Here is a 70,614-nt window from a genome sequence, read left to right on the forward strand (position 1 = left end):
GGCCGGCACAGCCTGGCACGGCCCAGTCCCGCACACACAGGCACGGCCTGGCACGGCACGAGGGAGCCAGGCTGGCCGGCCCAGGCGTCCCACAGCAGGGGCCGTGGGCAGCACGGCCTGGCCAGAGCCGCAGGTGCCCCCTTGCCAGCTCCCTGCCCCGGCCCTGCCGCTCCCGGGGGCCCCGGTGTGTGTGTGTGCGAGTGTGTGTGTGTGTGAGTGCAGTCGGGGTGAGTGTGTTTGTGCAGGTGTCTGCGCTGGTGCACGTGCGAGCACGAGTGTGAGTCTGGGTGTGCACGTGTGTGTGCATGTGCACGTGAGTCTGTGCACGTGCGAGCATGAGTGTTTGCGAGTCCGACGGCGAGTGTATGCGTATGTGAGAGTGCAAGTGTGTGCGAGCCGGGGTGCACAGCTGTGTGTGCACGTGGACGCATGCATGTGAGCATGTGCAGGCCTGGGCGTGCAAGTGAGCGTGTGCATCTGCGCGCATTGAGCGTGCGAGTGCACGCGGGCCTGGGCGTGCAGGGCTGCGAGTCGGGGCGCGCAGGGGTGGGCATGCGAGCGTGTGCAAGGCCGCGTGTGCAGGTGGGGGTGTGCGTGCAGCGCCAGCGGCAGCGGAGAGGACGGAGACGGACTCACCCGGCACAGCTGCTCCTGCCAGGGAAGGGGACGCGGGGAGGTGTCGGGGCCGCGGACAGGCGCAGCTCAGCAGCCAGGCCGACGGCCAGCAACGCGCCAGATTAGCATGGGGTCCAGCGGCTCACAGATTCGGATCAATAGCCCCGCAATCACACGCCAGATGGTTTTGGCAAGGACAGAAATAAAGCAGTTCAGAGCACCTCGTAGTGATTACACCTTTTCGTGCTCCTCTGCTCAACCTGTTTGGAGCGGAGATGCGCTGCGGCACCGTGCAGGTGCGAGGAAGAGCAGAGCCCTCTGAAAACGGCTTTTCCTGGGAGGAGAAGCCCGTGCGTGTGCGTATCCATGAGTGCGAGAGTGTGTGTTGGTGTGAGGAGTCAGTGACAGGAATAACACTTGCATGGGGAGCTGGATTTTCTTCTGGTGACTATGGCAAACAACTTCCTATTTTCAGCTACCAGGACGCGCTTTGCCAAGCCGTAATTTCTCCCGCATTTAATCAATATTAAGCCCTGGTTTAAAAAAACCGACGAAACGGAAGAGCACGTAACGGAGATGCCGTTAGCGCAGGAGAGCGGTGCCGGGGGGGGGGGGGGGGGGCACGCTCGTCCCGGCGCTCCCCAACCCGGACGCGGCCAATTCACGGCCCGGCGGGAGCCGCGGAGCGAGGGGTCCGCGTGGGGCCCCACGCGCGCTTCCCGGCGGGCTCCCCGCAGCAGCTGGAGGCGGCAGGGGGGGCGGCGGGCGGGGCCCCCCCCCGCACGGCCCGCGGCAGCGGATCAAAGGGAAATAGGTCACGCTCCCGCGGCCGGGCCCGCCCCGCCCTCAATTACTGTCGCCGCCAACAAAGGCAACATCTGCGCGGCCCGGCCCGGCCTCCGCGGGGACGAGCGGGCCGCGGCCGGGGGGGGCCGGGGGGGGGGGGGCCGTGCGGCGGCGGCGGCGGCCCCGGGCCCGTGAGCGGCCGCGGCCCCGGCGCGGTGCCGCCCGCCCCGTCCCGTCCCGCCCCGTCCCGCCCCGCCGCGCCATTGGCGGCCCCGCGGCGCCCCCGCCCCCGCCGCCGCCGCCGCCGCCCGCCCCGTCGCGCCGCTCCGCCCCGCGGGGCGCGGCCGCGGTGCGCGCAGCGGCGGGCTCTGGACAGCTCCCGCGGCCCAAACAGACGGCGGAGGCGGCGGCGAGGGCGAGGACGTGGCGAGGGGCCGGCGCGGGCCCGGCTGAGCCGCCGCGGCGCCCCGCTGCCCGGCGCCAGGCCCGGCCGAGGCCCCGCCGCCGCCGCCGCCGCCGCCGCCGCCCCCATGGACTGAATGAAGAGCGCCGGCGGCGCCTACCGCTGCCCGCCCGGGGCGCCGGGGCCCTGCGCCATGAACCCCGAGCTGCCGCTGGAGCCGCTGGGCAGCCTGCACGGCGCCGGCCCCGAGCCCGAGCTCATGGGCAGCCCCAGCCCGCACCACGGCGGCCGCGCCGCGCCGCTCCGCGCCCCGCCGCCCCCGCCGCCGCCGCCGCCGCCGCCGCCCCCGCCGCAGGAGCTGGCGCCGGCGCCCGCGCGGCCGTCCATGGTGCCCAGCATGGCCTCGCTGCTGGACGGCGCCGCCGAGTACCGGCCCGAGCTCTCCATGCCGCTGCACCACGCCATGGCCATGCCCTGCGACTCCTCGCCGCCCGGCATGGGCATGAGCGGCACCTACACCACGCTGACGCCGCTGCAGCCGCTGCCGCCCATCTCCAGCGTCTCGGACAAGTTCCACCACCCGCACGCCCACCCGCACGCCCACCCCCACCACCACCACCACCACCACCAGCGCCTCGCCGGCAACGTCGGCGGCGGCTTCGCCCTCATGCGCGACGAGCGGGGGCTGCCCGCCATGAACAACCTCTACGGGCCCTACAAGGAGATGCCGGGCATGGGCCAGAGCCTCTCCCCGCTGGCCGCCGCGCCGCTGGGCAACGGCCTGGGCCCCCTCCACGGCGCCCAGCAGGGCCTGCACGGCTACGGGCCGCCGGGCCACGACAAGATGCTCAGCCCCAACTTCGAGGCCCACGGCGCCATGCTGGCCCGGGGGGACCAGCACCTGTCGCGCGGGCTGGGGACGCCCCCCGCCGCCGTCGTGTCCCACCTGAACGGCGTGCACCACCCCGGGCACCCGGGCCACGCGCCGGCGCACGGGCCCGGGCTGCCCCCCGGCCGGGAGCGGCCGCCCTCCTCGGCCGGCTCCCAGGTGAGCGGCTCGGGGCAGCTGGAGGAGATCAACACCAAGGAGGTGGCGCAGAGGATCACCGCCGAGCTGAAGCGCTACAGCATCCCGCAGGCCATCTTCGCCCAGAGGGTGCTGTGCCGTTCTCAGGGGACCCTCTCGGACTTGCTGCGGAACCCCAAGCCTTGGAGTAAACTGAAATCCGGCAGGGAGACCTTCAGGAGGATGTGGAAGTGGCTGCAGGAGCCCGAGTTCCAGAGGATGTCGGCCCTGAGGCTCGCCGGTAAGTCCCGCCGCCCGCGGGGCAGACCCGGCCCGCGGCCGCCCCCGCCCCGGGCGCCGCTTCCCCCCGGCCCGGCCCGCCGAGGGGCTCCCCGCCGGCGCGGCAGAGCAGCGCTGCGGGGCCGCTTCGCCCCCCGGCCGCCCCCGCCGCCCCGCCGCGCTCTTGCCTGCAGCCGTCGGAGCTGGCTCCCCCGGCGGGCGCCGGCCGCGGCCGCGGAGGCGTCGAGGGCCCCCACGGGCGGCTCTGCGCGGCCCTGCGCGGCTCTGCGCGGAGCGCCGCCTCCCGCCGCGGCCCGGCTCCCCCGAGCGCGGCCGCCGCTCCGCGCCCCTCCGCTCCCGGCATGGCGGCGGCGCAGAGCGGGCGGCCCGGGCGGCGGGGCCGGGGCGGGCGCGGAGGGGCGCGGAGCGGCGCGGAGGGGGGCGGCCCGCGGCCGCATTGTTCCGCGCGGAGCGGCGGGCGCCCCCTGGCGGGGCCGCGGGGCGCCGCAGCCTCTATTGTTCTGAAACGGCCCCAAAGCGGCGGCGGCGGCGCGGGGGGGGCGCGGGGGACCGGTGCTGCGGGGGGGGGGGGGGCCGGGGCGCAGGTCGGCCGGGCTTTAGCACCGCTGAGGCCGCCCGAAAGGGAAGGGGATGCTCGCAGAAACGCGCCCGCTGCAGTTTGCCTCGCTGTCCGATCGCAGGTTAATGCAGGACTTCGGGGACACCCAGTGCTTGTTTTCCAAGGTGCCCTTTAACGCAGCTGCCTCCCCCTTAGGATGAACCGTTTAGCTCGTGGGTATCTGTAGATAAAAGGTAAATAGGCGCTGTGTGGACAGGCACAAGCACAAATGTGGTGCGTGTGTGCGTCCGGCTTGGCTCTCCGCTGTGACAGCAACACGTCCGCAAGCGCCTTTCAGAAATTTAGGGATGTTTGCTCGGACAATTCCTTTATTTCCGTTCTTTCCCACCTGGGGCGATCGCTCCGTGCGGATCCTTCCCTAGCGGAGTCTCCACAGCAAGCAGCCTTCCCCGGGGTGTCTCCGCTCGGGGCCCCCTCCGCGGCCCGGGGCGCGGCGGAGCTGGCGGAGGGGAGCGGCGCGGGGCGGGGGCGTCCGTGCCCGAGCGGGACCCTTCCAGCGCCGCCCTCTCGCCCTTCCGCCACCCTCCCGTGCCGCCGCCGCCCCCGTGGCCGCCGCTCCCCGGTGCTGCCGGGGTTGTTCCGCCCCGTGGCGTGGGAAGTGCCCCGGGGGGGCAGAGCCCCGCTTTGCTTGGGGGGCCAAAAAAGCCCCCGCGGAAGCTGGGGCAGTTCCCCCCGCTTTGTCCCGAGCGGGGGGTTTCGCGCCTGTCGCTCTCCCTAACGATGCGGTTCGGAAAGACGGTGAGGCGAGAGGCAACTTCCAGCCTCTCCCCCCCTTCCCCGCTCCCTCTTCGAGCCAGTGGACGCGTGACACGGCCGGAGCGACTCGCGTGGGCCGCGGCGCTGCCCTGGGCAGGCAGCAGCAGCCGCTCCCGGGCAGGACGAGGACGAGGGGCGGCTCCGGGGCCCCCCCGGCTCGTCCGCGGCAGGAGGGTCCGGCCGGCCGTGGCGAGGCGGCTGCGGTCACGCCGCTGGCTTTCCTTGGGCCAAATACACGCGGGGAAGGCTGCGGATACACGGCCCGCCAGCGGCACCCCCGTGCTCGCACGCTGCTCGGCTGCGCCTTGCGCCGAGGCCAGAGCTCCCTTTCCGCCACGGGATGTTGTCTGTAACAACAAGTGCGCGAAGGACTCGGTGCCTCTCATAGCAGGCCGTTCCTCTCTCTCTTTTTTATCCTTTTCGAGTCGGGGATCGCTCTCCCTTCCGCGAAGTACTGCGTGAGGGGCAGCCGGGTGCAGGGGCTCTGCGTGCTGGGCAGCTCCAGCAGCCGGTGCGAAGGGGGCAGCGCGGGGGGAAGAGGGACCAGGAGCTGCCGATGGCCGCAGTCCCTGCCCGACCCGGGAGCGGAGACGCTGTGGGTCAAACAAGCACCAGCCTGGAGCCGCCAAACGCCTCACGGAGGCGGCTGGGGACTTTTCAAGGTGAAAGAGGCTTTGCACAGCCGCCCGGCTCCGCTGGCTTTCGCAGCAGCCCGGGGGGGCTGCCCGGGTGTGCAGCCCCTGCCAGGCCCCGGTTAGCCGGGGCCGGGGGAAGTAGGTCTTAAAGCACAGGGCTGCGGGGGGGGTTTTGTGCTCGTCTTGCAAATTCCTGCTGTCCTTTCCGACACCGCGGGTCGAGAGGGGACGGATATCGAGTCCTTTTACCTTTTCAGCCCAGTGCGGGTCTGGGGGTTTGTGCGCAGCAGGAGCGTCGCAGGGGCGGAAGGGGCTTTCGGTAGTTAAAAAAGGAAAGCGAAAAGGCGGCAGTAGCGGCTGCTGTGCGGGGAGCGAGCTTGCGATCCGCGCCGCGCACGGCCTGTGTGTTAACCGCGTTGTGTTGCCTCTGATGCAAGAGACCGCGCGTTAATTGTTTTCACCTTTGCGACAGCCATCGCTTATGGTCAGCTCTTCCTCCCCCCCGTCACACACCCCTTTAACCCCTGCTCCCCCCCCGAAACCCCAAACCCAGCGGTTTCCCTGCGATGGCGGCAGCGCGGGTCGGGGCTGCTCCGCGGCTCTGCGCGCACCGGCGGCCTCTGCAAGCGCCGGCGCCGCGGGCGCCCCTTCGCCGCGCCCCGGCAGTAAGGGCGGCTTGTGCCCCCGACGGCTGCCCCGGCCCCGGCCCCCCCCGCCGCGGGGCCGCCCTCCCTCCGGCGCCTTCCCCGCAGCCCCAGGCCGGTGCCGCCGCTCTGCTCCCGGCCTGCCGAGGCCGCGGTTGTGTCGCCTGCTCAAACAAACGTGTGCGTGGAGGGAAATCGATGCAGATGATGTTTAGAAGATTAAAAGAGCATTAATGCTGGCAACGAGGACATAAACGTGTGGACCCCGTTTCATTGATCTGGAACCTGATCCGGCTTCTTTCCAGTAATGCTGCCGGTGCTCTTCCTTCCCAGCACCTCGCTCCCTCCCCGCCGGCGCCGGCCCCTTCCCCTCCCGGGGCGCTGCGCACTGCGCACGGGTTGCGCCCGCCGCCGCGCCGAGCTGAGGCGCCCGAGCAGCGCCCCGCCGTGTTCCCGGGCACCGGGGGCTGCGCCCGGACTGCCGCGGGTTTGGGGCGGTGCTCTGGTACCCCTGCGCAGCTCCAGCCCGGTGTCGTTCGGGGCTGCGAGCGCCTACGGAGGCGGGGACCCCCCCGTCCCCCCCCCGGCCGCCGCGGTCCTCGCCCGGCGGCATCGATCCTCGCGGGGAGCGGGGAGGGGGAGTGGGAAAGACCTCCGTAAATTACCGTCCCTTCGGGAAATTGATTTTTTATTACCACGTGTGAATATGCAGCTTCATTGCCTCGATGTTTCCTTTCCCTTTATTCTCCCGCTTAAATCCCTCGGAGCGAAAGGAGCGAACCGAAAGTGCTGTCAGGTCGCTGAAAACCGTTTGCCCCTGTGCTCTTGCCGTAAGTTTTCCTCAAACGAAACGAAAATACACTGTCCTTTGAGAGAAAGCCTTTCTCTCCCCGTGGGAACTGTAGAAGAGGGAAGTGCTCATTATTTATTTTTTAAAGGACTGCTAAGTCCGTTGATCTTCTTCAGCCATTTCTGTACTAGAATTACTGACACCGCTTTCGGCGATTTTGTGCAGGATCGGAACATAAAACTGCAAGCAGCACTTGCCAGTTCCTGTGGAGGTGTAAGAAGCTCGTGCAGTTCAAATTTCAGATATTATCCTAATTTTAGCCGCTTACAGGAATACAGGCACTGCATTCTGTACACAGACTAGTAGATCACATCCGAATAATTTTTTACACAGATTTTTTAAACGTCCAAAATATGTCCTTATGTTAACGAATACATTGTTTGCTGAATGCTTTAAAGACACAAGGACAAAATATCATCCTTTGGCATAACCGTGCACATATACATGTCTTCAGAAATGTTCAGAGGGAAAGATAAAATATGCATTCAAATGAGTGCATGGGGGGCTACAGCAGCAACGAGCAAGGAGGAACCGCTAACAGCTGGAAGGATCTCCGTTAGCTGTAGGACCCTGCACAGCACATTGTAACAAAGGACCCCAATCTGCAGCAAGAGAAACCTCCGAGAATCTTCACCGGGAATGTCTGGCTTTGTTAAAGACTCCAACGATGCAGATGGAAACAGATGGAAACAGAAACATTTTTATTTCTGGAGAGCTGCTACCAATTTCAGATAAACATTCTCCTAAAAAAAAATAAATAAAATCTCACCAGTCTTCAGATTCTCACTGTTCCACAACTGTCACTTCACCACCCTCGGATTTCACCCCCGAAATCAAGTAAACATCCTCTTTCTGCGGCAGGGAAGACGCAACGTGAATCTGCGTGAGGCGACCGTGGGGCATACGGAAGAAACAGCACGAAACCAAATGAGGAGGACATATAAATAACATATTCTTATCTTTAACGAGGAGGGAGTGTGCGGCTACTGTCTCCATCCCCTTCGGAGACTGTGCTGTCGGTGCGCCGGGGACTGGCAAGGCCCGGTGAGGCCCGAGGGAGCAGCCTGCTCGGGCGGCCGCTCCTGCCGTGGCCGGGCCACCTGACAGGGGGCTGGTGGTCCCCGTGGGTGAGGCGGCCCAGGCCACAGCACGGGTCCGCTGCCCACACCAGCTCACCGATCTGCGTGTGGAGAGGAGCACTAATTCTGTGGAAAGAGGAGCCCTCTATTGTTTTACGCAGGGCCAGGGAAACCTTTCACATTGATCTTATTGATCCAGTCCTCCCCATTACGGAAACCGCATAGTTAAAGACCCCCGCTCAATAGATTTACCCTTCATGCTTGCAGTACTCTTTTAAGTGGTCTCAGCCGAAGTAGCTGGATGGCTTTAAACCTGGGATCCAAACAAAAGGCGAGGTAGAGAAAGACTTTGCTCCAGGAACCTTGCTGAATTCGTGGTAGGTGTTTGGGACAAGGGCAGGCAAAGTCAAGGGGTAAAATGCTTCCCCCATGGTATGCTCAGCTCTCTCCAAAAAGGTTCATTTCCCGATTGCCCACTGTAGGTTTCCAGCACTGCTGGGCCTGGGCCCAAACCTGCGCAGTACTCGCGGCCCTTCTGGCAGAGCAGGCCTCGGGGAGTCAAACGGCGTTAGCAGAATTGTCCTGTCGGGTCGGGCGAGCTGGGGGTGGCTCCGAGAGCCAGCAGGGCAGCAAGGCGGGTGGGACCGCCATTCCCCAAGGGGCTGCGCTGGCCTGGGGACGGCCAGAGGCTCTGGCAGCAGCAATCTGCCCACTGCACACTCCCCCCCCCCGACTCTGTGACCTTGTAACTGCAAATACGGAAGCATTTCTATAAAATCTTTATTTGCTCCAGCCGCAGTAGGGCAGTCCCTAAATTTCTGCCAGGATGAGAAATATTAATGATCCCTAGGTGAGTCAATGTATTTATCTGCTCAGTGAGTTCAAAGGGCAGAGTTCAACTGTGGTTCAGGTTAATTGAACACGAAACCATGTCCTAATGCCTGTGTTGCCTGCAAAGTACTAAACCTCAGAATATTATCAGTTGGAAGGTGCACCAAATCTGTAGTAAGCAAACACAGGAAGAATGCAATTAAAATAACTTTCGTGCTGTAATCTTTTGTAAGCTACCAAGCACAACCAGGTTCTGAAACTTCAGGTAGAGACCTCTGGGATAGAAGAAGCATTTTCTCACCCAATAATACAGTTCTTACTGAATAATACAGGCCTCACTGACCTGTAGAGCAACTTCTGCAGTTTACGCTGAGAATCAGTCTTAGAGTAACATGCTCCTATCAGAGCAGAGCAAAACATTTGTTTACACAATCAGGTTTTGCCTCATGCTCGTTTAACCCCATCAAAATTATTTACTGCTTTGAAAAGTCAAAGGTTACAACTGGCCCTACTGTACAAACAATGACAGTTTGAAAGTAAAGCAAAAGACAGTCAGCTAATCCTGTGCTTTGCAGATATCTTATTATTTTTCTGGGCTGATCAGCAAAATGCTTGCGTTGCTTGTTTACATTTCCTGATTGCTGAATCACGTTATTGATGATTAAACATTTTCGTACCAAAACACCATCAATGATTCATTTGTGCAAAACACACATACTGACCTCTTTGTATCTGTATCCCTTTGATCGCTGCGCATTTCAGCAGTGCTGCCTGGGCCAGCGCAGCTCCTATTTGGAGCCTGCCCAGCGGAGGGATGGGAGGGCCTTGCCGCTCCAGCCCTGCCGCCCCCAGCCCCGGCCCCGGCCGCACTGGCCTCAAATGCCCCCTGCCGCCAGCTGCCCGCGGGCCGTGCCAGGGCACAGCTGCACAGCCTGGCCACACAGGGCCGTGGAGCATCCTCCAGGGAGATGCATCCAGCCCAGGCCCTGGAAGCCAGGTCTGGTTTAACAGGAGCTTACTAGAGGCTGCATCCTGGGCTCCTGCACGGAAATCTTGGCCGTGTTCCTAATGTTTGCTCATTGCAAGTGCTAGAAAAATGCACACTGTCCTATTCTGCTTCTTACACCACCCCCTCACCTTAGCTTGATCTTTGTTCTGCATTGCGTTACAGGCTACAGTTAACATCTGCCGTGCGTGGTCTTCTCTCTTCTTCATGTGTCCAGGCGGCATAGGAGAGGTCTCTCTGCAGCTCTCGCAACTGCACCCACGGGGCATGGGCAGGCACTGGCACCTGTCATGGAGGGCCCGGCCCGGGCCTGGAGGCAGTTGCAGTGGGAGACAGTCCCTCCGGTGCAGCCAAGCTCTTCTCCCTCTTCTCCTGGAGGAAGATGCAGCTGCTGCAGGGCAGTGCTGATCTGTGCCATACTGCGCTGTTTCATGGGCTGCTGTGCACTGCCTGCTATCTTGTAAACCCCTTTGCCGCGGTGCACTGGAGGATAGTTCAGCTGTGGCCTCTGTGCAAAAAGTGCAGTAGGAAGTTCAGCAGGATGCTTTTCATGCTGGAAGGAAGAGAAGTAGTGGCAGGTAGAGAAATGGGCGCTGCTGAAGCCAATGCGTTTAGAAAAGCCGACCTCTGTGGAAGGAAAGGAGAGCGGGTGCTCGGCAGAGCCCGGCGTCCGAGGGCCCTGCCGTGGCGAGCGGGGCAGCCCAGTGGCACGAGCCGCCGCGCGGACCATCAGCACCAGGGACAGCGCCGCAGCACCGGGGACTTCAGCACCGGGGACAGCGCCGCAGCGCGCCATCAGCACCAGGGACAGCCTCGCCACTCTCCGGGCTTCAGCACCAGGGACAGCGCCGCCGCCGCCCACCTGACCCCGGAAACCAGCAGGCCCCTAATTAGCGGTTAATTAGACACCTTCAGCGCTAGGAAGAGTCCTCTGGCTGAGATTTGCTTATACTGTAGATGATCGCTGAGGGAATCCTACTTTACAGGTGGATTGTTGTCATCTGTGTGGCCTCTGTCTGTCAGGATTCTAACTACATTTTCTTTCTGCCCATTTTGGAGGCGATTTTGTCACCCGTAGGTACAGCTGAAAATTAAGGCATAATAACATCTATATTAAGTACATTAAATATATATATATATAAAACACTATTTCTTAAGGTTGAACTAAATATGCAGGAATCTTTAGATTCTTTGAAAGGTGTTTAGTGGCTTAAAATATTAGTACTCTCTTCAGATATAGATTAGTGGTTATGTTTGAACGATCCATGCAATAAATTGTGGTGCTATATGATAAATCATATTTCTCGTGTATCAACGTTCTAAAATAATATCCATTCTGATATTTTGGCTCCACACTGTTCCCAAAGACACTGGAGATATTTCTGCTCTGCATATATTCAAACAGCATTTTTGTTAAGCAACCATTTTTATCAGTTCTTGATTGGTTGATAGAGATAAATCTGACCCCACTTATTATTAAATGCATCTCTATTTTTCTTCCTCTACTTCTGTTTTAAGAAACAGTCTATCAGTATATATTACTCATTTGGAGGTTTTCTGATCTCTGTTCTTTACTATTCCCATATTAGATTTTTTAGCATCCCATATTTTTTCCTAATCTCTCACCATTTGTACAGAAATTTCTGAAATTCAAATGCTCTTCTGCATTTGAAAACTGACAGAATTTTATCTGTGACAATGATCTTGTAAAGGAGAGAACATTTTTGCCAAAAGGATTATTTTCCAATAACTCAAATCCTCTTTCTTCCCTTGCACATTATAGGGGCATTTTGACTCGAGCTTTGCACTTCTTTTTTCTGCACCATGCTCCCAGTTGGTCATCCTTAATACCTTTTCTTGTATTAAGCACAAAACTTTGTACTAGATGTTCCTGCCATCCACCAATTGCAAGTTACTTTTTCATCCCTTCCAGCTAGGCATTACTCAGCTGTGGCAAGCTTCTTGCCAGTATCCCGACACATCTGTTCTCAGTATTCCCAGCCCTAAATGTAGCAGACTCCTTGCATCAGAGAAGCTCCTATGTGGCTGCCTTCAGAGTGGAAACAGGGCTCTGCCGGTATATGGAGGATTAATTAAATATGGAAAACAGGGCTGAAAAAGACCTTGAGACATCACCTGTCCTGACAGCCTAACCCGTTCTTCTGTGATGGGGATTTCACAGGCAATCTTTTCCAAAGCTTAGCTATCCTTACAGGTATACAAATATCCTTAATGACTAACCTTAATCTCCATTTTTGTCATTTAAATCCTTTACTTCTCATCTTATCCTCACTAGGCACAGCAAAAAATAGCTATTCCTTTTCTTCTGAAAGCAATCTGTTTGTATTTAAGATGGCTATCATGTCTTCTGTCTTCTCTAGACAAAGCTCCATCATACTTTGGAGATGAATAGGCAGAGAAAAAAAATGTCTCAGCGGGACAGACAGTACCTTTTTCCAAGGTAAAAGATCTTGTATGCAGTCCCAGTCTTGCAGGCTTTTTCATAAAAGACTCACTGATTTGTAGAGGCTTTTTGTATGTAGAAATCATACAAATTAGACTAATCTCAAATGGGCACAGAGATAAGATCAACAAGACAACTCACTCATTGTAGGTAGAAAGGCAATCAAAAAAGAAAATGGAGTGTTTGGGGTTTGTTTCGTGTTTTTTTGAACTATAAAATCAAACTACTGCATTATGAAAAAAGGGGGCACAAAACACTGGTAAATGCTCCACAGAGGAATTATTAGGCAAGCAATAGAGGCTGGCAGTTTCCCAAAACACAAATTGTCTCTGGGACCAAAATATGTCTAAGTGAGCAGGGAACATATGTATAAGCAGTGGTGATTTTCCAGCAGATCTCATTTTGTCATAATGGGGATTTAAAAGTGAAGGCTCATACTGAGGCATTAAGCTTTGGCAAGCAGCACATAGCTGAAGAGGATAAAGGAAGAACATAAGGAAGTCTTCCTCAGAGAGACCATTCCCCTCTTCTCCCACACATCTTCTTCACTGCTTTCCTTCTCCTCTGCGTGTATCATGCCGACTCGTTCACATATCTGATGAAGAGAGATGGCTGCTTTCCTGGGCAGCCAGTGCCACCATACGAGCGTCCTTCCTCCAGCCACCTTGGCGAGGACTGCTGGCACGATGGCGCTGCGTCAGCCCTCACTGCAGGCTACCAACACGAAAAGGCTCACACTGGCTTTTGTGGTCCCTGGGGATGAGATGTGAGCTTCCAGGGCTTTCCCTCAGTCCTTCTGGCGTCTTTAGTGCCACATTTTTCCGTCATCATGCACAGATCCTGGCAGAGCACAGCGCCTTGGTTCTCCTCTCACATCCAGCCCTGACCATGCACCTCCAGAGAGGTGTTGTGGGGGGCCACGGGGCGCACGGACCCATCGCAGGAGCCACACTCGGTGCGTGCCTAGCTCGCATCCACTGGAGTAGTGTGAACACTACCTGACGCAGCTGCCGTCACCCACACAACCCGATGAAGAGACATCCCCTTCTCCCCTCCCCCAGCGCAGTGGAAGCCCCTGCACTGAGGACATGGGGGACCCACAGCCTCCTCTGCCTGAAGGAGTTCACTCGCGTTGCTCGCCTTCACCCAGAAATGGTTCTGAGAGCAGAGAGGGCAACACAGAACTCACTTCCCCAGACAAGTGTCGAGGGTGTTGCTCCTTTCCTCTCTTGTTCTTCATAATTGCACCCGATCAGTAATAATTGCAAATAAATCATGATTTCCTGCTTTCTTTTGTAAGACAGGATTTCTGAAAGAAATGTGGTTTTGGAGGCAGAGAGCAAGAAGCCAGGAGGTCTGTACTTTCCCTGTAGCTTGCAAGTAGGACCCAGGGGGCTCAGCTCAAGACTGACGTGTAAGTACAAGGTGACATGAGGGGACTGCAGCATGGGAGTGTGCACAGTCAGCGTACCGACAGGAAAGCAGCTTGAAGTAATTGGTAGAAAATACTAAAGACAAGATATTTCAAATTCAAATCCTCCCTAAGATTTGAGACTCTCATTCAGTGCTTACTCACCTCCCCCTTTTTAAATTCCCTCTCCTGTCTTGGAAAAGATGCCTACCTACTTTTATTTCTGCAAGTGGAGAAAGTCACTGCTGTGTTGTCGTACTTGAGAGGATGTGATGGTGAACCACTCTCGCAGATGCAACTACAACAGGCAGAGCTCTCAGCGTGGGGAAGGTCCAGTGTCAGTTCTGTGCTCTGACGAAGGGAAGATAAATCCACCTTACAGAAAAGTGTTATAGTTCAGCTGGAAACTATTTGGGGATTCAAAAGGGAGAATCTTCAGAACAAGAGAAAACATAAATCTCTCAGGTGTTAGAAGTGAAGGAGAGTCGCTGAGTGTCGTTCCAAGTGTTCAACATTTCGCTTTTACTGGATGGAGTACCTGAGCTGTGCTGCGTTTTACACTGTTTCTCCCCTGCAGAGTGCCAAAGCGGTGGTAGAAAACAACCCAGCTTAAATCCCTGCTTTCAGGGACCTACCTCAGCCATGGGCTACCTTATCCTTCTTGATTTCCCCCTGATCTCTTCCATGTCAACCCTCTTCTCTTCCCGTGGGAAGTGCTCCAATGACTGGTTTTCACGACTAATCGTAAATCCTTTTATCCTCAGAAGTATGGAGCTGGTGGCAGGATTTGTTCAGGCCTGTGGGCCCAGTGGGGCTAAAGGGGATTCTGCTGCGCCTTCGACACAAGTCCTGGTGGTCTAGCAGAACGGCACATCGGAGTGGCACACTGGGTGACAGCACTCATCGTAGCCAGGGCGGGTTGGGGGGGGGGGGTACATTTAAATGCTTTCTCTTTTGGCAGTTTATGTCAGCTTGTATTTCTCAAAGCAGTTTGGACTCCAAAATGGCACAAGTGTATTTTGGCTTGTCAACAAGGATTATGCAATTATGCAAGATGCATGTGTCTGTCTGCCTTTGTGGCCTCCCCCCGCCTCTCCTCGCAATGTCATTTGGACCCTGTGGTCAACATGAGCCTAATTTCACACTGAGCTGGAGGTCTCAAAGATAACTATGGGGGGGGGGGGGGGTCTACCCATTTTTGTGGAAACAGGAGGCTGTGTAGAGAAATAAGACCTCATAAGTGCTTGAGCTGAAACGAAGCTATGACATGAGTTTGCACCATGTTAGATGATGATTGCACCTGGAAAGAGAGCTTATAAATGTCCCAGCTGTTGAAAAAGGTACATTAAGAACACATAAACAGCTCTGAACCACAAGTCTGTTGGAAATCAGGGCTGTTCATTCTGCAGCCCACAGAACTGCTTGCTTGTAAAGAGGGGGGAATAATTAGCGTCAGAGGATGCCCTCTGCCTAGGCCACAGAAAAAGAAACTCTGGGGTTGCTCTGCAGAAACTGCTTCACTCTATGGTTAAAGCTTGCAACCACTTGGTGACAAGGAGTACATTTAAACCATATTGTATGCTTACCAAGCCTCCACTCATTCTTGCCCTAGAGTGCAATAAATTGGCCCTACCCCATCTATTATTTATTATTCTGTATTAATGATGGATGTATATTACAATAGTACTTAGAAGCCCCTGTCAGAGATGCCACATTGAGATAGGTGTAGCAGTATCACACAGGAGGAAGCGGTCCCTGCCCCACAGAATTTACGGCCCAATTTCAACCATCCAGCAGATTTACAAGAGATTGGACACAAGTAGCTCAAGACCTGCTTCATGCCAGAAAGAAGTTTAAAAGAACAAAGCCTCAAAATCCATTCATCTTTCCTTCTCAAATAGCTGAAGGATGCAAGTACTCGATGTGGAAAGGGGTCCTCTCCATAGCAGAATGAAGAAAGAGAAAATTTAGGTTGAGTACCAAGAAAAACAATTCCCGCCTGGAAATATTTAGGTTGTGGCATTGTTTATCAGGGCTTTGTATCCTGAAACAAGAATCACTGTATGGTGAACATCCTGCATTTACTGCAGGGCTTGTCGGGGTGAGTGAAGAGATCTTTTCCACTAGCACTTGAACCTGCTGAAAGAGCGGAATTAACACTTTGTACTACACTTTTCATTTGTGTGCATATTCTATTTTTCTAGATAAATGCCTTCAGAGGGCATTCATAGGGATTAAAAAAATCAAGAGGGCTTAGTGCGTGTGCGTAGCAGATGGAAATAAGCAGACAAATGTGCACTGGCTGCACACCCTAACAATGTGATTATTTGCATCTTCATTCAAATTGTTTCTGTTACATAATGATTTTGTACACAGTGGAGTACTTAACCTAATTTGTATTGATCTGAATTGCTTTCATTTGTGCATACTTAATTCAGAGAGGTAATCAAATTGATTTTTGAGGCCTAGTTTTTAAGAGATTGTAGTAGCACAGATATACAAGAGGTTGCTTTAAGTGAATCATATCAAAAGAAAACATTTTAAACCTCTGGAAAACATTTTGATGGTCATTTCATTGTGTTCAATATTACTAGCATAATTAAATTTCTTTCACATTGAGTTCTCTCTGAAATCAAATTGAGAAACATTTTTTAGTTCCATCAGACAGATAACTTGGTTTAGTTGACTTTGTACTACACCCCTATGAAACAGCATATAGGAGATCAATATTCATGGCTTATCCTTACAAAAAATAGAGAGGAATGACTTACTGTTGGAGTAAAAGAATATTGTTTTCTATTTGACTCCATCTTAGCATTTACTTCTTTGTTTCATAGTTTCAAAGCCACTTTTGCTGTTATAGTAAGAACATCATAAAAACTGTGATCACCTGAGGTCACCAGCAGAAAGGGGAGGAGGAGTTAACCCGAGAAACTGCACGGAATCGAACTGGGAGGTGATGGAGACGAAGGGAGCCTCTTTCCAGTGAAAGCAGACCATAACGTTTGCCCTTGCAAAATTTTAGACTGCTAAGCAGTCCTCCAAGGTATCTGGTTGAAACCTCCTTGCTTAATTTGTTTAAAATTAGAGAGAGCTGAGGAGGGAGATGTAGTGATGTCAGACGTGTACTGGAGTTTTGTATGTGCGAGAAGCAGGACTAGCACTGTGTTTGTGTTTCCTAGGACAGAAAGTCACTCGAGCTGTTTCCTTAAGATGTTGCCAGTATCCAAAGCAAGCTGGTATCAGGCTCTCATAACAAAAAGGAGATGGGTTTGTAGCCTCAGCGGGTCCCTCTGTGCCTGTCTTCTACAGTTTGGTGATTTTAAAGCTGTGGTTGCCAAAGTAAATCTTCACATAAGTATTTCTTGCTGTTTCTGGCCAGCTCCAGAACTTCTGCAGCTTCACTTCTGGGACTTTCCAAAGCGCTGACTGCTGTAATACTATTTCGGTGGGACTTGGCTGAATACGGCTGTCGGTCACGGTGATGAGCTCCATATCAATCCCTTTTTGCCAACATCTGGCAAAAGCAGGTCCTATAAAAAAGAGTAGCCTTTCTGTGTATGCATAAGCAGCTAATAGAAACTATTATGGGAGAGCGCACAACAACACGCAGCGTTGTTGGTGGGTGACTAAGCACTGGAACAGGTTGTCCGGAGAGCTTGTGGCACCTCCGTCCTTGGAGATATTCAAAAGCCACCTGGGCACGGCCCAGAGCAACCTGCTCTGGCTGGCCATGCTGAAGCAGGGCGTTGGACTAGACGATCTCCAGAGGGCCCTTCCAACCCCAACCGTTCTATGACTGTGGGTTTCACAAGGCTGGTGCCACGTGCTACGAGTGGATTCCTCTGAGCTGCGTATTATTTCAGCCGTTAGCAATGGGGCCAGCTGGACATTTTTCAGTTGAGAAAAGTTTCATTAAGAAAAGGCCAAAATGTCTAATCGAAAATGTTGCACTTCAGCCAGCTTTCACCAGACCCATGGAGGACTTGCCCTAGAGCGGGGGTCCCATCCTCCCGGTGCTCGAACAAAGCCGCTCTCGCAGGTGACGCGCCGCTCCGGAGCTGGGGGCGGAGGGTCCCCAGAGCGAGGGTTTACCCCCAGCGCGTGGGGCTGCTGGTGCCAGGCACGGCGGTGCCGGGCTGCTCTCCCGGCCCAGGAGCACGGCCGCTCGTGGAGATGAACGCTGCTGCTGCGGAAGGGCGGCGGGGGAGGTTCCCACGGACGTAAATCTCTCTTTTCCAACAGCTTCACCCAGCAGCATTAATGGTGCAATAGGATCTGCTACCATTTGCTAATAGTTGCCATATATTCATTTTTAATGACTAGAGTTAAATTTCACAGTACTTTAATCTTTATAAACTGAAGTTTTAAAGATAGTACTTATCAACTGAAATGCTTCTAAGTATTTGTCAGGATTTATAGCTATTTGTAACGCGTGGGCTGGCTAAATTTCTGTCTTTTGAGGAATAAAATGGAAAATAAGAGTTATTGTTGCTGAAAATAACACTGCTGTTGCAGACAAATGGACTATTGGTAGAAACATTCAGTTTAATGATACTCAGTGACAAAAAAATTAAGCTTCAATTAGAAGTGTGTGAAGTAAACCAAAACCCAGACAGGTTTGCTGAATTAAAATTGAAAAAATCATCAGCTTCGTGCAGGTGTTTTTCAAGCCGATGGGGCTGCACGTGTTGGAATTCACGCCGTGTAAATTAGTCACTGGACTTCCCGTTCGTGCTGGGCTTTGTAATTGCTTCCCAAGTGGTATCGTATGATTCTCTTTGTACAAGGAAATCACCAAACTCTTCTGGTGAGAGCTTCGGCCTCTGTAAATGCTCAGTGCCGGCACAGGGGGCCAGGTCCTGCCTGGAAAGCCTTCCCAGCGCTGCTGCCGTGCGGGAGGAAGAGGAGCCCCAGCTCCAACACGTTTGCCTTTCTTGCTTTCTGATGCTTTCAGCAAAATGGTGGGAGGGGTTATATTACTTTGAAAAGTATTATGGTATATTGCGGTTCTCTTTACCCGGTATTAGTGATTGTTGCAAAGGATTTTTAACTGACATTTGCCTGAATGCTAAGTTTTGTCCCCATTTCCAGCAAGTGGAAACGGGAGGGTGTTTGGCAGTGACACGGTTCTGTGAACCCCTCCCACTCTGTGCACCAGCCACGGGGAGTCTGCCAAAATGCCAGTTATGCTGCTGGTGAGCTTTGACCGGACACAACAGTCTCACAAAACCTTTCTTTTCTTTTACTGCAAAAATAACCTCCTAGAGCCATTTTTTTGCTGAGAAAAACATGCAGTGAAGAACTTCAAAGATGTTGCAAGTTCTCATTATTGATTATAGCTTCAGCATAACCCCAAACGCAAATTCAGTTGTTGGGATATTATTGCAAAGGGAACGTCAACAAACCTGTTGCTTCTCCAGCTGATGAACAGAACATTAATAAAATCTTCATTGTGCATCCAGTTCAGATGACAGCTCCTGAGTATATCCTGCGATCCAGGACTGGATTTTCCTTCCCCGGCTGATAAGCAGCGTTTTATTTGGCCGCTGTATTTCATGAGTGCTGAATACTCACAAAAGGATGCAGCTGGGATGAAACTATTTAAGAGCTGTTGTAGCTATTAGCAGGGAGAGACAACTGCCTGCTTCTGCTCTCATTTTCTCCGGGATCTAGCAAAATATTCCAGCACACACTTCACCTCAGGCTTGCGAGCACCCTGGTTAAAGCCAGTGAAGCATCTCGCATTTTGAAGCTGAACTCATGCTTAAACATTTTGCTGGATCAGGACATAACCGCCTAGTAACCCCAGTCTTTCTTACAGTTACTGCTGGTTTTCAGTGTTAGTCCTGGGTTTTAGTAGAGCTACACCTGCAAAAAAGCTGGAGTAAGTAAGAAACCGCCAGAGTTCATTCTAAAATTTAATCTCTGTAATTCAGATCACTGAATCTGAATATTTACCTTCCTGGAGAGAGGTCTACTTTAATGATGGGAACTGCAGAGATCTGGGGGCTCACTGCATTCATCCCCACCTCACCTGAGTAACCTCCTGCCTCGGCATGCCTACGCCGAATGCTATTTCTTGAATTTCTCAGTAATACCTAACTCTGTAAACACAACCACCTCATCATTTCTAAAGCAACTTTTTTTTTAACATTCCCTTAGTTTTAGCTGCAGGACAAAACTATCCTTATTTAAGAGAGGCTGTACCTCCTTTAGGGACATAACACAAAGAGCCTGATTCAGCAGAGTGATGTCATGTTTCTGAACCACTGTTAATGCATTTTACATCGGTAGCTTTCCATGTAAGTAAAAATAAGGTAAAGCAGTACTGAATTTGTTTCTGAACTTTATCTGCATTCTTTCTACGCAAAGCATCCTTAGTCCAGGGTAGCAAAAAAGGGATGAATCTTTTTTTTTTCCCCCACTGTTACAGCCTTCAATTATTATTAATTATCTATTTTCTTCCATAGAATATATTTAGGACTAACGGCAGTTAATATAATCAAGTTGTTCTTAAAATCAAGATGGCTGCTTCCCTTCCTTCTACCATTAAAATGTCTCTCATTCCATAGGCAGGTTTCCTGGATGATAAATTTATTTTATTAGAGTGCTCACTCCATTTTTCTTTTCGGATAAATGCATGTCAAGGAAAAACATTTGCCTTTATGGTTCCTTTTCAAGAGCAAACTTAACAGTTCAAGGAAAGTATTTACTGAATGCATTGAAAAGCACATACCTTTGCATTATTTATTATAAGATACCAATAACTGCAATACGCAGAGTATCTCTGGACATAAATTAGTGATGTTAGGAAATACTAGAATCTTCCCAGTGTCCCGGAAACTATTAGAAACTGCAGCAAAAATGCAGGAGCTCATCACATCCCCAGTCTTTGGCACACCGTGACACTGGACTGGAGACAAAAAGACTAAGTAAACCACTGAAGGGAGAAATCCAGTCTAACTGCACTGAAATTTGCTCTTTCGTCGCAGACATGCGATAAGCCGTTATCTGTGGGTGGTGGGTCGGGTAGCTCAGAGGCGCAGGGAGGGCTTCAGGGAACGAGGGAGGCAGCGGGAGCAAGGGAGGGAAGAGCGGATCTGCAGAGAGGTGCGGAGCAGAAGCAGCGACTGCGCAAGGGTACGGCGTGGGGGGGGCTGCTCCGGGAGACAGCCTCGGGCCGGCTGGGGGGCCAGGCAGGGAGGAAAGCGCGGCCGGGGAGCGAGCCGGGCACAGCTGGAGCAGGGTGTCCCCACGCAGACAGCAGCACCGCAGCGGCTGGGGGAAGCCTCACTGCCTAGCTGGACGGTCTTGTGATGGGAGGTGGGAAAGGGAACGGAAAGCACGCGGTGCTCCTTCCCCCGCAAGAAACACACAGAACTCTCCCTCTTCAACGCTGCTGAGAGCTCTGTCACTCTGAGACGTTTGCTGGATGGTATAGCGGCAGTACAAGCCTTATTTAGGAAAATTACATTTCCGGTTGTCTCTCCCTCACTCGTCAAAGTTAATGTAAAACAGCCTCAGTTTTAAGCAGTATCTTCAGGGATTTCTGATTTGATCCCTGACTGAAATTCAGGTACGTCAGGAAGGGTTCAGACCTGCTTATTTCCATAGAACTGCATCATTTTACCTTAATTTTGGAGCCGGCCTATCTCTGGCAGGGATCTTGCCCTCGCTCCTTTCCTGACAATTGCTGGAAAAGAACAGTTGTAATAACAATAATGAATTGTTCTGCATACGCTGGGTACGGTTCTCTGATCCACACCGCTTTCAATCAGGAATAGCTGCACTGGTGATGCCAGTGTGAGACCAAGAGAGGGATCAGGCTTGTTACAGTGGCAAAGTCACTCACAAGAAAAGTAAAATTAAAAAAAATGTAATTCCAGGAAATGTTTGGGCTAGATTTTGCATGAGAAGTGCTACCCAGAATAAAGCCACAAGTCAGTCTTGCACATGATCATTCAAGCAGGATGTTGCACAATATCCAGAAAGTTCAGAACTGTCTGAACACGGAGGAGAGGATTTGGTGAGAAAAGGAGGAGATGGGATGAGCAGGTGCTTGCTTCCAGCCTTGCAAAGGCAAAGATACCCGGAATAACCTGTTACAGCAGCTAATGAACCTCATGGAAAGATATTCCTAGCATCCAACTACGAATCTGTGTACTACAAATTAAACTAATTATTTGTTGTCTTTCTTGTGGTAGGCATAGAGAATAATGAAGCGTCATCCTCTTTAAAACAATCTTGCACATAATCCCTCCTGTCAGTCTTTGCTTTTGCTGTCTGGGATACACAAACCCAGCCCTCCCAGTCTTTCCTCGTTTCTCAGCTTCCTATCTTTCTCGTTGACCTCCCCGAGGCTGGTACAGTAGGAGTCCTCTTGCCTAAGTCTAGCTCTCTGCGGGTGTTTACATCTAAGCTAATTGTGTAGGCTGTTTTTATGGTCAACAGACTGAAATCAATACAGTCGTGTGCAATTCAGCTCGTCTCAGACTTGGCTTGAGTCACATCCTAGCACTGCCTGTTTCTGTTCATCGGCCATCCCGACAGATAACGCGGGTGGAGATGTCTCTATTCCAGATGTCTAAAGTCAGGCAAGAGGAATCGTCCTTCTGGTATCCAAAACTGCACATATCAATGCAACAGAGACCTCGCCGATGCCGGCTGGAGGAAAAATAACATTACTTCCTTTGTCTTCTGTGCAGCAGCTGTTGGAATGCATCCCACAATGAGACTTGCCGTTCTCTTTCACTTCACTGCAAAACCCAGACTCAGTTTGTGATGAACTATAGTTCCAGATCATCCTATGCTCTGCTACTGTCCAAATTGATTTTTCTCCATTTTGAATCTGTGTATTCGATTTTTCTTCTTCTCTGTGTTTTTGCACCCATCTGCAATAGCTCCTGTCTTGCTCATTTTGGAGCATTTCTCCAGCCTACCCAGATCATTTTGAATATATACATATATATATATAAAAAAAAGTAATATAGTATATATTATATATTATATATGCCCTCACTTTTCAAGGAAGAAAAACAGAAATTGCCAAATGTGTTATGAAGTTGGCCTCTCCATCTCCCCCACTCCGAGCCCCAGTCCCAAGCAGGGCCCCGGGGCGCCCTGGGGAGCCGAGGACACTTGCAAGGGGCCGCGCTGTAAACGCGCTCCTGGGGCACACTGCGCTGATAGAAAGGCAGTGGTGTTTTCACATCTCAGTTCTAAAAGGGTCCTCGTTTTGCGTTTTAGCCAATCTGGTAGTATTTTCAAGTGTCCTGATTCTGACCTTCCTTTTAGAGACAACTCCCCTGCAGCCACTTGAATTTCACGGGTGAAAACTGGTGAAAGAGAGGACTCAGGTTCAGCCAAGCCAACAAAATATTGCCGTTCCCCGCACAAAACCTGTGAAATATTTTCACATGCACTAGCATAAGCTGATCAATATCCAGCTGGGTCAGGTTCACCCGGCTGTCATACCCAGGCATAGGTAGATGGAGATTTTAACTACCGACCTTTCTAGAGTCTGAACTTTACTTTTTGGCCCAGGTTCTAATCTCAGATTTTAGAGCTGCAGAGGTTTTAATATGGCTGCTTGAAAATCTGGCCACTTATCAATTCACTCTACTCATTTCGTCCCAGCACATTACCTAATCATGTCAACATATGGATTTTTTTATCTTACTGCCTTGTGTAGACAGCCTTATCAGTCTATTTTTAAGCCTGGATATGCTTTGGTGGTGGTATTGGTTTCAGCACTTGATGTTCTCTTTGCGCTAATAAATACAGATCAGCTCTTAACGCTGACATTGTTTTAAGCTCCATCAGCGCGGTTTGACATCGGCGCTGCCGAGGCGGGCTGCCCTCGCTGCCGGGAGGCTGGCGGGGAGCGACGAAGGGCCTCTGGCCGGCTTTGCCTTGCGAGACGTCCCGGGGACGCGTTAGGCGTTTACTCGCCCGCGTCAAGGGGTCCCCGGCGCTGGGCCGTGCAGCGCACACCGGGCGCTGATGCCGGGCTGCCGGAGCGGCTGGATTTTGCAGCCTCGAGCCCGCACAGCCGTGGCTTGCTCCGCAGCTCGCCGGGGTGGAGCGAGAGCGGGGAGCGGGGTTTGCCGACCCTCGGTCCCCAGGGAGCAGGAGGTGAGGCGAGAGGGAGCTCTGCAGAGATTGCTTCGCAGCTGGGGAAAAACATGGGGCTGTTTTGAAAGACATTTGCAACGTGGGGTGTCTTCGACTATTTTCTCCTCCTGGAAGCAGCTTCAAAGTCCATGCTGTAAGCACAAATGTAGATAACTTGGAATATATCTCAGATTGCTGGGCGTCTCAGCTGGCTTTATGCCTTGGGGCAGCCCCTGCAAAGCCCCGAAGGCTGCTTCGGCCGCGCACGGCCGGAGAGGCACCCGCAGGCGCGAGGCCGGAGCAGGCAGAAGGCAGCAGTGCCGGGGGGGGCAGCGCGCGGGAAGCGACACCAGAGCTAAACCCAGGGAGGCAGGAGAAAGCATGCGAGGGGCCGACGCCTGACCGGCCGCGCCGGAAGCCTGAACGCTGCCGTTTTATGGAAATAGGTTCTTGCAGCCACTGATGACAAACATTTCAAAGGGTTGTTGGTCATTATGTTTCAGAAAAGCTGCGCGTTTGCAGGTGACTTCCATTAGGAAGTGTTGCCTGACTCCTGGGCTGATACGGAGCAACTTGTGCAAAGCATCATGAACGTATAATGTAACGCCTGGTTTCACCAACGGCAGCCAGGTTTGCTCATGAAGAATGCAAGAATAAGTACTTGAGCACGTGCTCGGCAGCAGGGACGAGGCCGGTCCCGCTGCGGGGAGGCAGAGCTGCGCGGGGTCGGCGGGGGGGGCCTCAGCCGGTGCCCGGCCTCCGTGGCGTTCCCTGGGGGGCCGCTGCCCCCCCGAGCCGAGAGGGGAGCGTGGCGGGCGGGGAGCCGACTGCGGCCTGGTGCAGCCTCAGCCTGAAGAGCGGAGATGGTACAAGTTCATCTCAGAAAGGCGGGATTTCACTGCTTTCCGTTTTTTTCCATAGCTGTGACAGAGCACGTGAAAACGCAGACTGCCCGAGGACTGTGCAGCTCGGGACACGCTGAGCGCTCTGGCGGTTTTCGCGCGGGCCAGGGAGGAGCGGTCCCGCAGCGGAGCGCCGGGTTTGCCTCCGGCCGGCTGCGCGAGGGGCAGCACCGCTGCCCTGCTTGGAAGGCAGCTCCCGCTCCACCTCGGCAGGGAAAAGGGCTAAAGGGAAGAGATCGTCCCGTCCCCCGCTGCAAGGAAACCACGTCCGCGCCGTGCAGACGCGGGTGCTGTCTGTCAGACCAAAGGCACAGGCTCTGCTCTGACATTTGTCTCGTAACAGAGGTCTGCAACGGGCCCCGTCGCTTCGCCCCCGACCCTGAGCGACAACCCGAAGCCAGCGGCTGTGAAGGTGGCCGTGCCCCGGGGAGCTGTGTCGCGCTCCGGGCTCGCCTGCGCTTTCCCCCGCCCCAGAGCCCCCTCCCCGGCAGACCGACGCAGCCGGCGTCGCGTCCAGCCTCCGCGCCCCTCGCCTGGGGCGGGCAGCACCGTCCCTGCTCTCCGCGGGGACGCGGCAATCGCTGCAGCTCCCGCGCGCCGGGTTTCTGACCCCCAACATCCCACTCTGGGCTCTTGTGAGCCTCGTAACGGCTGGTGCTGACGGGAACGCTGGGAACGGCATTTCCGTCGGTGGTGACAGCGGTGGTAGTGGCAGCTGGTGTTGCTGCCTGTGGAGGTACTGGCAGGAGCCACACGCTGGCCCACAAGATCGATGGTTTGTCCCATACGAACCTTCCCTTCCTTCTGCTTTGGGGCTTTTTCTTCTATGGAGGGGGGGTGTCAATTAGCAACAGGGCAGAATCAAGCTCCTTCAAAGTTTTTAGCAAAAAGCTACAGAAGAACAAACTTTCCAACATTTCAGACTAACTAAGAATTGAAAGCGCGTCAGCAGTCGGGAAGCCTCAAGCCCGTATGCTCCACAGCCTTGAGGAGCGGTAGCCAAAGTTCGAGCTGCACTCGATAGTCCAAGTTGCAGTTCAAGAGCATCTCCGGCGACGCTGAGCCTCAAGCGTGCGGCACGCGCCCTTTGCCCAGGCAGCAGCGGTGCGGGTGGCCCTCGCTGTTGCAGCCGGCGGGACCGTGGGCCTTTCCCGCGCCATCACGGCGCTGCCCTCACGCGCTGCCCCAGCACCGCCTCCGCCCTGCCTCAACCTCCACTTAGTCGCCTCTGCCCCTGCGCTGGGATCTTCCCCGCCGCTGCTTTGGCAGCTCCGTCTCCGCGGGAACAGGGAGGTCGGGGAGGACCGGAGCCGGGGGGCAACCGCAGGGCTCGGCGGAGCTGCCCGTGGCGGGGCCCGGCCTCCGCTTTGGTGGCGGATCCGTGCGGGAGACGAGCAGCGCCGGCGCGGGAAGCGCGGCAGGTAGAGCCCCTGGCTGCCGGCTCGCGTCGCCGGGGCGGGTCGGAGCGGCGTGCCCCTGCCCGGCTGCAGCGCTGCCCGAGCCCCGGCGGCACCGACCGGGCTACGCTCTGGCCTGGATCACTTCAGTGGGGGCGAAAGTCTTTGCTTGGCCTCAGCGTTGCGATGAAACCCCTGCGAAAGGACAGCCGCACCCCGGCAGAGCTGCACCGGACCGACGTGGAGCGCGCTGCCGACACCAGTCGAATTGCGTAATCTTCTCCTTTTCTCGTTTCTGAGGCCTAATTACTCCATACAAGTCACGTTTGGAAGCTAGCTTAATCCACATAAACCTGGACTAATTCACCATTAAAGACAGAGAGAGCTGTTGCCGGTTACAGCACTTTTCAGATTAGCGAACAAAGTAGTAAACAGAGACTGTGTCGTAAAATACAGTCTGCCGCAAGAGGCCTTGGATTTCGGCCGACAGTGCCAGCGTGCCAGGGTGCTCCAGCAGCTTAATTTCAGGCCCCCGCTGTTGCAGTAGTGGGGAGAAACAACAACTAAATTGCTAAAAAAATCTAAAAAGTGTTCGCAGAGGTCTGGGAACACCGGCGCGCTCGGCCAGCGGCGAGGAGCCGCGCGTGGGAGCGGGACGGCCGCGGGAGGCAGCGTCGGCACCAATTCCCCGGGGAATTCCTTGCAAGGAATTGCGTGCGTTTGCTGGCGGAGGAGAATGGGGACCCGTTCACTGCTCATTTCAGACGGATACCGGGAAAGCTTACTGCCGAGCCGCGGAGGGAGGATGCTTTTGTCTTGCAAATTGTTTAGCGGGGGCGTCGCATTCGCGCTCGTTCAGCTGCTCGCTGCCCTGTACTTGCCCCGCGGGGCTGCAGCTCCTGCCCTCGGCCTTGTGCCCGTGGCCGTCCCTCCAGCACCTGCTTGAAACGGCAGCGCAGAGAAGGGACGGTCTGTCCCGAAATATGGACAGAATATTTATTCTAAATGCATGAAACATCAGTTTCCACCTGTAGTTCCTCAATGCGTGCGTCTTCTATATAAATTACGCAGATGGTGTAGTTTGCATTATGGATCAGCGGCCTGCACAGTGTCATTAAAAAATAGTGATCTGGAGTTGTTGTTTGTTATGGCTTATGAGAAGCATCTGCAAAGAATTAATCTTTTTGTTAACTATTAGAAAAAAAAAAAGTGCCTTTTGCATTTTCTGTCCTAGACTGAAATCAGCTAAGCTGAATTTTTAGTCCTGATGTTACTGTGAGGGAAGAGCCGTGTGTTTCTCAGATGGGGCTTTGTAAAAGGCGTGGGGAAAAAAAAATCTCAAACTTCTGCGCTGCCCAGAAGCGGCAAGTGGAAGCGAGTGCTGCACCTGGGATGGCGGCGCACAGAGGAGGAGGGCGCAGAGGGCGAGTGTGCCACATGGCTATAGATTACGCACCCAAACGCCTGAAAATTAAGTGCCGATCCAAAACCGTTAGTCATTTCTGAAAATTCGTGTGTTTTATATGCAAACACAAACGCCCCGTGTGTATAATTCTCCTCGGAGGGCTCCAGCGGGGCCCGTTCCCACCACGCGCGTCGCAGCCGCTGGCGGTTCAGCTGCAGCGGCCACGCAAGCCGCTCGCGATTTTGGGCGCTGAGCCTTAGCCAGCGGCTCTCTGCGCCGCTGCAGCACACGGGGACGCGTAACGCATGTCCGAGCGCGCGGCTCGACCCGTGTTGCCTGCGCGCGACCCGCTCGGCCCAGCGGCAGCCGGGCACGTGCTGACCTGCTCTTTCTCTCTGTCTGCCCCCCCCCCCCCCCCCCCGGCCACCCCGCTCCCCAGCATGCAAACGCAAAGAGCAGGAACCGAGCAAAGAGAGGAGCAACTCCCAGAAGAAATCCCGCCTGGTTTTCACCGACCTGCAGCGCCGAACACTGTTCGCCATCTTCAAGGAGAACAAGCGCCCGTCCAAGGAAATGCAGATCACCATCTCCCAGCAGCTGGGCCTGGAGCTCACCACCGTCAGCAACTTCTTCATGAACGCGCGGCGGCGCAGCCTGGAGAAGTGGCAGGACGATCTCGGCACGGGGGGCCCCGCCGCCGCCCCCAGCACTTGCACCAAGGCGTGAAGCAACGAGCCGCCGGCAGAGCGCGCGCAGCGGGGCCCTTCACTGGTCACTCGAAAGCACAATTCTCCTGCAAACGAAGTCGAGCCTAGCTGTAAGCAGAGGACACTTTTTACGGCTTTTAGTCAGTTCTAGAAGGCGCAAGTCGAAAATTAACCTCTTGCTATATAATGTTACGCTCAGGACGGGCTAAGCGGCTCTGCAAAGCAAACCGGTCGCTCGTGGCAGGAGTTTCTGCCGAGGCCTGAGGCCCCCCGCGTCGAGGAGGGCGAGCGCGGTGGAGCCGCGGCTCCGCGGTTGGCTCTCGGGCTGCTTAGCCTCGTCACCCCGCGACACACCAAAGCTCACAGCCATAGCATGACAACCCGAGAACTGAGCACAAACTTCCACACACACACACACACACACACACACACACACACCCGCTAAGGAACCCAAGAACCAGTTCCTAAAACTCAGGCATGGTTTTGTTAAGTGTTTTAGAAAGAAAAATGATCAAATTTAAGTTTTTGTTCGGAATTTTTCTTTTTTTACTTTTTTTAATTTAATCAGTGAACATAGCTTGATCTTGGATCAGAAAGATTCAGTTCACTTGAGCTCAAAGTATCAAGCACAAAGACAATAGCTATAGAAACAGGTACGGTCCGGACTCGCTACAGCGGTTCTGTAAAGATGCATTCTAACTTACAAAGTTTTAGCGAACAAGTAAGTGACTATACAAGTCTCAAGCACAGTCTGCAGTTTGTCACAAGTTCTGTGTTTGTACACAATGCAGATGCATACTCAGGAGGTCAATTTAACTGCTACAGTACATGGAGCAAACACAAGATTTTTGAAAGATCTAGATTTTTTTAGGTCATTAATATGTCCTTTTTAGTTACCAGGAATCTAGTTTCTCCTTTATAACGTCATTGTTACGGAAACACACTTAGTGTTGGATGTGTTTTTGTTCATTTTATCAAAATCTGTATTGGAGTTTTATGGTACTTTCAAGCAGGAAAAAAGAAAAAAACAGAAACAAGCCCTTCAGATGCCATTGACCATTTTAGATGTGCTGCATATGATTTCGATAGGCCGTCTAAATCCAAATCGTCTGAACCATTAAGTTCCTTTTACCCAGTCCATGCAGCCTGCCGAGAACACAGCACACCAAAGAGACAGGACACCGCAAGCCAAAGATATTTGTACCTTGCCATTTCTTTCATCCTCGTTAGCGCTGGTCGTCGTTTTAGGAACCAGAAAGCCTCACCAACTCCGCACGACGTACAAAGCCCTCGCGGTCGTTTGCTGTCCGACCGAGCAGAACGGCCGCCGGCGCAGCGCTGAGCGGAGCCGCCGCGGCCGCACGGCCGGCAGCCGCCGTCGGCCTCCGAGCATCCATCCCTCCCACCCCTGAAATGGTCACGGTCACTTGATGTGCGTATGTACCAGTGAATGGCCCCTTTCGAACACCCTCCCGGTGTTCAGAAGTAAGCCAAACGCTGTAACGATTCTCTAAAGACACTTGAGACTTTTTTTATGTACTACTTAATCGAAACCAAAGAAACTTTTTCTGCACCTACTTCTTCTGCAACAAACTGTTCCATTTAAAGAAATAAAATAAAGAATAAGAAGCAAGGAAGCACGTCAGGAAACAACCAAGCAACACACTGTGTTTTGACAGACATCTTGGACATTTTCGGAAGCAGATTTCAAAGAAAGGGTTGACAAGAGCGAAAACAAAGTAAAGCCAGTATGATTGCTGCTTCATTTGACAACTCAGTAGTCTTAAAGTTGAAGATTGTCTTTAATTTGTGCCTATGCAGTTTTTTCAAAGAACAAGGAACAGAGCAACCAAAACCTCAACAGCTACAATACCAAAGATGAGGATTCTCACAACTTTTATTTCAGTTCATTTTTCTCCTCTTGCACGACTGAAATGCGTATAGCACCATTGATCTGTGTGAAGGTAATCGATTCTGTTTCTTTGAGCAACCAAAAGGGTGGGTTTTATTTATTTTTTTCCTGTTTCTACCCAACGTGGGCTCCTTCAGAGCTCCATGGACTCCAAGTATAAGATGTTGGGATACTAAACTACTCTGTCTTCTCTGTCCAGAAACGTGTATGAAAAATGTGTCAGCTGGATATTGTTTGATCAGCTAGAGTTGGTCTCTTGTATGTTTAGAGCTTTAAACCCCCACCCTTCCATATGTGAAAAAGGGTTTAATAGCCACATCCTCATTCTCTCCCCCAGGGATAAAACCTGCTGTATGTGTACCGGTTTGTTTATTGCAGGTACTGGATGCCATTAGAGTCTGGCTCATGAAGACCAGATCCTGATCTGAACTGAAATTGAGGTTTCAGCAATCCATGTGGCAATTCGATAAGTCATTTTGACATATTATGCTGGTTGGTCAAAGTCATGATGACCCAAATCATGACAGTCAGACCTAGACCCAAATTTGACCTTCAGAACTGGAGCAGAGTTGTACCCGGTGTATCATTCTGCTCCATCTCTGCATTTAAATGAAGGCTTCTTTTTAGCTAATCTGCAAAATTATCGCAGTCACTTTCCGGTTTTTACATTTAACAAAACGAACAAAAAATAAAAAGCCTTTTCTGCTCAGGACAGTTAAGTTCTCTGAAAAATTCGACATCCTCACAACAACTAAACTGACAGCACGTACCAGCTCTGGGACTCAAAACATCCTTAAACGTAGCTTTCCCAGAGAGATCATACGTGATTCAAAAATGAACCAAAGAAGCCTCATGATCAGACATGGGAAAAAATGTTCAGGTCTGGGCTGATGCATGTCAATGTCTCCAAGTGTTTGAGATGAAAGTTAGGGCCCAGCTGAGGTGTTTCATTCATATTTAAACTCTACATTCGTTCACATCGAAGAGAGTCCATCCAAACCAACCTCTACATCTATATTTTGAATGTGGCATTGACCACATCAATTATTTCTCATCCTGAAAGTGTTTTACTGCATTTCCTAGCAGTATTATGCAATGCTGTTTTTCAGATTGTTTGTCTCATACTCCATTCCATAATGCCTTTGCAGTCACGTAAAGGAGAGAAACGCAATGCTAGCAGAAACACAGAATATATTAAATTTCCTAGCTTTCGTTACCTTACTGCAGTTGCAAGGAAGAGAAGTGAGTCTTGGACAGGAAAGAATCTCAGGCATTAGCTAAGGAATGTGTTTGAAAGCAGGTGTCCATGCCAAAGTACATTTTCCACGTGGGACACTCTAAAATTAAACACATCCACAGACGGCTACATCCTGCCTCTTGCATGCCGCGTTCCCCGGGGGCAAAGAGAAACGCGCCACGTTCTTCTCGTGGGGTTTTCCTCACTGTAATGCTGGGCAGTCTGGAGCTTTTGAAGCAAAAGAAGAGTAAAGGGTGAGTGAGCGCTCGCAAAGACAGGTCCTTTTCGCATCCCGCTTCGCGAAACCCGGAGAACTCCCCAGCACCTTAGGCTGTATCCCTGCGTGGCAGCCGGGCACCGGGCCGGGTGCCGGCACCTGGACCACCAGCCGCAGCACTGCATCTCCCCGCGCGTGGCTGCTGGAGAGCATCAGGCCTGCGGCTGCCTCAGGCCGGAAAGTGCAGTGCCCAAAGACCTAGCTAGTTCTCAGGCTTTGTTCTCCTCCTCTCAGCAGCAAAAAAATGCAGCAAGTGCCCAATCCCGTGTGGAAAGCAGACGCTAGAAACCCACGCCTGAGCCTCGGGGCCAGCGAGGGACCTCCAGCTGCCGAGAGTGCCGGAGAACAAGCAGCCAGGGAGGAGCAGAGGACTTTTTTTAATGTTTTAATTTGAGTTCACACCAATAGCTGTAATTGTAGCAAAAGCAGAAATTTCCAGGGCAAATATTGAATCGTAAAAAATCGAATTGTAAAAAACCCTTCAATGAGATTTTTAGTTTTCTCCAAATTTTGGAAGTTCTTGTTACACAGTATAATGGCTTAAATTCTTGCCTTGATCTTTCAGATGTTGATCTGCAATCTCACAGTGGAAACCATATAATTATACTGACCAAATAGTACCGAGGATGAAGGTTACTGCCGTAGTGCAGTATCGGCTTGGCACAACGCGTGAGGTTTCTCTGTGCTGACGATTGCAAATACAACAACACCCATGTTTCCTCCCTACGCCTATCTGTCAAAAATCGTGTTGACATCTAGAAATACCGCTGCATTTCTTATCCATGCATCTTTCATGGCCCCATGTTGTGTCTTCCATTTCACTGTCAACCGTTGCAGGCTTTTATGTAGCAGCTAACTCGGAAAAGGAGCGTCAAGAGCATATACTGTGGGTGGCTCTATTTGTATGTACACCTATGAGCAGAATACATACGATATTCTGTTCATACTAAAAAAACCTCAAATGGATACGCTATGTTTATATACACCATTTGTTTGTGAATCTATATAGCTGTGTAATGTAACTCATTCTTTTTAGTTTATTTATTCTGCTATGAAAGACTAGTATGTACCGATAGTATCCCAGCATCTTCTCCGCTGCGTACTTGGAGTTACTATCATGGGCACATCCAAGATGAATTCAACTTTCAAGAAACCTTGGATATTGTTTAATCATCTGTGAAGGAACAAAGAATGTGCTTGATTACTTCGGTTGAATAGCTTTATTCTGGATCTCTCTTAATGAAAGCTAAATCCAAAGACCTGAGAAGGACTAAACCAGCAAACTACACTCAAACCTGCTGAAGGGAATAGGGATCTCCCCTTCCAAAACAGGACACGGTAATGACACAGTATTGGAAAGGGTGTGCTAGCTTCGGAAAAAATACAATGTTTTTCTTGCTTGTCACAATTCCTACGTATTTTTCAGACATGAGGATACTTTACACTTGGCCTCCTTTATATTTATTAAGGGGAATTTTTATTGTTTAAATTTTTTTTAAATGCAGAGCTTAAAATGGTTTTATTTTTTTCCGGACGCTTGTGGGTTTTAACCCAATATATTATCTATCAATAATGTAATTTATTTAATTTAATCTTAGAGTAGGTCCTGAAATCTCTGTTCAGTCTAAATCCCATGTAGTTTCATTCTATCTTTAAACTTCAATGGGAGTTTTGCCTGAATACGGATTACAGGATCAAGCTCAAATGTTAGTTTTGTGTAACTATTTAATTCAATCATTTCTGAATTTGGTGTTAATTTTGCTTCTTTATCAATTTTAGTGTTGTAGTGCATCAGAGATGCCAAGGCTATGTTAGTAAATACACTTAAAAGTAGTATTGCTTCATAAAGCAGCCAAGTTCTGTTACAGACAGGAGGAAAACAACAAGTTACATAAATCAGGAGTCTAATTTTAATTTCTTCTTTTAATTGATTTTAATTGCTTAAACATCAAAATTTAAATTATTTAAGTTAACCCCTTCCCATCTGATTAGAAAGTGGGACATACCTTTATTATGGCACATAAAGCCTTCATAATAACTTATTTATTTAACTTATTCATCATCATCCCAGGATGCCCTTGTATAGTTTTTATTTTTTATTTAGAGTGACTTTTAAAGCACTACAGTTGATTTTCTGTCAGAACAACAGAGCGAATTTTGAGGACAAGCAATGAATATCCAACCTAAAACCGTGCGTTCAGAAACAATGGGGAAAAAAGACACTGAGATACTTTGCCTGAACTTTGTGGCTTCTTAAAACTTAAGCTGGGGGAAAAATAATACATGACAAGCAAAAAGAGAGAAACCCTTAAACTAGCTGCTTCCAAGAATGAACTTCTGTGTGTGTAAAAAAAAGAAAAAAGAAAAAAAAAGGAAAAAAGAAAAAAAGAAAAAACCTTTCTATTTCTAGTGAGAACCAAAGAGGCTACCTCACTGACTTTTTCCATTTGTAATTTTAATCGTGTTGATGATACCAAAGATACCAAAGATTTCTTTCTCTGTGCGGTCTGCATTTTGCTTGTGCTCTCCTATAGTTTTAACCTTTCTCTCCTACATACAGTAATGTACAGCTGCAACCCAGACACCCCAAAGAAACACTTACCGTGGGAGCTGCTAATTCTGGTGCCGACATTTTCTGTGTTTGCCTTCGGCCTTTCTGCCAGCCACAAACGTCCAAGGCCAAGCAGAGCGAGCTCGGAGACGTGGCGCCCGTTCACGTCCCTCCCCACTAGCCAAATTCCAGTCGTTGGAGCAGTTGCGTCGACTTAGCAGACGAAATCCAGGTTTTGCTCAACAGCAGTTAGGGAGCAGCTCTCCTTGCTTGGGGAGCTCTGTGTTTCGGCAGGTGCAGAGGTCGTGCTTCGGCATTTATGGGTTCTGCATGTGCGTCAGTGGCAGAATTTAGGTCAGGACCGATCCGATGCTTGAAAATAATGCGGAGAGGCTCCCTGGCCTCTTTAACCGCTGGAGATGTCTGTAATCAGGCAAGACGAGTCCCACCTGGGGCTCTCAGGCACAGGGGGAGAAACGACCAAGAGGAGCGTTGTCTCTGGCCAACGCCGGTGCCCAGCAACCCCGGTGGGAACGACCCGCTTGCAGCCGTGCCAGGGCCGGGCCGGGCGGGATGCCTGGTTGCGGGGAGCAGCGTGCCGCGGGCCGCCTTCGCCCCGCCGCGGGGCCCCGGGGCAGGGTGGCCACGTGCTGCCGAGCTGCTGCCCCGCACGCCAGCCCCGCAGAGCGCGAAGGCTGCTCTCCCCTGCTCATCCTCTTGTTGCTGTTTACAACTACGGTTCTCCTATGCAAATCAATTCGTTATTTTTCTCAAGTTGTCAATGAAGCAAAGATACATTCAGCTCCATTAGTATCATGTCCCTAAGTGATTACTTCAAAGAAGTTGGTTGTTTCTCTTTGCAGAGTAAATGGAGCCCTTTGTATTTGCTTCTTTTATCCTTTTTATACGATTGAATAGAGTGATCTGATGAGCCAAATCCGCCCTTCACCACCGCTTGCCGTCGACGTTACTCTGCACCTCTCCAGCTTTAGGCACAGGGTGAAGCTCAGCGCTCGATCAGGAGCCCTCGCGGTCCTCCTGCGACTGGGAGAGCCGGTCCCTCTGTAAAACCAACAAGAACATGCTACACAGGGGTTGGTAGACAGGTTAAAAAACCCAACTCAGTCAGATTTCAGGTGTGGCCGGGCTGGAAAGCTGGCTTATGAACTATCCAGGTGTGTCAACCCGGAAACCTGCAGCGCTGCATGGGCGCAGACCCCTGGTTTCGCGGCGAGGATCAGGGCGAGTGACGCCGCAGCCCAACGCTGGGCCTCCTGCGTGGGTGGGGTTTTGCCCGGGGGGAGGCCGGGGGGGCCACCCCCACCTCCGCAGCGGTGCCGGGACGGCGGGGGGACACCCGCGCCTGCCGCTAACGGGCTGCCTGAGCAACACCGTCTGGGTTTACACACGCTAATTACCATTACCCACAGCCCGACGCAAAAGCTCCACTTCAATTAAATGTTGCCTTTTATTTCCTATTTCATTTCATTTTGAAGTCTGTATTCGAAAAGATAGAGACTTGACAAGTGTGCTTTTTATAACTATAAATATATATTCCTTCAATAAAAAGCTATAACGATTCTCAGGATGCCTTCTAGGTGTGGAGGAGACGGTCTGTCGCTGGCGCTGGGCGAAACCCGCCCGGCCGTGCCCCCCCGTCACCCCTCGCCCCGCAGGGAACGGCCGCAGGCTGGACACAGAAAATGCTCAGAATTGGCAGGATCCTCTGCAGCAATCGCGTTTCTTACCAGACTCATGCTTCACTTGCAAAGTGTGACATAACCACGGGACGAGTGCCTTGCTTGAACCAAAGCAACGATTTTGCCAGTCTAGACCTCTCTGTGCTTTTTTTTATTCTTCCTGTGAATACCTCAGCTTCAACTGGGCCGCCGTCACGTACCTGGTGGGCTTATTGTACTGTGGTGCTTTGCAATGCAACCCTGCAGAGAACAAGGTTCGGAATAATACCAAAGGTCCTTCTCCTCCTCCTCCTCCTCCTCCTCCCGTCCTCCGCCTCCTCCTCCTCCTTCCTCCTCCTCCTCCTCCTCCCGTCCTCCGCCTCCTCCTCCTTCCTCCTCCTCCTCCTCCCGTCCTCCGCCTCCTCCTCCTCCTCCTCCTCCTCCGCTCCTCGTCCTTCTCCTCCTTCCCCTCTCCTCTCGTCCTTGTCCTCCTCCTCCCCTCCCTCTCCCTCCCCTCTCCCCTCCTCTCCCCTCCCTCTCCCCTCCCTCTCCCCTCCCTCTCCCCTCCCTGTCCCCTCCCTCTCCCCCTCCCTCTCCCCTCCTCTCCCCTCCTCCTCTTTTCTATTTCTTCATGGTTCCAAAGCTTTAATATAAAACTGGGCATGTTGGCAACGCAGACCGTGCAATCCCTTACCGAATTTTCTCAGATATACCTCATAGATAATAGTTGTTTAGAGTAATGTTATTATAGCGTATGTAATAAATTATTCACTGTTTCTTTTTGGTAACTGTGATTTAAAAAAAAAAAAAAAGCTTTATACGTTTTAGGTTGTGCTTTTGTAATAGACAAAAAAGGTGCGCTTAAAAATGTCCGTCAGTCTTTCTTCCCGTTGGATTTTTTTGTTGTTGTTTATTACGGATTGGGGAAAAGTTGCAGAATGAGCCCAAAGTTTACAGTTTCATATTTTGCTGAAGAAACAATCTGTGTTAATTTGCTCTGTTGAAAAAAAAAAGAAAAAAAAAGATTATTTTCTACATTTGTGCTACTTGGTCTGAACAGCTAATTGTTCTGTGTTACGGTGTAGTATTATAATTAGCAACTGCCAATCAGTGCTATCATTTTTATGCATGAGGCAAAAATCTTAGCAGTGTGATGCATCGTGGTTCTTAATGGCAACTTCCTTTTTTAAATTTGAAAATAGATCTTTTGGTTTGATGGTATTTATTTATGCATGGGAGCCTGTTATCTGTTAGCAGTTGTGGAACAGTTGTGTATACATGTGAACTGTGAAAACATGCACAGTTTTGCCTCATACAATTAAATACCGATATTTAGATCTATTTTGATCTATGTTTTAAATGCAACTGAGTCAAATTGAATTCCAGTTAAATTTAATTTCTATCTATCAGAGGAAAAGTTTGACCAACTGGCAGTTTTTTCGAGCCAATTTAATTTATAGTGGGTCACTTGAAAATACATGTCTTGATCAAAACTGAGCCAACTGTGCATTTTTTCCAAAGAAAAGGAGTTACTTTGGCTTTATGGCAGAGACCTCAAACACAACATGTAATAAGAGATGTAATAACGGAGCTTCGTATGAATTCCACGCCTCTTCTGTGGCTCATGCTCCGATTAATCATTTTGCGCTTGGTTTCGCCTAGTATTTTGCAGCAAGGTCAGCACGCGGCATGCGCCAAAAGACTTCAGTATTAGCAGATCTATTACGGCCACGCCGCCCGTCGCGACAGAGCAGACTGTCTCCGCGTCAGTCCCGGCGGCACGGCCACGGTCCCCTCGCGTCCCTTGGGCCTATGCAACCGATTCGGTCCCCCGACCCCGAAGCGCAGTGCTCGGTCCGTTTAGCTCTTCCTCGGAGGGAAACAGACCCTGTCCCTTGCAGTTCGCGCAGGACACCGCCACCGCTTACCGCCCTCCACTCTGGGCCAATATTGGTTAGAACCTTTTACACCCCACTGGAGTTGTCCCTCATCTCATAAACTAGTTTCACTTCCAAGAACCCCCCAAATTTTACAGTACCGCTATTGGACTGGCAAGTTTATTGTCCTTTACATCTGGGTCCAGCTTCGAATGTTTGACGTAACCCTAATTCACTGATCACCCTTAAGCATAAAGCCAAATCGACTGCTAAATACACTTTACTTTGCCTAGAAGAGTGCAGCTTGGGGAAGAGGAAGTACAAAAGTCGCAGTCTTCTAGCAAGCCATCCGGAGTTAACGTCGCTAGAGTGTTTATATTGTCTGTCACTAAGGGTATATTAGAGATGTGCTTTCATTAGTGCAAAGAAACATATTTTTATTTGGCCTTATAAAGTAGATTGTGATAATGAAAGCTTTGTAATATAGTCTGTTTATTTTTTTTCTTATTTATCTGCCAAAGACAGTAATGGATACAAGAATTTTAAATAGGTTCTTTTGTAAGACAGTTAATGATTGTAATAGTGTTCAATCTTCCAAAAAGCTTTATATGTTCTTCCGCAATAAGCAGAATCAATGTGTGTTTCAGCAGACTCAACTCATGCTAACAGACCCAAAATCTATTCGTACAAAACAGTTGTTTTCGTGTCTACGCGTTAAGTTCACGTGCATTTTTCAATCCAAAGGAAACAAGGGGTATGTGAGACGATGACAATGTTCACTACTGTTCTCAACAGTAGACGGTCCAACTTACTAAAATTTGCCAAGGTACTTGTATTATGAAATTTAAGGTATATTTTATTATGCCATTTTATGTCATTTTTTAACTTTGTGGAAGGTGATATGTTGAACTGAGTGTAAGCTGAGTTTTTCAGACAAATAAAGTAGCTAAAGAGTGAATGTTATTTTATCATTAAAGGGTTTTTACTCAATGATTTGTGCCAATAGATGTCCTTTATCTTAATGACAAGTATTGCATTGTTTTCAAATTTTTATTTATAGCTATTGATGTAAAAACCACACACACATATTATTTGCCAAAGTTCAATAAAGGAGGAAAACAACATTTTTGGCCTCTTTGTGCAGTGAAAAGTCCCTGTGATTTCAGGTGCCTTTGTAGTGACTAGCTGCTCACCCGGCGTGATCCTGCACCGCTGGAGTAAGCGGGAGCCTCGGGACCGGTCAGGCTGCCAGCTGCCACGTCTTACAGCAGCCCGTAGAGCAGAGCAGAGTCGGACCAGCGCAGGCCCCCATCCTGAAGGGCTACCTTGCGCGTAGGATCGGGACACGTACGAGCAAAAGCACTCGAAAAACAAATCCGGCCCATTCGGCTTTGAGCACAGCCCACGTCGCGATGCCAGATTTGCATTTCGATAGAGTAAGGGGAAATCAGAGCCTAGGGAAAGGCACTCTAACTTGTCTCCGGCTGGTCCTTCCTGCAGCCCCTCTCTGCCGGCCCTCGCCTTGGCCAGGCTTCCCGGCGGTTTGTCCTGTGCTGCACAGCGCAGACGCCGACCGCGGCGCAGCTGCTCGGGGCCTCCGCAGGACAAGGACGTGGGGCTTAGCCATGACAGTGCCCACGGCGGCCCGTAAAGAAAAGCTATATAATGACGCAGACGGATTTAAAATGAAACCAAACGCTTGTGTCGAGTCCCTTCATAGCCCTTGAGAAGGGGGGGACCCGGTGACTTTGCCGCAGGGAGGGGGAGGAAGAGCAGAAGACGGGAGACAGCGCCTGGCCCACGGCTCGTCCTGGTGCCCCAGGAGGTCCCCGTGCTGCCGAGGGCCGACGCCAGGGGCACTGCTGCCGCAGGGCAGCGGCGGGACGCGACCCTTCCCCGGGCCCGCTCTCCGCCCGCCCGTGGGAGCTGCACGTCCCGCAGCGCGCGCCACGCGTCTGGGCCTCGCTGCCGGCCCCGGCGGAGGGAGCTGGGTTCGAGGCGGGCGGGCGGGAAGAGCCTTAGCCGCGGCGGGTGGACGCGGAGCCGGGTCACGCGTGCGCGAAATCCCCGCTGGGCCTGGTCGTGGTGCGCTGGGCCGGGCGCAGAAAGGGTTCGCTCGCGTGAGGGACCAAACGTCCTTCGGTGACAGCAGCCGACGCCACCGCCACCGCTCAGGGCCAGGCAGCTGCAGAGGGACCCAGCAAAGACAGAGGCCGTAAACCTCGTCTTCTTGATCCTTCCAGTGGCCTCTGGCTTCCCCCAAAATTCCCCCAAATGGTCCAGTCAGTAGCAGCTTGCTCTCTACGTTACAGCAGTCAGTACATTCGGTGAAGAACAAGTCACCTCGTGTTTCTGTAAATCGCGGAATTACCTGATGCTGTGCATCCTAAATTGCCATGACATGAAGTGAGTTATCACACAGTTATCCGCAGAAGCAGCACCAACAGGAGAGGCAGCAGAGGTGTCAGGAGGTTCCTCTAGCCGAAATTTCCTGACAAGGAGACTGTAACAGATTTCGCTGCCATTTGATTCCCCTTGAGTTATTGCTCAAGGTTCCTCTCACTGATCTTCATCCGGATCCAAGGGAGCCATATGCCATTTTTCTGTAACTTCTTCAATAGCTTCTGGCGTATGCAAAAGGAAATAAGGAATGAAAAGCCAGGCACCAAAAGTTCAGTTGAATATTCATTTTACTCTAGCTATGGACAAGTCTTTTGTTCTCCTTGAGTTGTCTTGTCACAAATAGATCAAATGCAAAAATAAATGAACAAGGAAAGGCACTTTTTCCTTAAGAAGAGGTGTTTCTATCTCCCCCCCCCCAAAAAAAAAAAAAAAAAAAAAACATAAAAATAGCCCTCTCCTGCCTTAGTCCTTTGGCTGAATTGGAAGATTCACCCCAAATGCCATTCCTCTGCTGTGGTCACGCACGAGGCACGGTGACCGCACCAGGGTGCCAGGAGGACTCTGCAGCAGTGCTAGGCAGCAGCGTTGGCCCGTCCACGAGGGCAGCCCCCGCGTTCCCCGCACAACTCGCCTGTAAGACGTCGCCAGCAGCTATTGCCAGAAAAAAAGGCGCTGTGGGTTTTATTATCTTGGATCTAACCTTAGGGCTGATTTTTAACCTTGGGGTTAATGAAATCACAGAGCAATTCATTTCCATGCTCATTCTCTTCGTATTCTTCTCTCGACGCTGTGAGCCAGATTCTGCCATTAATTAAATTTGTGCTGCTTCATTTAGCTTTGCTGAGCGGTTACCAGTGCAAATCCAAGCAGATCCGCACCTTCAGCGCTTTACTGTAGAGAGCCTAGGACGCTGCTTTAAAAGCCTCCTTTCCACCCTCGTCTTCTGGGCTCCTGGGCGCCTCGAGGCTCCCTGAGCAGATGGAGGAGACCGAGGCGTCCTTTGAGCCTCGCACTGTGAGCGACGCCTTCGCCACCGCCTCGGGGGTGCCAGCTTCCAGGGGGTCTGGGTGACGGCCCCGTCCGCCTCTTCCTTTCTGCTCCACCATTTCATCACAGCTACGACCACGAGGTCTTCCATGTGAAAGGAAACTCGAAGTCAAAACATCGACCTCACTGCAAACCTGCTGTCTTCATGCGGCCTTAGGCCAAAAAGCCAATTCACTGCAAAAAAATGTAGTGACAGGGTAGAGGCTGCCTGACAGACCTCGGGGCAAGAGGAGGAGCTCTGAAATTCCGCTTGAGAGCTCCATGTGAGCTTCTCGGTTAAGGATTCGAGGCAAACAGGCAGCTCCTGCGCCAGGGTATAACCTCTTCCTTCACACCCCCAAACACGCGGTCCCGAGGGCCTCCCCAACCCCTGCTGAAATCGGGGACCGCAGCCGCACGACAGCGCGGTCGGGCTCTGCACCGAGTTTCATACCGCGGAGCCCCGCTAAAGTGACGCCCAGAGTTTTAGCCCATATATTATTTGAAGATGCTTGCAAAAGACAGCACAACGCTATCCAAATTTCCTATTATTCTATTTTCGTTTAAAAATTTTAACAAAAAATTAAAACAATCTGCATTTTCATGGGAGCAGAAATGCAGCCCTGGCACGGGTGAACTCCCACTGCGGTCCTCACTTCTGCATCGGGACGGGCAATTGCCCCACGGCGGCTGCGTGGAAGCTGCAAGCGGGGATCCCTTCAGGGGGGTTCTTGCTGCACCAGCACCGTCCCCAAACCTGCCCCAACGCCGATGGCACCTAAGGTGCATCTGGAGAGCAGGGACCCTCCACGCACGGGAATTTAAACAAAACCCCTCAACATCAAGTTTTTAACAGTGTGACGTGTTTCAGCTGCTGCATTGGCTGAAGTGTGAGCACTGCTGTAGCTGCTGACGCACTGGGCACTTCAAGTCGTCCCCTAACTCCAGCCCTTTTGATGATTCAGTTGATGGCTGAGACGCTATGTTGCACTTGCTGTGTTATCAACACACCCGCCATCCTCCCGCTCTGGTGTCTCGTCCACAGCACTGCTGACACTGGGTGCTTCATACTTTTATTCCTATCGTTAAAGGGTAGTGCTGTGAATTCTGCAATTAACGTCAAATACACTACTTGAATTCACCGGCGGTGGATCACAGTTCCTCCTTGCCTTTACACCAAAGTGAACTGCGACAGTGCCTTCTCAGAAGACACGCTAGTCGCACTTCCGTAAAGTTGCCAATAAATAATAATGCTTTGGGGCTCCAAGATTCAGCGACTTTGACTGTTGAACAAGATATATGAGTCTCCTGGTAGAAAATTATTTTTGTTATAGTGAAGTCATGATCTGCATGGAAGGAAACACCAAATGGCACTGGCGAGCGGGAGGGAGGCGGCAGCAGAGGCCATCGCCCACGGGGACGGCAGCTCACGGCGTTTCGCAGAGAGCCTGGGCTAGCGCGGCCCTTGCAGACCCGGGTCCGGCCCAGGCAGAGCTCGTCCCGCCAGGGCGCGAGGGAAGGGCCGGCCGGGAGGGTTCTCCTCCGCCGTCCGGGTGCGAAGCCGCCCTCCCCCGGCACGGCTGCAGGCTTTCTGCCGCGGCCAGCCGAGCTGCCCGACGGAGCGGTCCCTTCCGGGGAGCCCGGCAGCGAGGGCCACCGCAGGACCCACCTTTCCCGAGGAAGGGCTGGGACCGCGGGCGACCACCGCGGGGCAGAAAGCGCTTTGCCAGCAAAGCGAGACACAATAAAAGCGATTCCACCGAAACTGAGGCAGCCCGTCGTAGGTCGTTTCCACCTCACTTGCAGGATTACTCCCTCTGGGAATGCATCTTCCAGGCGCTTAGCAGCGGCCACATCTGCAAGGGGGGAAAGGGACCGTTTCACTGAGCTGACAAAAAGCTGAAAGCGACCGGAGCGTGCGGAGGGTTCAAGCCAGGCTGCACCACGCAGCAGCCCCCGGCCTTCGCCCTGGGGGGGTCGCAGACCCCCCCGCCAAAACGCCGCCGGGCCAAGCGGTGCCGGTGCCGCAGGCACGTGGCGCGGGGAGCACCGGGGATGCGGCCGGCTCCTCCCGTGCGAGACGAGGAGCGCGGCGCCCGCCCTGCCGGCACGCGCCACGGCTGCAGCCCCTGCACCCCCCCATTCTCCGGTGTCGCCCCAAAGCTTTGGAGGGTGAAAAAGAGCCAGGAAGCAGCTGTTTCCAGCCCCACTGAGCCCTGCCCCAAATACATCTTGTTCGGCAGCATGAACATACCGGGTAGGAAATCTTAAAACATTTATAACCTGGTGGTGCATGCGGTCGCGATGAACCAATTAGTGGGAAGACTCTGGGATGATCTCCTCTCGAAACATGCGCGTGAGGCTATTTCAGAGCCGCGGCAGAAGGAGTGCTTGGGAAGCGGCCAGGTTGGCTTCGTTTACATAAAAAGATTTTACTTCAAGCTAGTTGAGAAGCGGAAGTGTTCAGCAGAGGAACCCAACAGGCAGCACTGGATCCTTCAAATCTTCCTTTTGTCCCAGTTTTAACCGCGTTGGGGCTGTGCACGGTGGCCGTCCTGCACGGGCTGAGCACAGGTAGGGACCACGTCTTACACTGCTTTCTGAGGACGTTACAGCCCTTCCCGAGATTTTTCCTTCATTGATCTAAATTTACCGGCTTATGTTTGAACTGAATTTGGACCTGCAAAACACAGCAATATGATCCCCAAAAGGATGTTAAACAGTTGTACTTCTTTTTTTTGGAAGATCTCTAAATCTGCATTACAAGGGGACCACAGAAGACGAGCGCAGGAGCTGAGGCGTGTTTTGGTGGAGTCACGGGAGGGAAGGACCTTCATCTCTGAGACTGCCCTGTTCCTCTGCACAGATGGCAGCTGAAAACCTCCCGGGGCAAAAATCACTTTTTTGTCACTTTGTTGCTTCTGTCAGTTTAAGGTCAGGACATTTACACTCGGTTCCACGCTCAGGTTTTGCATGCCGCGTGGAGAGGATCGATTGCCCTGCCCATGTTTGAACAGTTTATTGCTGCGAATTCCCCTAGTCTCTCTCTTCCTGAATCCTACCAGGGCTCGCATGATTATTCCGAGATAAAATATTTTTAAAACACAGTTTTGTCACTAAAGTTAAAAAAGAAACACACAACGTTTATGGAAAATGAGTTTTTCTTACCGGTTGCATGTTTCCCATCGCCACGTGAAAAGCGCAGCTCTTGGTGTGTGAAACCTGACCGTGCGTTACTGCAATAACACGGTTTTACAACAGGTTCCCACTACAGTAACAGCTCTAACAGCACGACACACTATTAGTCGTCCGACAGCGGTGCCGGCGGAGGTGGCTTTGGACAGTCCTCCCGAGGGCTGGATGCGGGGCCCTAAATACCGCTCTGGAAAGGGTCGGTGAGGCCGCAAGCCAGGCTCCCGCCCACGCTCTCCTGCTCTCCCACCCGCGTCCTCGCCTGGCGCAGGTCTGCCGCGGCCCCGTAGCAAGCCCCCAGCTTGAGGCCGCGCGGGAGGACCAGAGCGCGCGGAGCGTCCCCGGAGCGCGGAGTGCGGAGCGCCTCGGCACGGGCCGTGGGCAGGGCTGCCGTCCCCGATCCCGCGGTGACGTGACTCCCGGAGCCGCTGCAGCCCGCTTAACGGACCTGCGAGGCGGATGGGATCCGTACGTGCTTCCGTAGCCAAGACCTCTGCACAGCTTTACCTGCCGCACCGGGAACAGCCCGGGGCTTTTCCACAGCCTCCGGCCGGCCGGCTCTGGAGCGTTCCTGCAGACCACCCCTGTCCGCCCGCAGCGCATCCCACAGACGGACATAACAGTCCTTTGCAAAGGAGGGTGAAGGACAGTCACCTCTGCTTACACGCAGGAAAACAGGGCAAAAAAATTGCTGACAGCAAAACAAGCAGTGCAAGTTCTCCGAGACGTCCCGCACGGAGCTCAGCCCTGAAGTTCAAGCACCCGAGACCGTGCTACAGGCAAGCACAGCAACAGAGCCCGGATCCTTCTCCATGCTCCGGCACGGCTACGTGGAGCTGAGAACAGCGGGCAGGAACACAGGCTCTAGGCTTCCAGACACCCCCTCCTCCCTTTGCAGGCAGCCCTGGCCTGTATCTCGAGATGCAGCACTGCAGATGCTGACGTTTAAGGGGCTTTGCCCCCACCCCCGGTAACTCATCTTTCCCATGGATCAATATAGGGGGAACCTCGCCTCTGGTTTGAAGACCAGAACAACACACACTGACTTGTCCTCAAAAATCACAGCAGTTCATTCCCCAAATAAGCCCTGTAAACCCGAGGCTGTAAAAGCCCCCACAGGCACTTCCAGGCCTTTCCCAGGGATCCCGACTCTTGGAAGCTTTGGCCTTTGACAGACACTCTTCTTTACAGATCTCTCCCTTCTGCACGCCTCACGCTGGCTAGAAGTTATTTGACACTTTTTTTTGCACCTAAAAGGCCACTTTTCCGTCTTTCACTCCTGGGAGCGTGCTGCAGGCCCCTCGGGGCAGGGTCTCCCCAGCCAGGGTAAAGGACGATGGGCGCTCAGTCCTGCAGGCGATTTCACAGGACCCGGACCCCGCGCATGCGCTTAATGATTCTCCACAAAACGCAGTTTCAAAGACGTAAACGGGAGGGGGCTGGAAAAGAGATCGCAAAGCGGCGTGAAAGCGTTCTCGTAATGGGTGACGCCTGAGATCGGTGTCGGTGGTGCTGCACATCCCGGCCCCGGGCGATCTCTCCCTGGAAACAACGCTCAGACTGCTCACACCCTGCTCTGAAAACTTCTCCTGCTTTCAGAAAACGTCGAATTACCTTCACCAAGGAAGTCTCCCGAGTACCCGCCTGCACAGAGGGCTCCACCGGACTCGACTCCAGAGAGGAAACCGGTTCTTGCTGCTGGCACACCTGGAAAGTGCCGGTATGGCAAGTCTCCTCTGCTGCATAACTTTCCATACGGTCATGGCCAGGCCTTTCCACGATCACTGCCTATATATGAGCATGTTCATCCCCCTTTACGGGCTGCCTGTGATCAAAATGCCACTTTTACCCACTGTCTCCTTGAGAAACCAACCAGGGTGCTCGGTCTAAGAGCAGCCCGTGTGGACCTCCTGGCCGGAACATTTAATCTCACATATAGGCAGAGGACGGAAAGAGCCCCTGCCCTGAACAAGTGGGTGGTATTTACTCTGCCTTTCGAGGCACTCCAAGGCTTAGCAACTCGGCGCAGAATACCGCAGTGAATCTGTCAAGATGAACTTTACGGTAATGATTGCCGTGTTTGACTCTAATGCGATCATGGCATGAATCACTTCTGAATGCAGATGAAGTGGCTGGGAAAGGAATTTTTTTACCTACGGTATTGATGTCTTTTTCAATCCAAATGGTCAGCCAACATTTGAAGCTGGTTTCTCTGTATTTTCCCGTGTACTTTCGGAGTCAACCCATCGCTTTTTCACGCCTAAGTTAGCGCCAGCCAATACCCATCTGCAGCCCCCGGCACAGGGCGTTCAAGGGCACAGCTCTGCTGTCGAGCAGAAGCAGCACAGCCACGCTGGCACTGCACCAGCCCGAAGCTAATCTCCCAGCTGAGTCTATCAGCTCGGGCTGCGCTTTCATTGATTGCGGCAGCCCGGCTCCTGGGCTGCGCGGAGCAGGGGCAGACCAAGCCCACACGTGCCTGCGGCGATCTGTGCAGGCAGGTCCTACGCTGTCCAGCAGCCCTGCGCTGAGCTCTGCTTCGGACGGAGGTACGGGCTCGACTACCGGATCTGCTCCCACTACCAACACCGAGCAGTGCGGAGCAAACCTACCGTTTCAGTAATGTTTGAGCCAACCTGTTAAGCTACGCTCAAAGCATTTTGGAGGCCATATAAACAATACAGGAATAACGGGGAAATGCAGTCCTCCCATGAAAAGAAAAGCACTCTGCCAGCTGGAGAAGAGGAAAGGAAAATGTGAAGAGAGTAAACTGTCTACAGGCACAACAGCAATGCAGATTATTAGCATTAAGCTTACACTCGTTTCAGCCAGGTTTGGAAGGAAAGCTGCATCCCATGAGGATGTGTTGTTATCAGGCACCTGCATTTCTTTCTGGGGAACAGCAGAAGCTTTTATAATGCCACTGGCTTTTCTATAGCAAACGTTGCATGCAGGTGCTTAAGCAAAACAGCCAGGAAGAATAATGCATGCAATAAGGAAGGCCTCTTCATAAACAGACTCCTTCCCCGTCTCTGAAATTTGCTTCTTTTCCATTCAAAAGATATATTAAAGATACTCTATTAAAGATAAAAGCCTGTGGAAAATTCGGGCCCCTGGTATATAGCTCTTTGGACACAAACATGCCCCCTCAGCACACACAGGCATCAAGGGCTGGTCTGCACTGACGCACGTGCCATGTGCACGCGTGACGGGCAGCGCTGCTGTGTGCGTGCATACAACGCTGGAAGTCAGGCACCGGCGGGGCAGCCGCCTCGCCAGGAAGAGCTGGCCGTGCTGCGCCCCGCGGTTCGCTGCTCAGGAGCAGTATTTCACCGGTAACGGCAGCGATGCGAAGCGTGGGGGGCACCGCAGACAGCAGCGGTGTTCCTGGCGCTCAGGTGTAAAGGACCGATGTGCCTGCACACGCAACGCACACGCAACGCACACGCAACGCACACAGGAAAAGTAAGGTCATCTCCGCCTAGCAGAAGGCGTACCCATCAGAAAAATGCCTTTCAGATTCCCTACATTTAAAACCTCTACAAGTGACTCAAGGGTCCATCTCAGAAAAGCATAATGGCAGGAAGCCATAATATATTAAAACAGTAGATTAAAACAAACAAGAACATTTTGGATCGGATTACACATCACTCTCCTCACATCTGACAACAGAAGAAATCAAAGGCAGTAAAAGACGATCGTAGACCATAATGGTCTAATAACTCTGTGATAAAAGTGCTTGTGGGAGTATGCTGTGACTAGCTCAGCACAGTCCTCAGGATACAAAGCAATCCTTAAATTCACAGTGGTGTACTCAAGAGCATTACAGCTTAAGTGCTCATTTAAGACTTCCTTGAAAATGCAACATGCTCACTTGAGAAACGTAATTAGGCCTCAATTGTGGGTGATGTTCACACATTATGGATCATCCTTAAAAATGACAGGAAAAGGATGATGGAGGGCTCTGGATTCTGCATTACAACTTCCTCTCCATCATCCCAGAAAAAAAAAATCTACTAATAACGCACCCACAGCGTTTCTCACACAGGGGTGTGCTTTCTTTCAGCTGTGTTAATATCTGAAGGTAAGATGGTAATACTGCTGCAGCTATTCTAAAAGATTAATTACTATATTCATCCATGAGCATGACAGTGACACCTAAAAATACATGTAATGCACAAAAATGCCATCCACCATTATTGCTTATCCTACAGAAACGTTCTGCTTTCCCCACGCAAAGCCAGGCCACATTTTGGTGGGTCCTGTGCAGGCCTGTAGCAGGAGGCTGTCCACCCGCCCAGCCTCGTTAGCCTCGCAGCCTGCTGAGACAGCGACTGAGACGATGCGGTGACTCTCCTAAAGGTACACGGCAAGCAAAACTGTCTGCCAGACGCTGCTTGAAGAAGCACACAGCTCTTGCAACTTCTCAGCCAAGTAAGTGCGAAATCTCCTTTTTCAGTAGTTTTGGGTCACTGGATTCCCTCCCTCTCCCCCCCCCCCCCCCCCCGCCATGCCCAGTAAATTATTTGAAGACTCTTCTTCCTGTCCGGGTTCCTATTCTGTTAAATAAAGAGAAGCAACAACAACCTTCTGCACAGAAACAGACAGTAGTAGCAACCCAATTACGAATTGCAAATCCTGCACGTCAGTTTGATGACTGAGCTATTTGGTTAGATTTGGAGTGGTTTGCAAAGGTTGCTAAGGGCGCTCAGGTGCCCGCTGCTGCTGCATGAGCTCTCAAAGCCACCCCATCGGACACCTCATCCAGCTATCAATACAGCAGTCTTTTTTCCATTCCTGAGCTCCAAATCTGTTTTGCCTTCTCCCCTTCCACACCATATTGTGTGTCCTGGAGCTGAACAGGATTGACTGAAGCATCGCTTCCGCATCATTTGGCATCATGGATTTCAATCCAGTATTGAAGATCTTTCGAGAGGTTGAAACTTCTATCACCTTCCTGTCATCTGCATCTGATTCCCGCAGTGCCGTCCCGGCTGGCTGCTGGGTGCTGGCAATGCACCCGCTTTGTCGTCAGGAACAGCACCGTCTGGGCGAGGGCCGGTAGATTAATGTTCACCTCATCCATCACAGACAATCTCCGTACCGCTAACTAGGCTCAAGTCAAGATTCCTCTTATTTCCAATAAGTCATTGGCAGGCCTTGATGTACTTCAGGCCAGTTTTTCAGTTTCCACTAGCTGCCAGATATGGAGGCATCGATGGTAGAAGCACTGGAAAAGAATTTGCCTGAAATAGGGCATTTGCACAACATATCACCTCAGTACAAAATACGATGCACTTTCCTGAAGAAACATGGAATACAGAAAACATTTTCCTTTGTGCACAGTTATCTGAGGCGTCTTTTGGAAAGACCTGGACGTGCTGCTTTCCCGTGAACACAGACCATGATGAAGTGAACAGTTTGCAGAGAAGATGGCGAAGGCTGGGGGACAGGCTGCCAGACTGCAGATACCACACACAAACTCATACTTCTTTTTTTCCTTTTGCAAGAGCACCATTTTTCTTTCATGTGATCACTCCCTGCCTGCTTTAGAGCTTGTCAAGGGAAGAGTACCCAAATGTCAGGGGAGGAGTATACAAACACACTGACTCTAAATAACGACAGCTTGAAACGACAGAGCCTGTAAATAAATCAGATGTTTTCTTTATTACAGAATTCAAAACTTACCCTGGCAGAAAGCAAACACCTTTATTTAAACCAGCATACTACTGAGATGGTTAATACTATCTTCTAAGGAAAAGTCAAATTAAGACCTTTATATGTTTCCTATTTTTCTGCAATAAAACTGTATTCAGTTTCTTTCATGTTAAGAACAAACTTCCAAATTAATTTCAAGTAATAGCAAAGCTTCAATTCAGCTTTCATTCCTTTTCAACTATTTCTCTCTTGCTTTTTTTCCCTCCTCTCACAAAACCCAAAAGAAAACAAAATTTGTAAACTTCAGTTACTACTTTTGTTTGAGCAGCAAAATTTTTGAAAGAGGTAAAAATTGTCACTGCTTTCAGTAAGACATCTTTGTTGGCAAATGTGTTTTCACTCAGCTCCATCTGTGGTGGTTTTGGATGGAGGAAGGAAAAGATGCACAGAAATTCCCAGCTGATTCCCCGGCTGGACATCTCTCTGAAGGAGCCAGCTGCCAGCAGCCATGGATCTACGTAAGCACTGCTGGCACTACAGTGGATCACCTTAGATGATTCCTACTCTGCCAAACACCAGGTCTAAAGACACACGGTGAGGCAAGGTGTGGAATTCCCAAAGCTGGACTCGTGCCACCTCCCCTAGGCGACACGCGCAGGTGCCCGGGAGGCAGAGCGGAAGGCACCGCTCCGCAGCCTGACTCAGGTCTGGATCAGCTGAGGCCTTCTGGAGACGTCGATGTCCCCCCCTCGCCTGTACAGGGGGACAGAAGCAACCAGGCTCCTCATTTAAGTGCCCACAGTCGGGCTGAGGCTGCATCTCTGCGGCCCTGATTCTAACCCAACTTTCTAGCATGTATACATTTACGGGGGCAAATTTTACAGTGGAGTATTGGGGTGATTTTGTATCAAACCATTTTTACCTTACAGGAGTGTTGCAATTATTGCTTTGACATGAACGACTTCTGTGGGAGTGCTGTCAGGATCTGGCTAGAAAATAAAAAGATTGCAGTAAGAAAGGTTCTTTCCAAATACACAAATCGGGAAGTCAAAATTATTTTGTGCCTTAATACTCAGTATTTTATATATCACTAATTCCACTCCAACCTTAAACAGAAGGGAAGAAAAGAACTCAACACTTGAAATATCCATTTGCTATCATTTGAAACCTTGTTCCTCAGTACCTCAGGGTCTGGTCATAGCCCACTGAAACGAAGAGATCCCACTGATGCAGCAGGCATCAAACTGGGTTCTTAATTCTCTTAATTAAACTCCTGGTAGCTGCAATGTTGCAATTAGCAAACACATTTGCAGGGAACATCAGGACTTTATTTACTGAATATATAAGTCCCATCTGGCCCCCCTTGCATATTCTCAGTCCACTTAAGATTGTCAGAACACGTCCAGTGATTTCACAGAAACACATTTTTTGCCGTATTATATATTGTTCTAAGTCTGAGTGCTTTATGCCCAGCTTGGCAGGTACAGTACAGACCAACAGAATGAGTCACAGCAGCACTGCTAAGAAACAATAAATTGTTCAGCATAACTTGAGATACTGTTAGCCTAAATCATAAACATAGTCTCAGTAATCTCTAAATCTCACTATCTTCAGTTTGTCTCTACCTCTGCTAACAGAAGTAGGAATTTTCTGCAAGTGCTGTAGTTTTATTTAACAAGCTGTCTTGACAGAAATCATACTGGCATAATTATCCAAGTTAGTACGTTGACTTCAAATTAAATACTTACCCCTGACAGAGTTAACAGCAACAGATTATCTCAACAGCAAAATAAATTCTGAAAATCTTGAGCAAAATCCTGCTCTCATGCAAAGCCCTGCCACTACGTCTTCTGTGGATCTCCCTCCTTCCCTTTATCGCAAGTACATTTTCACGTTTGCGGTACAAGCTCCACAATACCTGGATTTTGGGTTCAGTACAACCTCCCTATCATCCTCTCCTCAGCCCGCCCCTTGTTCAGACGATCACATCTCAGTTGTGCCTCTCCCTTTAAACTGCATCCATCTGTTCTGCGGTTTGAGGTTTTTCAAGGCCCCTCTGACATGGCATTAGGTGCACCAGCATCTCTGCCTGGGAAAACTGTTTGGGCTGGGATTTCTATTTATAATGGCTTTTTTCAGATCCTGCAGCTGTTATGCTTCCAGCTCCACTGGAGTATTTCTCCTCTCTCCTGCGGTGTAAGGTATTCTCACCACCACGGAGTGTAAATGTGCCTTCATATGCGTTTCTGAGAGACCCCTGAAACCTCTCCAGAAATCAGTTCAAGATAATTTTGGTCTTTAGTACATTGTGAGTGATGTATTTTGACATCAAGGTAATGAGACAGAGGTCTGACTTTTAACTCCGCGTCCTTCGCTGTGGGCCAGGTCCTCAGAGGGCTGCGTCCTTATAGCCGTCACCGAGGCTAGTGAGAAATACCCAATGCCCGGCACCATTAAGCATCTGCTCTGTTGTATTTGCTCCGATCTCAGCAGCTCACACTATTTTGCTCTGCACTGAAATGCTAACTAGCCACAAACACAGCCGTACCTTATTTCAAATAGATTTCCTCTTTTCAATGACAGTGTTCTGCGTTTTTAAAACAAAAACGGCACAATACAGCACTTTTCTTTTTGAAGTTACTTACTGCAGTATTTAAGGTACCATGAGTTTTCCTCTGCTCCCCATTACTGGTGACAGTGAAACATAGGCTGGAGGAGTTCTCAGATCGTTCTGCCCGGGACGAGAAGCCACACGTCACTCAACAGAGAGAGACTGTCCATACTGGAGTAAACTATTTCTCCCTCTCATGACGGGCAGCGCAAAAAATACAACACACACATTAAAGATTAACGTACAAATTAAGAACTACTAGTCTGCAGACTCTTGATCACATGGTGGGTTGGCACTTACTAGAAACCTGTCCCACTACTGCGAGCAAACTTGCAGCGTTGCTCCAGCACTGATTCTTGACTACAGGATGAACCCAGGCTTTCCTGATCCCGGCTGACATCTAGCCCTTATTCCCCACCCCATGAATGATGTGATCTCGGCTAAAGTCCTGTCCTCCGAGAACAATAGGAATGACACCTTTAGAGCTTTTGCCCTGCTTTATGGCCTCATGATCTCTTGGCCTTTGGAGTTCAAATGTCACATCAGGCAGCAGGCAGGCAGTTTTTGATGTAACCTCTGAACTCTGAGGGATAAAAGACTGCGATTCTCAAAGAGACAATCCATCTCTGTGTGGTCAAACGAAGAACGCCGTTCAATCAGACCATCGAATGCAAATTAAATAACATTTTCCTGGCACTTACTGGTGAATCCAAATTTAGAAGGAAAGCAAAAAACAGATTTTAAACCTGCTCCAAATTTATAAATCAAAGTGTTTCACGTGCAAGAGAAGAACTTGCCTGCGTGGTAGTAGAAAGGTTTAAAGGTTATGAATTACAATAAATCACTTGCACAGCATGCAATAGATTTATAGACCAGTACTTAAAAAAAACTTGAAAGATATAGTGCCAGTTACACATCCGCTGGCTGAGGTGCCACTTGCCTTTCCAGCCACCTACAAACCCTTGCTAAGTGACCCAGCGTTAATCGGCACTAGCTGGCACACGCATTAACGTCCCGGCGTTGCCGTGAGGGACACGGAGGAGCATGCTGAGGAGCAGATGGTATTTGCAGGACAACGCGGCGCGCCTCTGAGCACAGCCCTGCTCGGCAGCGGCCAGACGGGGCTCGGCACGCTGCCTCCCGCGAGGGGCAACGCAAAGCGACCCAAGTGAGAGGCACCCGGACCGCATCCCAGTTTAGCGAGGGGATATGAAAGTAGTTTAAAACCAAACCCTTCAACCAGTCCGTGCTGAGAATAAAATGTGAGGAGTCAGTCTGTCCTGTCCCGGTTTCGGGGTCTGCCTGCCCACCGTGACGCAGGTGGCAGAACAGGAAAGCAGGCGGACACTTACTGCCTTTATAAGTAATGACAACCGTGTGGATATTTCCTTAGAATCTGAAAATATACTTGTAGTGGGTGGTTTCCATTTCTAAGAGGTTATTAAAAGGTAAAAGTGAGTTTAATGTATTTGCTGTCAACAGGACATGAATATTCATCCTCCTGCAACCTAAACTGCTCTCTCTCTCTCCACCGCAAAACGACCTCGATGCCAAGACAATCTCATAAATTCCCAGAATGAGTTTAAGAAAAATACGTTTAAGTAGTTTAGGGAAAATATGTTCAACGCTTATTTAGAAATACAAACATACCTATTGAGAGCAGCTTTACAAAAATTGTATTTCGGTCGAGTTCTAAACAAATTTAAATCAAGCAATGACAAATCACCGCAATTGAACCTCCAGCGCGGGCAGGGGCAGCTGCCGCTCCGGGCCCCGGCAACGCGAGGCGGCGAGCCCACAGCTGCGGGCGCAGGAGCTGCCCCCCTCGACGGGCACCGGCCGCCCGGCAGCTCTGCCCGCGCCGCAACCTCCCCTCCGCGCCGAGGGGCTCGCGGCGGCTGCCGAGGAGCGAGCGGCTTCGCGCCCCTGAGGACAGGATCCCCCGCACAGGCCTTGACAGAAAGCAGCGACAGGCTGATTTACGACTGGTTAATTGACCACAATCAGCTTCTCCACAGCAACCGCCAGCGCAGAGCTCTCGCTCCTGCCGAATACGAAGTAGCTTTTCTCCCTCCGCTACCTTAACTGGGAAACGCGAGGTTAAAAGCGACCACCCCGACAACCAGCACAGACCAACCGATGCTCGGCAATTTTTTTTTTACCCTACTGTAACTTTCTAGCAGGAGAGTCTGAGATAATGCTCCCGTGAGGAAAAAGTGATTATCCTGGATTCAAATAAAGGTGGTATTTCTTAAATTCTGCCATGCTTAAGCAGGCAGCTCTCCATTCAGAATGCTGCTGGACTGCAATTGCCATTGCCACAGCTATTTAGCCTGCCAGAAGCTCTCTGCATGGAGGTAGCGTCCCTGCAGCATTCAAGCCGCAGACGTACAGCCTTTGTCAAATTAGAAGCTATAACAAACAGAAGCCAAGTGCTTGCTTTTACCCTGCAGAGGTCCCCTGCGCAAAGCCAAATGGCCCAGAGTTGTGCCCCCAGAAAATAAAGCAAAGACAGGCTTCTTTCAGGCATTTTGTTGCTAATGTCCAGGACCCGCGTGAGGTGCAGAGGTCTGGCAGTATCTGATCTCCTGCCTCCTTGGGGCTTGTCGGGGGCCTCCCCCCCTCACACTGCCTGTGCCCAGCCGTGTACCTCGCTGATTCAGCTCCTGGCCTGCCGAGTGCTCTTCCCTGGCCTCCTCCCTCGTCTCTGGGCTTGTCCAGCAGTCCCCTCTTTGACTCTGTCCATGGCCAGCAAACACGCTCCGCTCTTCTTGCTTGGGAACGGCGGGACTGCAGCCCTCGTCGGGGAGGACGCTGCCTCTGCCTGCCTCGCCCCTGGGTCGCGGTAGCTTGTTTCATTCAGTTTTAAAGATACTCAAATGATGTGGCTTCTCTTGGGGAAAAAAAGAAAAAAAGTTTTCAGACATCTGAGTATTTAAACCAAAGTCTTCGATTTTCAGCATCGCTTAAAGGAGAAAGGTCACTTTGGAAATGCTACAGAAACTGAAATACCAGAGGAAAGAAAGCAAATAAAATCACTGCTCTCTCTCATTCTTCCCATCTTCTTCTATCTATTCATATCTCTCCCTCCCCATCACAGCCAGCTAGTAATGAGAGCTCGCTAATGGCTCAGCTTATGTATAGAACAACTCTCATCACTGTTCTAGAAAATAATCAATCAAGCACTTAATTTTAACATAAGAAATAAGCTGCCTAGAGACTGTTAATAGATAACTAAATAAACAAACAATTGTGTGTGGGATTCAAAACCAGAGCAAATCTTTATTCACAGCCTTCTTGAGTTTGTTTTGTTTTGTTTTTTTTACAAAAACCATGCTTAGGCTGATGCTAAATTCCACACCTTCTCCAAGCTTGTAATCCCTTGTGTAGCTGGGTCTTGCTGTGAAGAAATCGTATCACATGCAGCCACTTATTTTAAATCCCTTTCCACATCCTGAAGTGTCACTTGGCATTGTCCTAGGCACAAGATCACAGCAAATATGGAGCCGAGGAGGTCTGGAGAGGGGAACATAGCCTAGCCAGGATACACTTTCATCTATAGGAGAACAGACTGTGCCTTTGAAACCAAGGCCCACACTGAATTTGACACCTTACAGAGAAAACTACAAATGCAGGTGTTGCTCTCTGTGCAAGAGGCATGTCATTTCTTAAATGAAAGCCTTGTATAATTGTCACAACCACCAAGTGATCAGTTAAAATGATACTGGAGTTTGTTACAGCGGGTAGGAAGTCAGGAAAGTGAAGGCAATACGAAATTATTCCTTTGCAGTATCAGGTCAGCGATCATATATATGGGCAAGTCTCCACTAGCAGAATAAACGGCTTTGATTACTGGGGACATCAATTTCCAAAAAAAAATACAGAAATACTTACACAAAAGATGCCACTCACAGAACTTTATTAGTGAACTCCACCCTCACACACCCAACTTGACACCGAAGAACTGTGAATCCAGAAAGTTAAAGTGACATTCTTTTCCCTGAAAGCCTAATGGATGGACCCACCATGGCTTCACCTGCATTAGCAAGTAGTTTGGCACAACGGGAACAGGTTAGTATATCACAGCGCGTGCTGAGGCCCTGCAGCTACACTACGGGCCATTTGGGTATTTTACTCCAGACAACATTTAGTCTGGTTCCTTGGACCAAACATTCAAACGGGATTCAAAGCTGTCCTTGGTTCAGATCCTTTTGCTTCTATTGGAGCATATTTGGTGCACACCCACAGTATTTCCATCCAAAGAAATGTAGTTGAATATGCATCAAAGTTGGTACACAAAGTGAATCGACACTCTGTAAGGGGGAAATACGTGCTTCAAAATCCTCTACTGATCTGAATCAAAATGCTGTTCAGTGAGTGCCAGTACGGAAAAAGAAAGGAACAGAGAGGACATGAAATATCACTGTAAAGAACTTGCTTACTCAGACACACAGCTGAATTATTTCTTTCAAAAAATTTAATTGGAATTCCATCTTTATGGCAAATGATACACAGTAAGGTTATACAAATTGTTTGTGTTACACTTAATGGAAGTTCTTGTTCAATCTAAAATCTGTACCTTGGACTGAAAGCAAGTGTTTGTACACATCTGGTATTAAAAAAATAAAAGGAACTTTTGTCTCTTTTGCGTCTTACATTTCATACTAATTTCCCACTCTCTGGTTGTGGCAGAAAGGGAATAAAAGTGAGCTTTTAGGTATTTCCAGGAAAATCCTGGCCCCACTAAGTTCAACTGCAAAATCCTCTTATAAAGGGGGACCAGAATCTTAGCTCACAGATACTATCCACACACCTTTTAGTATTACAGCACCACTTTTGGAAGCTATCACATTTTCAAAAATGCAGCCAAGTAGGGAGATTTTATTAAACTCCAAGAGAGAAAAACTTCATCAACCACAGAAAAGGCAAAAATACAAAGAGTGAAAGCAAATTCTTCAAAACATTCCATTTGCAAACATCTTTATTTCCCACTTCTTTCCTTAGGACATTAAGGTTTCTATATCCAAATTCCTCTACTTTGAAACAATATACTCAGGCTAGAGCTCCACAACACTGGGAGCATTAGTTTGAAGATTTTAATCCCTGGCCTGCAGTCTCGATTGTGCCAACTGCTTGTGATCCTGCACTGCAAACTGCACCACAAACCACTGCATTAGCACAAAAAAGAAAGAACAGCCTGGGCAAGGGGACAGCAACAACAGCGCTGCCTCCAAAGCCCCCACGCTGCAGAATTCCAGCCTGAACACTCAGCTCGCATTAACGAGCTCCTCGGACACAACACTGCCTCAATCGATCACTTAAACTCACTTCTGCTGGTGGCTTTTTTGTCAAGGCAAATGTTAATGAAAAACACTTGCAAATGAAACAAAGTAGAGTAAAAGGAGCATAATTGATAACAAAAAAAAAAAAAAATCAAATTAAGATTATTGTCCAACGACTTCAGCCTGTCAGATGCTGGCACCTTCACATTTTCAAATCAATTCAATCAGAGCAGAAAGTGGTCAGGATCTGACAAGACTGGGTCCTGAGTTAGTAGCACCAAATGTTTTAAATCTGCCACAGGGGCAAACCAAATGCATAAATGTAGAATTAAGTAAGACTGTAGTCTCCCTTTTACAGTGGCTATAAAGCATTGGTAGAGTGCTGAACAACAAGGCACATAAACAAAACATTTCAAAAACACCTGTCAGGATGGGATTCGTCTCTCCTTATCTGAGACATCTTGCGAGGCAGCTAACCACATCTGAGTTGGTGCACCAGGCTGCCTTCACAGAGAGGCAGCAACACGGCTAAATTCATCCAACCTGTTGTGGACATCAACCTCAAGGGGAGATGAATCATTTCTCAGAAGTACTTAAAAGATATCTTCTGACCATAAGCAGTACCTAGGAGACTAGCTCAGACATTGACATCTGCATCGTAAGTATCCAACGTAAGGTCAAATTCCACCATTAGTTAGCATGGTCATAAATGCTCCCAAACATAAAACCCATGATCAGAAGATTTCAATGGCAACAGAATTCTCACTGTTATCAGTGTCTGTGATTTCACTTTTTTATTTAGTTTTTAAATGCAAGGGAAAAAAACAGATTTCTATTAAAAATAATTGGTAGAGCTGCTAGGTCACTCGCTAGGGTAGTTTTCCAACAGGCTTTTTGATGTTGCATTGAGACAAAATAATATTTTGTTACATAGTGGACAGAGTGATATCATACACTGTTCAGCAAAATGAAAAACCCCACCAACTCAATGAGACATGATCTATCTGCTAAAAGCTAGAAAATTAAGTGATTTTACATTATGGTCTAATGGTAACAATAGCCTAAACAGGCCTAGTAATTATCTCACTTGTGGTTAGCATACTTTAAAACTGAATTTTAAATACCTTCTATTACTGGGAACAAATGTAATGCCTTGCAACTAATGCCAGCTGATATTTTCCCTACTATCTCCAGTGTGGAAGTACAAAGCCAATCCATATTCATAGCATCACAATGATCATATAAAGTTAATCTTCAGTTTCCAGCTTCAGCCAGACTTCTAAACGCGCTGGTCACGACCTGGATTTGAAGGTCAATATACCCTTCAACTTACAGAAAAAAAGAGATATTAGTAGGAACATTTTGTAAAATAGACTGTTTGCTACTGACCCACAAGTGTCAAGCAGAGAAGTGGGAATGGAGAGAAGCAGTTCTTCGTGAAAGAGACACATAAGGTCAAAGTTTGCTCCCCACATACACTGCAAACTTTGTTGTTCTTTTGACATGATTCATCAAAGCCTTTCCATGACAATTTCACCCTTCCACGCACATGGGACAACTCTACATAATCCATCTGAGCAAGGGCAGTAACACGCTCTTAGCCTTCCATTTTCCTGCCAACACGGTGAGTGCAGAGTCGGAATGGAGCAAGGAGGGGAAGACGGAGATGCACACAAGGAATCTCCACAGCGATAGCAGGCACTGTGAGAACTCTGGTACTCTCCATGCCAAGACAGACAAGAGAACAGCCTAGGACCAGAACTGAAAGATTTAAAGGCAACTGAAGCTCCTGGAGGGAGACAGTTTTGGCTACATAGTGCCTTGACATCATGCTACAGTCCTATTCAACACATACATTCAAAAGCCCAGTCCACTCATGTCCACAAATGGGGGAAAATTGCCCTACAGATTCTCCCACTGTTTGAAAGTCATATACCTCCACTAGTCAGAGAACACTAAAAATACAGCAAGGTGCTGGAAGTCAAAGCCCTGGACAGGCAGCACGCTCTCATTCTTGGCTTCTGCAGACCTGCCCCTGCTTCTGGGCTCCCTGCTACTGAGAACAGGCATAGACACAAAGGGTCGAGGAAGACTTCTTTCTGCTAAAGCAACAAGGGGTAGCAGTAACGTAGGGCGGTTTTGTCACTGGAGGAGTTTAAGTCTACCTCACCATAATCACACTCAGAAGCTGCAGCGTGGCAGTGGAGACACTTCATTCAACTCTCGAGACATATTAGGCCACGGGTCCCAGAGAGGCAGAAGACCACAGTTTACATCACTCCATGGCAGCATCTGGCCCACTGGATGATCAACACGGCACCCACTTATTTCTTTAATATCCCAGGTTTAATTCTTTTAACATAATTTAGAACCAGGGGACCATTTGTTTATAGTCAAAACAAAAAAGCAAGCCCCTGTTAATTCAACAGGGGCCTGTTTTCTTCTTAAACAACCTTATCATTAAAAGATCAGAGGTTCAAACTGTTCATGCTTCATAATTATATAAACAGATAAAACTGTCTGAGCAGCATGACCTCTACTTCTTCAAATATTATGATTAGCTGGCTCATCAATTTACAGAAAGTCTGTGTCTGAAAACAACCTGCATTGCCAAAGGACTGGCATTTCAGTGCTAATTACATCATGTAAATGTTTATATCCACGAAGCTGACGCCTAGACTAACACACATAATGCTCAGTGCCACAGAACACTGGTCACAGCTTTGCTCTTCCTTCATCCCAAGACAGCCTGGCGTGAAAGACCACTAACTGAGGTGCTGCGGTACTTCCACCCTGAACTACTTCAAGTCCCCAGGTCAGAAACGCTATGTGGTGACCAGTCTTTGAAACAAAGTCCCCTGATATCCCAAGACTAACCTAGACATCTGTCCTGGTGTTGACAGTGAAGGAGTAGTGCCCTAAAAAGGTTCTTCCACTCTACAAAACTAACACTACTTAGGAGTGGATTCAGCAGTCCTGAGGCATCCAAATGCCTGCCAAAACAAGCAAGCAATTTAAATGGGTTATGGGTGCATACTCCAGACCCACTCTAAGTGCCAGAAATCTAATAGATTTCAGCTTTAGACCACAGGATGCAAAAGCACACAGCTTTCAACATGAGGGGCAGCCTGCTCTCCTCTCACTCTGCTCTCAGGCACCTAGAATGTAATTTACTCCCAATTTATCACCTCAGTTTTAAATGACAGCTTCAATTAAGTTAGATCAGTTCTACCTATGTAGCTCCATAGGTATCCCACAAGAACCACAGCACTGTGACACAGCAGAAAACAGAGAGCAAATCTATAAACCTTCTGGAGAGCAAGCCTGACTTCCTAAGTTCACTTAACCAGAGAAAGCCCTTCTTAATAATGATTTTAAAAAAAGAAAAAAGGTATTTTGCTTAAAAGATGAGCCAACATGTTCCAACATGCGCTCTTGATGGCTGCTAGATCTGAACCATAGATTATCTGTTTCAACCAAGCATGTTCCTCAGCAAGCAAGATTCTTTCTTTCATTTTATGCTCTCCAAACACAGGGCTTTCCTGAAGATAATGTTTTTCTATAAAATGTAAACAAATCTTGTGAGTTCTACTATCCTAGCTAAGCTTTCATAGGAAGCCTCTGGCAGAAAAAGCAAAACAAAACAAAACCTTATCCTTATGTTCTAAAAAAATACGTTATTTTAAAAAGCATTAGAAGTCACTTGATCTTCAAAACCCATCTGAAAAGATCACTCTTAGAAGAGCTACCTGGTGACTGTGCTGGCTATACTGTACCATAAGCATAAACAAAGCAAACAATTGTACACTTGACCTGGAAAGCTGAAATTAATATAATCACAATGAAATCACACACAAATAAATCCCTGAAAAGTAGACAGAAGCCAAATTCCCTGAAAAGTAGATAGAAGCTAACTTACATAAAAGCTTTGCAAGTTTTTTTCTGTGCATACTGGGCTCATGCCAAGTCCCATCAGAATTAGACAAGATGAGGTCTCTTCACATCTCACAGGATCAGGCCCTTATCGCCCTACTTTCTACAGACACTCTCAAACAAAACATAAGGGAAAAAAAAAACCCAAAAAAGTCAAGTTCTCCTCAGTTACACCAGGTTAACATCAGTGAGACTACCATTCTGTAAGTACGTGACAGGGAGAAGAGTTCGGTCAAACAGTTCCTTTTCTTTGCACTGTCACCAGGGCAACTTTCCTGTATAATCCAGCAGTGTTCTCCTAGACTGCCCATCACAGCTGTTGATCAGTGAAGAAGGCTTTTGTCTCCCTGCAGACAGGATTTACACAGAGCGGACAGCAGAGGGTTAACTGCTTAGAGCAGATTTCATTTGACTGGATATGTGAATAGACCAAGTCTGCCAGAGCCTGAAAGACAGTTAATTAAAAATTCGACATGAGCAAATCCACTTGCATAAAATCAAAAAATGCATTAATGTGTGTTACAGACTAGTGAGATTGCAGTCTGATGGATTCACAGTTTGGCACTCTGCTTTTTAAGCACCATCTCCCTATGTTTCAGTGGAAAACCCCATTTTAGAGCTGCATTGGCATCATATCTTAAAAGAAATATTTTGTGAAGATGACTACAAATGAATAAAAAATTGTTTTTCTTTGTCAAAGCAAACTTCTAAACTAGACTTTTAAATATTGCAGTAAAAGAAAACATTGCAGTTTACAGATTACGTGCAGGGATTTCTGGTTTTGTTCTTAAACCCAAAATACTTTAAAAATATTTGAAGACACCCATAATCTAGTAGGAAACACAACTGCAAACTTCTACAACTATTGCAACAAGCAGGATACCTTGGAGAACAGTGGATTTCCATTAAGAGACTCTGCTCTTCTGATGTTTTCAACTCCACACTGAATCAAACACAAGAAGGAAGAGAAAAGTTAACTCTGTTAGAACCTTCATTAGTTATCTTTCAAAATCCTCTATTTTATTCAGAATTTGCCCCAAAATGACTGAATTAAATTCAATATCGTGTTTTTCAATAGAGATAAAGTGACAATAAGGCAAAATTTCACTCTGCTGCCAAATATCCAATGCTTCCTTTTTAGTTAGGATAGTAGCAGCTTAAAGAGTTCAGTCTACTAAGACAAATTCCCACCTCTTTTGTGCTGCTAAAAACTCGTTTGAGCCCAGCCAGTTCAGATTCATTCTGAATTTACAGAAAAAGAAAATTTGCCCCAAATCTCATAGCAAAGAGTAACTACAAAGCAAAATTTCAAAAGATGAAAAATACTTTGAGAGCACCACTATCCAAGCAATTATGAAAACTCTAAAATATTTACCTCGTTTGCTAAAACTTGGGCATACTCAATATCCAGTTCGTAAAGTGTTTCAATGTGGTCACTTGTAAATGCTATTGGGACCAACAACATGTTCTTCTTTCCTCTTTGACACAGTCCTTTAATGGTTTCATCTGTCTGTGGACCAAGCCAAGGCATTGGCCCAACCTGTAAGAAAAGGAGAAAAAGAGGACAAATAAATCATTCTGGGAAAAAAAAATTAAAGGAATTAATCATTTCTTTAAGCAGGTCAACACAAACTAGGTTATTTTTAACAACATCAAATATGTCCGTCTATTTTTGATAATACCTCTCACTTTATCTATTACATTTTTATGAAGACACATGGTCCTCCCATTTAAGTCCCCCCGCAAAAGAGTGTCTGGGCTGGCTTTAAAAGAGATTCTTGTATCAAAATGAAAGTTGTTTGCAGTTCAATAAAATCCTAATCACTACTGCACAGGTTTTACCTGTCTTTTAAAGTAGTAAGCATTTTCAGGATGCAACAAAATCTCTCATCACTTTACTATCCATGAAGTATGAAGTAGAACAAAACAACAATGGTGTGTTAGGCATAACGCCCTTGAGATATAAGTTACTTGTACTACATAATTCTGATGAAACAAATGTTCCTTGGTGTTTGCAGTGGTAATAAGAACAAAGTAATGGAAGCAGTCTTCCTGAAGAATAATAAGGCCTGTTTGGATTAAGTTCTTCTTATTAAGAATGTCTATTTCATAGTGACAACTTCTGAAAACATTGCTCAGAGATCCTCAAAAAGCAACACAGAAATCCAGTGGGTACTTGATTCTTCTTTCTGACAGATAGAGAGAGATGCTTATCTGAATATTATGAGATCACAGGTTTTCTAGAAGCCACACCAAAAATCTACTTTAAAATTAGGCAAAATATCTCAAAGGCAAGAATCTGTGGAAAAAGAGTATCTGAAAAAGCTGAATATAAGCAAGAGATCAGGGTTCTATTACAGCAGAAATATTCCTGAAAACAGCAAAAAGGCTCTGACATTATGACAAAGTTGGAAGAAAAGATCGTAAACTCTAACAGCTGAAGAGCTTTATAGTGCAGATGGCTTTATATTTTTCTCTTGAGCGCTTACCTTGGACTGCCACACAAGCCTGTAAGGATTGGAATAGTTCAGCTTCTCCATGACTCCTTGGACAGTAGCTCCCACTTCTTGAGGATATGGATCACCACGGTTCACTACCTTCAACACAAAAACACCAGCCCTTTGAATTCCACAGGGATACATTTGCGCTAAGTCCATCTAAAGACTAAGACTCATCTGTTGCTCTTAAACAAGAGGAGAAAGAAACCAAACAAAAACCCCACAAGCAAAGACAAAAGAATCATTTACCTAGGAAAACACAGCATTTACATACAACACAATGACATAAAGGTTATAAAGTCTTTTGGCATCTTGAGATTAATTCAGCTATTGTAAAGAGAGGTTGCTTGGTCTACAGGACAAGGACTGCTTCTCACTACCCTTTTAGCATGCCCAACATGCAAAGGCCTGGAGCCTCTAAGTTGATACGTGCACAAGTAAATTAAGAGCAAGCCCTTAAAGTCAAGCGTATATATAGAGAAACTGCTAGAGCAGTGCCTGGCCCATTTTCACCCCGTGCTGCTAGGCCTCTTCTACACAATCCCAAGCCATGGTTTGGCAGTTAGCACAGGCCAGGAACCTTTCCCACTAGGCAGGTTGCAAGTGGTGACCTCATCCCGACAGGAAGACAGTTTAATACCGCAGACACGGGTCATTCCCCACCTCCGGCTTCAGGGACAGAGCACACCAGGCACACGTGACTAACGGCACGGAGACAGCCCGGGAGCCCGGCATGACGAGCGATGCTGAGGGTCGGCCTCTGCCACGACGCGCTAGCAGGCAGCAGGGCCTCGCGCGCGCTGCCAGCCAGGGAGAGGCCGGGGCGGCACCGGCACCCCTGCGGGCACCCCGGCCTCAGCCCCGCAGGCATCACCACCACCCTGAGGCCGCAGAACCCAGACCGCGCTGCAGCTTCTGACAGAGAGCGTCCCGAGTTTTCTCCTCCTCTCTAAAGCACTCTAACAGCAAGGGCTCCCCACACTGGCTTTCCTGTTTCTGTCCTCGGAATTAGCTGTTCCGGTGCCTCCATAAAATAAGCGGAAGTTACTACATACCCAGAGTGTCCGTGGAGTTACAACTGTACATTTTTAAAGTAATGCACAAACACACGAGAGTTTAAATCAGGGGCTAAAAAGAAATGGAGTAAAATTCCATTGAAATCAGTTGCATTTTTCCCCCAGTACAGTAATGAGCTTCTGGTTGTACTGTCTGCTTCACACACCAAACGTTCTGGGGAAGTGACCATGTGAAAAGGTGAAGCACATTACATATGGTTTGACTGAACCCTGGGTAGGGTGTATAAAGTTCTTGACTCATCTTAGAGGAAAAATGACATGACGGCCCAACAGCATCTACGACGAATTTGCTTCACCAGAACATCTCCTCCTCCTCCTGTACACAACGGATAAATTCTTCAACCTTTACATGAACATACGGTCACATTTTGGTGTCAGTACTGTATTTCTGAACAATGACTAGAAGCCATTTTGCTGAAGTTGCTGGTTACTGACAGTAGAATGTTCAGGTCATTTAGTGCAACCTTGCAAAGAGCTTATTTTCATCCCTTCAGGGAAAATAATATTACTACTTTCTAGAGAGAAAATACTAAATTTTCCCCTCTATTATCATCCAGGTTTGAGCTTACAAACACGTGAGACCATAAAAGCAGCCACACTGAGTCCAACCAGAGATCCACCTAACCCAGCATCCTATTTTCAACAGCAGCCAACAGTACAGATCTGAGTAAGCACACAGGAAAGTAACAACAGCTCACAAGCCTCGTCTTTAGCTCTGGCTCAGGCCTTCAGCTCCGACTCACAAATTCATCTTTTTGTTTGTCTGACCCTTCCACAACAGTGGTGGACAACAAGGTACAACAACAAGGTACAAGGGCGGTCCTGTGGCATGCAAGCTGCACAACCTTCAAATCAGCTTAGCCAATGTGACTCTGATCTAGTAATTTCAGAAACAATCTTATGTAACTCACAGACATCGGGAGCGAGTGAGCTGAGAAAAGGATAACAACATCTTTCCTTTTGTCAGGTGGAAACAGATCCAGTTCTTTCTGTATGTGTTCAGCAAAGCACTGTTAAGATAAAAGGAGCAAAGATCTGAATCAGGAAATGCTAAAAAGTTAGTATACACTCATCAATGACTCAAGACAAGCACCTTCCGTGTTCTAGGTTGCTTTTAGAACTTCAAAATGCTGAGACCCCGCACGTATACTGTTCAGTATGTAATTACACACAGTGCCCAGTCCCAACACCACCAAATGCCCCTGTCAACTTTCGATCATTCCAATGGCTTTTAGATGCTGGTAACAAACTGAAAGAATATAGCCAATCAAACCAAACTATCCTTTACTGCCCCCAAAATGGCTCCCCAACCAGGCAGGCCACACAGATGCAACTGCTAGGGCAAGGGAAGAGAAATGGGTAAACAGGGGCAGAGAGACATCCTTTTTAACAGCCCCATTACACTTAAACTAGATTAAAGGAAATATGCAAACACGGCCTCAGAGAAGAACCTGCTTCATGGATTGTTGAGAAAAGCTCCAGAGAAGAACTTTATTCAGAGAACTCTACCCTGACCTCAGCTCCGAGGATAACATGGGAGACAGAATCTCTGTCAATCAACACTTGAAAACATTCTTAGTGCTACACAAAAAAGTAATGAAACACTTCTGACCTTACACTCCCACCACCAGCGTTCGAACCGAGAACCTGCATATACACATGAATACTGCATATACACAGCTGGGCTGAGGGAACGCACAGACAGAAAAGCAGCTGCCATCACAGCTTGCACATGCTGCTGCAGTAACGGGAAGTAGCTGTGTGGTCTTTTCTTAGATATTTTACAGTGAAAAATGGGGCAGAAACGTTAAAAAAATTGAAATGTAATTTCCATTTCAATTTTATAATCAGGGACTGAGCCAGCCATCCACTTACAGCTTCCCTTGGGCTTAAGGAAATACACACTGGTTGGCTTATTAAAAAAATAAAAGCACATGTGTACACGCTGTCTAATGGAAACTATTATGTTGTAGATTCTCCAAATATACCAAGGGTTCCTAAAGTCTGCTGAGGTGTTTCGCTGAAGGCAGGAGGAGTGCCTACTGACAAAGACAGACCTCAAGGTAGTATCACACTCAATCAGCTTGTCAGGGGAACTTCATGTAGTGCAGGCAGTTCCACTTTTCTGTCCTTCACTTATTTTTACAGTTTGTTCATCACAAGAATTGCTAAATCCAAGCCAGAAAATAAGCATTGAGCTCTCCAGCAAAGAACAAAAAAATGCCGTTTTCTCTGAAAACTAAGGAGTAGGAAGGTTTCTCTCCATTGCTCCTGCCGCAACCATGGCTAGAATTATGCACCCCTTTGTCAGATTCTCATGTGGCAGCAAACGGATGTGACCTGTATCTGTATCGACTACAGACCTGCTTCAAGCGGGAAGCTGGACTAATGACCTCTAGAGGTCCCTCCCAGTCCGCACCACTATGATAGCATAATTTTATGTTTTTAAAACAAGATGTACAGGGTGCTCACTTTCTCAAATCATCATGCCAAAGCATCTGGCATGAAATAATCATCCCTTATAATTTCAGGTATAGATATACAGTAACGAAATACGTCTTGTGTACAGAATGCATCCTCAAACTGAAGCATTCTTTTTACTCCCCCACCGCCTTAAAAAAAAAAAAAAAAGAAAGAAAAACACAACATAGTCTAAGCCACAAAATAGGTTCCTCTCCTTTTAGGATATTCTGTAGCTAAAAGCCTTTTAAGTCTTGTAAGAAACTAAGACTTGACCTAAAAAAGTGATTCCTCAGAATGTTTCTGTTGCGTAAAATTATTCAGTGTTTTTACTGGCAGCAAATATTTCTAAAAAGAAAACTCAAATGTACGTATTTACTTTACGAGAGCTCTTTATTGTTTTAAAGCCAGCTGTCAATGTGAAGATACCAAGTTTCTCCTACATTAACCAAGCTAAGAAAACCCCAAGGAATGTCAACTTGATCACATAGCCATAACAATGGGATGGTTGTAAATGAGTACATCTGACTCCTGGATGCTGAAGCATACCCACACTGTACGTGCAGAAGAACTGCAGCATTCTTTTTGCAGCTGAAATAGTGACTTTAAAAAGGGTATTTCAGGGTACCTCCATATCAAAACTGTTCAATTTACATGTCTCATTCTGACTGCCAACTTCAAAGATTCTCATACAGATCCATACCTGAATAAGAAGGGGATGTGTGGGCCATCGGTCAATTATACTCCACTTCATCTTTGGCTTCTCCCCCTTTTTATTATAGTAGCGATAAATAGCATTTAAACTGCTTCCTGAAAAACCGAGAATTAAGAACATAAATTCATCCAAGGCATTAATAACCTGTGAGATGAGAACAATTTTGTAGCAAACTATTTTAATATTTTAAAACACTACATATTTAAAATACAACTGTAAATCAGAACTGAGAACATCAGAGGGGAACAATTATTTCATAAAGTCCAAATAACGCAAAAGCAAAGAACAACTTGCTAAGTTCTTTAACTAAAGCACAGTTATTGCTGTAGTTTCCATGGAGAAAGTTTACTCAGTTGTGTTCCTGGACTTTCAGTTTATTTTATCTTAAAATAATAATGGCAACATAATGCTATCCTTAGTAAAAAATCTCTAACGAAAATTAGGAATTATAATAGAATACAGAAAACTCTGAGTGGGCAGTGAAGCCAACTGGAAAGGGTACTTTGATGAACACAGGATAGATTTGCATTAACACTTCACATACTGCATGAGGCTCCCTGGTTTTGGCTCACAGACACGTGGCTACATTCACCTCTGCTGTTCACCTTCTGCACCCATACACACTCTCACCTGTGGTAGAGCAGCTGTATTGTGGATACTGCGTGAAAGCAATAGCCCTTTCAACCCCATCTTTCTCCATCTCTTCGATTGCTTCTTCTGTCAGAGGATGGACATACCGGAAACCGATGTAGTATTTGTGAGGTGCTGTCAACCACATCACAGGAAGAGAAATTGCAGATGAAAAACATCTATTGAGAACTCCCCTATATTTTAATACCACCCTTCAATACCCATGAGTCATCTCTACTCAGAAGCATGGCCCATCAGTCAACATGCTAAACAAAAATTCTACCAATTGCTGAAGTTTTGACCCCTTCATTCACCAACAAGTACAAAACCAGATAGACCTAAAGTGCTGAAATAAACCTGCTGATACTCCTCTGGCTATTTTTCCTCAACTGCTGTCATATAAAAACATCTTTCATTGGCCAAGTATTTTGCTGTTAACTTACTCTGCTGTTAGGAGAATTTAGAAGTGATGTATATTATTATTTGTTTCTGCAGGAATCATTGCACTTCTGGTTTTGCTTAGCTTAGTAACAACATAGTTTTCAGACTACACAGAGTTCTGACACTTTACTAGATAAAATAAATAACTAAAATGTTTAAAGGGAAGACAAGGCTTTCTTCTTTCTGCCATACATTTTGACAAAAGGAAGGAAATTCTTTAACTAGTTTGTACATTCTGGGAAGTTTTATCTACCTAAACTTTCAAATATAATTAGGCTGCCATTTTGTGGGCCAACACCGAAACATTCAACTCTACAGGGATCATCTTGAGAGGATCAATTTTCAAAGAGGAAAAGACCCTGCACCTTATAGATATCAGCTTCCTGTTAGGCATTAAGAAAGTCAGCTAACCTTACTCCTTTCAAGCTCCAAGTGCCATTGGAGAAGTCATCAAAACAGCATGACTTCAGTGCATAAAGGAGTTCACGTGATGAGGGCCTCAGTCATGACACTGCAGAGGGCTTTTAGACAGAATTACCTGGATACTGATCATTTGTTCAACACATCCTCCCTTCCCTGCCCTCGAACTCCTATTTCAACTTCGAACACCTGGCTTCCTTGCCTTTTCCTCTCCTACTTTATCATCATCTTCTTCATCCTTCTATTTACATATAAAACTCATATTTCATTACTTGCTATTCCTTGCCTCTAGCTAACTCCGTTAAAAAACAAAAACAAAACTAGCACAATGTGGAACCATCATTTGATGCAACTGCTCTGGTCACTCTCCTTGTGAGAGAAGATGCCTCCCCCCACTCTGGATAAGTCTGGTCCATTTGCACATAAACCCCTAAGGACAGGGACCATTGTTTGGGGCGGGAGATTACTGATCCGAAATAAGGGACACGTGTTCTTCTATTTTGGGCTTGTTTCTGTCTTTCCACAGAAATCTTCACTCATGTAAACACTTTAGTTTGGAGGCAATACTATTTTCCTCCAAGGACAATGCTTCATGTTTTTGTTTTCCAGCTCTAATCTTTTGGTTAAACAGCCTATAGGGTTTTCTTTTGGGTGGGGGGAGAAGGGGCTTTTTAAATGGGGGGCAGAGGTTCCTGGGAGAACAAAAACTAAGTTTCTTTTTTAGGGTTTCTGGGTCACTAGTTCTGAAATAACATTTAACAGGTTTCTGAAGGAAGCAGATGTGCTGTGTTTGGTCTCCAGTCT

General features: G+C 49.3%; 2 protein-coding genes and 1 long non-coding RNA gene across 8 annotated transcripts in view; 1 reads left to right on the forward strand and 2 right to left on the reverse strand.

Annotated features, from left to right (window-relative positions):
* Positions 1-1,926: 1,926 nt before the first annotated feature.
* Positions 1,927-37,663, forward strand: LOC135324701 (one cut domain family member 2-like). Of its 4 annotated transcripts, none has more exons than XR_010385996.1 (3): positions 1,927-3,111; positions 27,665-35,045; positions 35,085-37,663. XR_010385996.1 is itself a non-coding variant. In XM_064501491.1 (2 exons), the coding sequence occupies exons 1-2, from the start codon at positions 1,941-1,943 to the stop codon at positions 27,949-27,951; spliced, it is 1,458 nt and encodes a 485-aa protein (XP_064357561.1). In that variant the 5' UTR covers positions 1,927-1,940; the 3' UTR covers positions 27,952-37,663. The 4 variants fall into 4 exon arrangements, 2 of the variants coding, with proteins under 2 accessions (XP_064357561.1, XP_064357562.1); XR_010385995.1 differs by having other exon boundaries at positions 27,665-31,335; positions 31,924-37,663; XM_064501491.1 differs by having other exon boundaries at positions 27,665-37,663.
* Positions 37,664-49,781: 12,118 nt separating this feature from the next.
* LOC135324965 (uncharacterized) lies at positions 49,782-54,995 on the reverse strand. Its single transcript, XR_010386182.1, has 2 exons — positions 52,390-54,995; positions 49,782-50,733 (listed from the first exon to the last, which is right to left on the reverse strand). It is a non-coding gene; the product is annotated as an uncharacterized LOC135324965 (long non-coding RNA).
* Positions 54,996-56,810: 1,815 nt separating this feature from the next.
* The window catches only part of LOC135324964 (ferrochelatase, mitochondrial), a 24,582-nt gene continuing 10,778 nt past the window's right edge, over positions 56,811-70,614 (reverse strand). For all 3 annotated transcript variants that reach the window (XM_064502175.1, XM_064502176.1, XM_064502177.1), the window contains exons 5-11: positions 68,950-69,084; positions 68,308-68,414; positions 66,056-66,154; positions 64,060-64,167; positions 62,946-63,110; positions 62,454-62,513; positions 56,811-62,015 (exon numbers count right to left, since the gene is read on the reverse strand). In XM_064502175.1, coding sequence (XP_064358245.1) covers positions 61,881-62,015; positions 62,454-62,513; positions 62,946-63,110; positions 64,060-64,167; positions 66,056-66,154; positions 68,308-68,414; positions 68,950-69,084 — 809 coding nt within the window. In that variant the 3' untranslated portion in view covers positions 56,811-61,880. The remainder of the gene's footprint in view (positions 62,016-62,453; positions 62,514-62,945; positions 63,111-64,059; positions 64,168-66,055; positions 66,155-68,307; positions 68,415-68,949; positions 69,085-70,614) is intronic.

The sequence above is a fragment of the Dromaius novaehollandiae genome, chromosome Z (genome assembly GCF_036370855.1).
Source record: "Dromaius novaehollandiae isolate bDroNov1 chromosome Z, bDroNov1.hap1, whole genome shotgun sequence".
Taxonomy (NCBI): Eukaryota; Metazoa; Chordata; class Aves; order Casuariiformes; family Dromaiidae; genus Dromaius; species Dromaius novaehollandiae.

Coding starts and splice junctions, on each gene's coding strand:
- LOC135324701 (XM_064501491.1), top strand. CDS start 1,941: ATGAAGAGCGCCGGCGGCGCCTACCGCTGCCCGCCCGGGGCGCCGGGG. Junction 3,112..27,664: donor GTCGGCCCTGAGGCTCGCCG/GTAAGTCCCGCC, acceptor CCCGCTCCCCAG/CATGCAAACGCAAAGAGCAG.